Source organism: Triticum aestivum, chromosome 5B (assembly GCF_018294505.1).
Source record: "Triticum aestivum cultivar Chinese Spring chromosome 5B, IWGSC CS RefSeq v2.1, whole genome shotgun sequence".
Classification (NCBI taxonomy): Eukaryota; Viridiplantae; Streptophyta; class Magnoliopsida; order Poales; family Poaceae; genus Triticum; species Triticum aestivum.
This window is the reverse complement of record NC_057807.1, coordinates 240,287,540-240,359,628: the sequence shown is the minus strand read 5'-3', so window position 1 is coordinate 240,359,628 and position 72,089 is coordinate 240,287,540. Positions and strand designations below refer to the sequence as shown.

The 72,089-nt window shown below is 45.1% G+C and overlaps 2 protein-coding genes and 3 long non-coding RNA genes across 16 annotated transcripts; 1 reads left to right on the top strand and 4 right to left on the bottom strand.

Annotated features, from left to right (window-relative positions):
- Positions 1-37,823: 37,823 nt before the first annotated feature.
- LOC123111172 (uncharacterized) lies at positions 37,824-47,556 on the bottom strand. Of its 11 annotated transcripts, none has more exons than XR_006454224.1 (11): positions 43,400-47,556; positions 43,220-43,272; positions 43,038-43,144; positions 42,895-42,939; positions 41,114-41,327; positions 40,324-40,506; positions 39,215-39,419; positions 38,511-38,642; positions 38,371-38,430; positions 38,195-38,279; positions 37,824-38,093 (listed from the first exon to the last, which is right to left on the bottom strand). It is a non-coding gene; the product is annotated as an uncharacterized lncRNA (long non-coding RNA). The 11 variants fall into 11 exon arrangements; XR_006454223.1 differs by having other exon boundaries at positions 37,826-38,164; positions 38,251-38,430; positions 43,400-44,227; positions 44,299-47,556; XR_006454226.1 differs by having other exon boundaries at positions 37,826-38,164; positions 38,251-38,430; positions 43,400-44,227; positions 44,310-47,556.
- A 14-nt stretch (positions 47,557-47,570) lies between these two features.
- LOC123111171 (65-kDa microtubule-associated protein 1) lies at positions 47,571-49,558 on the bottom strand. The gene is made up of 4 exons (XM_044531858.1): positions 49,453-49,558; positions 49,112-49,327; positions 48,335-48,490; positions 47,571-48,255 (listed from the first exon to the last, which is right to left on the bottom strand). The coding sequence occupies exons 2-4, from the start codon at positions 49,277-49,279 to the stop codon at positions 48,253-48,255; spliced, it is 327 nt and encodes a 108-aa protein (XP_044387793.1). The 5' UTR covers positions 49,280-49,327; positions 49,453-49,558; the 3' UTR covers positions 47,571-48,252.
- A 3,984-nt stretch (positions 49,559-53,542) lies between these two features.
- Positions 53,543-63,394, top strand: LOC123114728 (quinone oxidoreductase PIG3-like). Its single transcript, XM_044536156.1, has 6 exons — positions 53,543-53,818; positions 53,886-54,068; positions 54,381-54,466; positions 62,936-63,020; positions 63,229-63,291; positions 63,377-63,394. The coding sequence occupies exons 1-6, from the start codon at positions 53,543-53,545 to the stop codon at positions 63,392-63,394; spliced, it is 711 nt and encodes a 236-aa protein (XP_044392091.1).
- LOC123115926 (uncharacterized) lies at positions 56,459-61,478 on the bottom strand. 2 transcript variants are annotated; one of them, XR_006456838.1, is made up of 6 exons: positions 61,371-61,478; positions 59,452-60,840; positions 59,186-59,351; positions 57,589-58,605; positions 56,971-57,330; positions 56,459-56,746 (listed from the first exon to the last, which is right to left on the bottom strand). It is a non-coding gene; the product is annotated as an uncharacterized lncRNA (long non-coding RNA). The 2 variants fall into 2 exon arrangements; XR_006456839.1 differs by having other exon boundaries at positions 59,452-60,830; positions 61,371-61,476.
- On the bottom strand, positions 61,661-62,655 carry LOC123115927 (uncharacterized). Its single transcript, XR_006456840.1, has 4 exons — positions 62,280-62,655; positions 62,078-62,160; positions 61,811-61,975; positions 61,661-61,710 (listed from the first exon to the last, which is right to left on the bottom strand). It is a non-coding gene; the product is annotated as an uncharacterized lncRNA (long non-coding RNA).
- Positions 63,395-72,089: the final 8,695 nt, after the last annotated feature.

The following is a 72,089-nucleotide window of genomic DNA, read 5'->3' as shown; positions in this document are numbered from 1 at the left end:
TCGCATAAGGAAGAGGCGTTTCTGGACTGCAAGTCAAGCCAACTTCTATTCCTCAGTGTTTTTTGACAAAGACAAAATCTTCGATCATGAACATATTCCTCATGTGGATATGGAGTCTCTGCCATGCTTCGAGCCAGTCCTCAGTGTTCTTCACGATGCAGGATTACTCAATTTCTGCACTGACATCTGTGATTGGAATGAAGAACTAATTCTTCAGTTCTACGCTACACTGCATATCACTGGAGACGCTGAAGATGTCAACACATGGGTGTTGGATTGGATGACGGAAAACACTCACTACAAGGCACCGGCAACTGAATTGCTTCGTGTCCTTCCTCTCGATCCTCCCCATGACAGCGTACGTTGCATCTACAATGACCCTGAACTGACAAATTACTATATGCAAGTGCTCATGAAGCCTTCGAAGCCTGGGCAGGCCCCACGAACCAAATTCCTCGTCAAGGAATTACTCTATGTGCCTCGGACTGTCTATCGCATTCTGATGAAGACAATGTGTCAGGACCCCGACTCAATGCCACATTGATCTAGCATGTAACACCTCATATCACTTTGCGGCCTCACGCACGGTATTCCCACGGGTGTCGCCTTACCTTTGCCCGGGACCGTTTGCGCCTTTTGGCACACGTATATGATAGTGTCGCTAGCATCCATATGATAAGGAGCCCGGGCTGACATGGCTAGTCGTAAACCCAAAGTGGCACAGACTTACAGGGACAAGCATCCATGACCCAGCATCGAACGTGTCGGTCATCAGCGAGTGAATCCAGGCTGTAGCACTGGGCTAGCAGGACTCCGGTGAACCGGGCTGTAGCGGGCTAACAGGACTCCGGTATTCATCGCGTGACATTTCCCCGAAGGGACAGACACAGGAAAGAAGAAGGACACATGCCGGCCAGCCTAAGTGTTCCGGAGCAGTAGCAAGCTACCATGGCTCGGTGGAAACACTAGGAGACATTTCCCCGTAAGAGAGGCTACTAAAGATAAACAACTAGATGGTCAGATCCCACACATACCAAGCATTTCAATAACATACACACAATATGCTCGATATGTGCAAATACAACATGGCATCACAACATGACTCTACGACTCAAGTAATTTATTCAATAGGCTCCGAGGAGCGAGATATTACAAACATGGGTCTCATGACCCAACAATCAGAGCATACAAATCAAAGCACAAGCGGAAGCTATCATGTCTGGGTACAGACATCTATAACTGAAAAAGGCTGAGAAGCCTGACTATCTACCAAATCCTGCCGAGGCACAAGACCGTAGCTGAGGTAACAAGCTAAACGTCGAAGTCCACGTGGAACTACTAGTGAGACCGAAGTCTCTCTGCAAAAACATAAAATAGGCAAACGTGAGTACAAATGTACCCAGCAAGACTTACATCAGAACTAACTACATATGCATCATTATCAACAAAGGGATGGTGGAGTTTAACTGCAGCAAGCCAGCTTTGACTCGGTGGCTATCCTGAACTACGACTGCAAGTAACTCTTTTGAGGTGGCGCACACGAGTCCACATATTCACCATATCAATACACCACTATGGATCCGCTCCCGTCTCCCTACGAGAACGCCATCCATAGCACTCACGCTTATCTTGCGTATTTTAGAGTATCCACCTTCACTTGTCTATGAACTGATATAAGCAACCCAGAAGCCCTTTTCCGCGGACACGGCTATTCGAATAGATGATGTTAACCCTGCAGGGGTGTACTTCTTCATACATGTTTCCACCACTTAGCGTCTGCACACGACATGTGCTCGGCAGACTTCAAGCGAAAGCCGACGTGGGTGTAGACCACGACCTACCTAAACACTCAAGTCTCTAGTCCAGGTTTATCGCCTATTCGGGTTCCATCCATGAGGAGATCCAGCCGGAGTTTCGCTCACAGCCCCAAACGATGTGAACAGGGTTCCCGAGATACCAAACGGGCATCCGATACACCGTGCCACGTACCTACCGCATCACAGCCCACCCCTACGGTCAGCGCTGTCCACGGCCTCCAGTAAGCTACAAACACCAGAAACTACTTGCAACTCCTAGACAGAGGACAAGGGTGAATAAGAAGTCAAGCGGGGTCATATTTCAGGGCCCAATGTATGGTAGTAGCTGAATCATGGATCACAAACACAGAACTCAGTTCCTGAGGACGGCTGCAATGAGACAACCCACCATGTACTCCTACATGGCCTCTCACCGTCACCTTTTACCAAATCGTGTTCACACACTTAGCTCACACACAGTAGGGCATGTTCACACACCTCTGATTCATCCCTGATGAATCAGACCTGACTCAACTCTAAGCAGTAGCAGGCATGACAAACAAACATGAATGAGTAGGCACAACAGGGCTCAAACAACTCCTACTCATACTAGTGGGTTTCATCTATTTACTGTGGCAATGACAGGTCATGCAAAGGATAAAGGGGTTCAACTACCGCAGCATGTAACAGTTGAATCGGTGTTGTTCTAATGCATTAAAAGAGAGCAGGAGCGAGAGAGTAGGATTGTATCGGAATGAACAAGGGGGTTTTGCTTTCCTGGCACTTCTGAAAATAACATTGAGTCTTCATCAGTGTCAACGATCACATCATCAGTATCACGTCTATCGAGAGGGGACAAATACCGGCAACACAGAAAGGAACACAATCAATGCAATGCACAATATGATGCATGATCATGACATGGCAATATGAATGTGTTTTGGGCTAATGCACCTAAAACCAGATTAAATGAAGTTGGTTTGAATCCAAGATTCAAATTCAAACTCCATATGTGGTTATTTAAATGTCATTCACTTCATTTTCCCTAAACAGTAGTGATAAGTTGTTCTAACATGCATGAAAATGGTACAGATGGATTCCTTGAATTTTTCTGATAATTTTTCATATATAAATTATTTAATTTGGAGTTACGGTTGAATTTCTATGATTTATTGAAGTTTTAGGCATTTTCTGAAAATAATAAATAATTTTTGATTTATTTTAATTCCAGAACAAATACTGCGTCAGCATGATGTATTAGTGACGTCAGCAGGTCAACGTGGCAGATTCAGGTCAAACCTGACCAGTGGGGTCCACTGGTCAGTGACCCAGTCAACTAACCAGGTTAGTTAGCCCTAACTAACTTAGTTAGCCGGGCGGGGCCCGCATGTCAGTGGCCTATCTAATTAGCTAGGTTAATTAACGCTAACTAATCTAACCCTAATCAACCAGGCGCCTGGGCCCACACGTCAGGGGGTCAAACCCCGGGTCAACTCGCCGGAGTTGACCCGCGGCTCGTCGCCGGCGGAGCCAGAGACGGCGGAGGGGGTGCGGGTTTCCTCCTCCGGCGACCAAATGGCCGGCGGAGAGCGTCTACGTGACGCGGGCGCTCGTCCGCGTCGAGTAGTGGCAGCGGCTAGGCCTAAGATGGCCGGAGTCGTCACCGGCGTCGAGCGTGGCGGTCGCCGGAGCTCGGGCGAGCTCGGGGTTGACGCTACGGTGGCCGGGGAGGCTCATGCGGGGCACCTACGTGTTCCAGGCAGCGCGGGGAGGAAGCTGAGCACGTCAGCCGGGCCCCTAGGTGGCCGGAGGCACGTCGGCGGCGATCACAGACGGCGGCGGGTTTCGGTCATCAAGGGGGCGACGGCTACGGTAACCAAACGAAGAGGGAAAGAGGGGGAAATGGTGGCGGAGCTCACAGGGGTTGCGACGGTGGCCTCGGGGAGCTCGGGGAGGCGTCGGAGGCGGCGAATCGCCGGCGGTGAGCTTCGGTGGCCGGCGACGGAACGGCGATGGTGGCGGCGTTACAGGGCTTCCGGAGGGCCGTGGGTCGGTGGAGAGGGAAGAGGGGGTCGAGGCGGAGCCTCTGGGCTAGTCGGGGGAGCGAGGGAGGCCCGGTGGCCGTGGTTATGGCGAGCGGCGGCGACGGGCTCCGCTCGGTGAGGAGAACAGAGGAGGAGGAGGGGGTCCAGAGAGCAAGGGAGAAGTGAGAGGGGGTCGGGGCTGCGTGGCGTCGCGGGAGGGAACCAGGGGAGGAGGAGGCAGCCAGGCAGGGAGGAAGTGGCCGGGGCGCGTGGCCGCGCGCGCCGGGCGCGTGCCCGTCCTCCTGGCAGAGGAGGAAGGCGACAGGGGAGGGAGGCGGCGGTGGGCTGGGCCAGCGGGAGGAGCTGGCCAGCTGGGCCGGCTACAGGTAAGTGGCCCAGGTAGGCTTCTGTTCTTTTTATTTTTTTCTTCTGTTTTGTTTTATTTAATTTATTTTGCCACTGTTTTGAATTTAAAATAATTCAAACAATGCCAAAAACTCCTCTGAATATTTTATATTGCTAAATGGACTTTTCCAAAAGCTTATAAAATATATCAGGGGTATTTCAAATTATATTCTAATTATATGAATATAATTCAAATTCAAATAGCTAATGAATTAAATCCAAAGTCTCAAAAATAATCCTTTTAAAATGTTCATTATTTTTGGTTTGGATCAAAGCCCTTGCCAAAAATATTAAACATCTGAGAAGAGCATTTTGGAGCAATGAATGAGATTTCTAGGGTTTTTGCCCCTCTTTTATTTAAGTTTTTGAGGCTTCCAAAATTCCCTCAGTTCAAATTTTTCAGAATTTAAACATGATGCACACATGAGCTAGCCTAGAGCACTACCAGCAGCTAGGGATGTGACACAATGAGTCCTATCAAAGGCCACGACTCAAATGATGAAGAAGTCGTTGGCATCATGAAGAATATGCTTTTCAACATCATTCATGGCGTTCCCGTCAAATTCCATGATTTCTTCATGAGGACTCTGGCCAATATTGCTATGTCACCATTCGAGCTGAAGCCCTATGCTCCTTGGATTATGAGATTCATAAGGGCAAGATCTTCACTGAATTACAAAGCTGACACTCTGAACCACGGTAGCTACTTGCCTCCCATTGAAGTCCTCAAACGGCCAGTTTCATCATCTGATGATAAAGGCAAGGCAGCTGTTGTGATCGATGAAGGCATTCGTCCATTAGATGGTCAATTTCGCCTGGCTACATCTTACTCTACCAATGACGACTCTGCCACACATGACACTGCCGCAAATACCTCAGCCAAGCAAAATTCTCAAGCCACAGCACCCAGGGTGATGACTGACCGTGAGTTACTCCTTAGTCTTCATCAGAAGGTTGATCGCAATCACAAATGGGTAAAGCGTAAGTTTGGTGCAATTCTTCACAATATGACCTCAACACACAATGCAGTGAAGAAAAACCATTACTACCTTCATGAAACCCTCAACCGCACCTGGGTTGTCCTCACGCATGTCTATAGCGCTGAAGAACTGAAGACTATGGGTCTCAAGGAAGAATTTGACTGGTCTGCACCTCCTCCGAAGAAATTCAAGAGGGTCAAAGTTCCTCCACTGGTGGCCAGCTCTTATTCTTCATCGCGTGACACTGATGAGTATGAAGATTTGGATGACACTGCGGCAGGCCCTGCTACAACAAACAACCCCGACAACGCTGGCGCTCCTCCATCGACTTGAAATTCTTCAGGGGCGTTAGTCCTCAGTTTCGATCCTTTTGGTCATTTGATGACAAAGGGGGAGAAATCTGAGTTAGTCTTCAAGCGGGTCTACATTAAGGGCATTTTTTTAAGTTACAACTCTCGTTCTTCCAAAACTTTTATTTGGATTGAGTTGTAATCTTAAACCCGATGGTGCGCTGATACTTTAGTTGCACTCGCTCTGATGCTTTTGATGCTTCATTCGGCATGCTTATTCCTCGTTAATGACATTGCACGCATGCTGAATTTCATCAGGCACCATATTTCATCATGCATTTCAAATTCTTCATATTATATATCAAATGCATGTATGAATTACAAGATATAGGGGGAGTTCTCCATGATTCAACTCTTCAAATGTGCATTGCCTCAAACGCAAATTCCTCACTATGCACATCTTCACGGGGAGTTCTTCTATATCTTGCAATCAAATTCCTCAATATCAGTATTTACACTTCATATGTTTATCCCCGTTGAAAACTTAACCTATGTTGTCATCAATCACCAAAAAGGGGGAGATTGTAAGTGCATCTAGTGCCCCTTAGTGATTTTGGTGTATTGAAGACTTATAGGTTAAGGGACTAATGCGTTTGTGAGTGTACACAGGTCCATAAGTCTATGAGGAGTTTGATATTTACAGAGAAAGTCGACCCCTAAAAATGAAGTTCTTCAACTGAAGACTTTGATATTCTGAAGACTTTCTGAAGACTTTGAAAGTGAAGAAATTGGTGTGACCTTGAAGACTTGGTATTCATTGAGGAACATGAAGAGTGAAGACTTTTGTTTTCGTAGTTTCATTTTCTCTTTCTTGAGTCATAGGAAACGCCGTACTGTTAAAGGGGGTTGAGGAAATACTAAGGAAAAATTTCCATGTGATGCTCAACTCAAAATCCTACACCTACCAATCCCTTCGAGTGAAGCCATTGGAAATCTCATACAGTTCAGTCAATTTCTTCAGTGACAGAGACGCAGTTCTTCTGGTCACTGAGGACTTTGCTCTGACTGAGGAGTTAGGAATTTGCCAGTGTGAATTGCCTACACAGTGAGGAACATGATATCCCTGAGGAATTTGAGAGCCAAATTTCTGACCGTTGCTGTGCTGCGCGCCAGCTGTCCCAAAATATCCTATCCACCTAACGGTCATATCATTGAAGGGCATTTATGTCTTATCATGTCGGGCTGCTCCCTAGGCTATAAATAGCCACCCCCTACAACCACTAGTTGGTTGGCTGCTCCGAGAGAACTTGACACTTGTCATCTGAGAGCAACCCATCCTCCGAGGACTTTGAGCGAAAATCATCAAGTGAGGAAAACCCAAAACCAAACCCCCACAAAACCAAAGTGATTGAGCATCACTGAAGAAATTGATCCTGCGTGGATCCGACACTTGTTACCTTTGAAGACTGTGCTTCTTCCAGACGGTTAGGCGTCATGGTCTAGAGCATCCAAGAGGAATTGTGGATCGCCGAGTGACCAAGTCTGTAAAGGTTTGGAAGTCACCTGAAGACTTACCACGAGTGATTGGACGAGGTCTGCGTGGCCTTAGTTCAAGGAGAATATGGTGAGGACTGGGTGTCCTGAGCTGCGTGCTCAGCGACTGGGTGTCTGGGACTGCGTGTCCTCGAGTTTAAATACTCAGCCGCTCCAACCAGACGTACAACTGACACAGCAGTTGGAACTGGTTTACCAAATCATTGTCTTCACCAACTAACTGGTTCTATTTCCTCAACCCTTTCATTTCCTCATTACTGTGTTGAGTGTTTGTTCATATCTGTGCTTGAAGACTTTGACTGAAGACTTTCTCAATTTCCTCAGTTCAATTTCTTCAGTCTGTTTGTCTTCATCTTGTGTTATCCTGTGATTACGCTTTCTGTACTCTGTGCTAGTCTTCATTTCATCATGATGACCATGCTTGTATTCTGTTATGCTTACTTCTGAGTACTTATTCCGCTGCAAGTAGTTCTTCGCTAAGGAATTTCCTCACCGGCAAATTCCTCAGTGAAGAATTCATAAAAATCGCCTATTCACCCCCCTCTAGTCGATATAACGCACTTTCAGTCCGCAGCGGTGAACTCCATTACCGGAGCCCAACCAGGCTCGGCGAGCCCGGGAACGCGTGGACTGGATCCTACAACCGGATACGAATCCGGGGGTCCGGAGTCACAGGCTTCTTCAGGAGCGAGGCCTGTGTTCGGCTCCACCCCCGATGAGGGTACGGCCTACAGGGCGTGGTCCATCCCTCCATCCTTAGGCAACGCAGCCTGCTTCGGATTTGAGTCCGGAGCTGCTGCAGGGGCGGTATCCCGAGCGTTGTCCGACAGCAGGTCCAGGCCATGCTCGTCGTGACTGTCCGGCGCTCTTGGCGCGGGCCCGAACCCATCAAAGATCAAGTCTCCACAGATATCCGTCGTGTAGTTTAGGTTTCCGAACCTGATTTGATGGCCAGGGGCGTAGCTGTCGATCTGCTCCAGATGGCCAAGCGAGTTGGCCCGCAGCGTGAAGCCACCAAACACGAAGATCTGTCTGGGGAGGAAAGTCTCGCCCTAGACCGAGTCGTTGATGATGATTGAGGGAGCCATCGAGCCTTGTGGCGACGTCATAGAGGAACTCTCAACGAAAGCACCAATGTCGGTGTAAAAACCGGCGGATCTCGGGTAGGGGGTCCCGATCTGTGCGTCAAGGCTGATGGTAACAGGAAGCAAGGGACACAGATGTTTACCCAGGTTCGGGCCCTCTCGATGGAGGTAAAACCCTACTTCCTGCTTGATTAATATTGATGATATGGGTAGTACAAGAGTAGATCTACCACGAGATCGTAGAGGCTAAACCCTAAGATCTAGCCTATGAAGGTATGGTTGTAATTGTGATCGGCCTTCTAAGGACCAACCTCTCCGGTTTATATAGACACTGGAGAGGGCTAGGGTTTACATGGAGTCAGTTACAAGGAAGGAAATTGTAAGTGCATCTAGTGCCCCTTAGTTATTTTGGTGTATTGAAGACTTATAGGTTAAGGGACTCATGCGTTTGTGAGTGTACACAGATCAATAAGTCTATGAGGAGTTTGATATTTACAGAGAAAGTCGACCCCTAAAAATGAAGTTCTTCGACTGAAGACTTTGATATTCTGAAGACTTTCTGAAGACTTTGAAAGTGAAGAAATTGGTGTGACCTTGAAGACTTGGTATTCATTTGAGGAACATGAAGCGTGAAGACTTTTGTTTTCGTAGTTTCACTTTCTCTTTCTTGAGTCATAGGAAACACTGTACTGTTAAAGGGGGTCGAGGAAATACTAAGGAAAAATTTCCATGTGATGCTCAACTCAAAATCCTACACCTACCAATCCCTTCGAGTGAAGCCATTGGAAATCTCATACAGTTCAGTCAATTTCTTCAGTGACAGAGACGCAGTTCTTCTGGTCACTGAGGACTTTGCTCTGACTGAGGAGTTAGGAATTCGCCAGTGTGAATTGCCTACACAGTGAGGAACATGATAGCCCTGAGGAATTTGAGAGCCAAATTTCCGACCGTTGCTATGCTGCGCGCCAGCTGTCCCAAAATATCCTATCCACCTAACGGTCATATCATTGAAGGGCATTTATGTCTTATCATGTCGGGCTGCTCCCTAGGCTCTAAATAGCCGCCCCCTACAACCACTAGTTGGTTGGCTGCTCCGAGAGAACTTGACACTTGTCATTTGAGAGCAACCCATCCTCCGAGGACTTTGAGCGAAAATCATCAAGTGAGGAAAACCCAAAACCAAACCCCTACAAACCCAAATTGATTGAGCATCACTGAAGAAATTGATCCTGCGTGGATCCGACGCTTGTTACCTTTGAAGACTGTGCTTCTTCCAGACGGTTAGGCGTCATGGTCTAGAGCATCCAAGAGGAATTGTGGATCGCCGAGTGACCAAGTCTGTGAAGGTTTGGAAGTCACCTGAAGACTTACCACGAGTGATTGGACGAGGTCTGCGTGGCCTTAGTTCAAGGAGAATACGGTGAGGACTGGGTGTCCTGAGCTGCGTGCTCAGTGACTAGGTGTCTGGGACTACGTGTCCTTGAGTTTAAATACTCAGCCGCTCCAACCAGATGTACAACTGAGACATCACTTGGAACTGGTCTACCAAATCATTGTCTTCACCAACTAACTGGTTCTATTTCCTCAACCCTTCCATTTCCTCATTACTGTGTTGAGTGTTTGTTCATATCTGTGCTTGAAGACTTTGACTGAAGACTTTTTCAATTTCCTCAGTTCAATTTCTTCAGTCTGTTTGTCTTCAACTTGTGTTATCCTGTGATTACGCTTTCTGTACTCTGTGCTTGTCTTCATTTCATCATGATGACCAAGCTTGTATTCTGTTATGCTTACTTCTGAGTACTTATTCCGCTGCAAGTAGTTCTTCGCTAAGGAATTTCCTCACCAGCAAATTCCTCAGTGAAGAATTCATAAAAATCGCCTATTCACCCCCCCCTCTAGTCGATATAACGCACTTTCAGAAATATAATATCCGGATCGCCAAGCTTGCCTTCCACGCAAAGGAGAGTCCCATCCGGACACGGGCCGAAATCTTGAGTCTTGTATCTTCACGCTTCAATAGTATGGACGTTGCACACAGTCTGGCTGTCCGGATACCCCCTAATCCAGGACTCCCTCAGCCATACTGCTTGATAAATTTCCTGTAGTATCCACTAAGGCCAAGAAATGTTGTCACTTCCTTGACATTGCTGGGCACGGGCCAATTCTAAACAGTTTCTACCTTCCTTGGGTCTATAGAGACACTAGCTGCACTGATTGTGTGACCCAAGTAAGTAAGTTGTTGTCGTGCAAAAGCATATTTAGTGAGCTTAACGTTCCACTGATTAGCTCTGAGAAGTGACAAGACCTCCCTGACATGCGCCCGATTTTTTTTGACCTATACATGCACCGGATGTTCTTCACAAGTCTTTGTAAACACCAATATGCCATGAAAGAAACAAAAGGTTGTTTTCCAATTAACTGGGTAAGAGTTGTGTTCATAGCTCCTTGGAATGTACTAGTACCTCCACAAAGACCAAATGACAGGACAATGAGTTCGAAGTGACCATTATGTGTCTGGATGGCTATTTTATACTCCTCTCCTAGTACCAGCCTTATCTGATGATAGCCTACTCTGAGATCTGCTACCTATGCGTTGCGTTGGGATTTCCCCAAAGAGGAGGGGATGATGTTGTACAGTAGAGATAAGTATTTCCCTCATTTAAGAACCAAGGTTATCAATCCAGTAGGGGAACCACGCAACACCTCGTTAGCAGCACCTGCACACAAAATAACAAATTCTTGCACCCAATGCGAACAAGGGGTTGTCAATCCCTCGGTGGTTAATTGCAAGATTAAATTGTATAGTGATAGATACAAAGAACAAAAATACATAATAAAATAAAGTAAGAAAAATTGCAGCAAGGTATTTTTAGGATTTTAATATATGATAAAAGTAGACCCGGGGCCATAGTTTTCACTAGAGGCTCCTCTCTTGAAAATAACATACGGTGGGTAAACAAATTACTGTTGGGCAATTGATAGAAAATCGAATAATCATGGCGATATACAACGCAATGATCATGTATGTAGGCATCACGTCCAAGACTAGTAGACCAACTCCTAACTACATCTACTACTATTACTCCACACATCGACCGCCATCCAGCATGCATCCAGAGTATTAAGTTCATAAAGAACGGAGTAACGCCTTAAGCAAGATGACATGATGTAGACAAAGTAAACTCACGCACGAATAAACCCCATATTTTTATCCTTAATGGCAACAATACAAATACGTGTCATGTCCCTTTCTATCACCGGGATTGAGCACCGTGGGGTCGAATCCAACACGAAGCACCTTTCCCATTGCAAAAAAATTAATCTAGTTGGCCAAACCAAATCAATAGATCGGAGAGAAATACAAAGCTATAATAATCATGCATAAAAGAGTTCAGAGAAGACTCAAATAATGTTCATGGATAATCTGATCATAAACTCACAATTCATCGGATCTCAACAAACACACCACAAAAAGTGATTACATCGAATAGAACTCCAAGAACATAGGACAACATTGTATTGAAGATCAAAGAGAGAGACGAAGCCATCTAACAACTAACTAGAGAGACGAAGCCATCTAACAACTAACTATGGACCCGTAGGTCTTTGGTAAACAACTCACACATCATCGGAAGGGCAACAAGGTTGATGTAGAGCCCCTCCACGATCGATTCTCCTTCCTGTAGAGTGCCGAACTTGCGGCGGAGGAAAATGTATTTTGGGTGGATCTTTGTTGGTTTCCCGATTTTAGAGAATTTATAGCGGCAGAAATAGGGTAAACGGAGCGAAGGTGGGCCCATAGTGCACCAGGGCGCGCCGACTCCCCTAGGCGTGCCCTGGTGGCTCGTGGCCACCCCCTTCGTCTTTTGGCCCTCTCTCGAAGCTTCTAATGTCTCTTTTGTCCAGAAAATATCTGCAAAAACTTTCATGGCATTTTGGACTTCGTTTGGTACTGATATTCTGGAAAACCAAAATAGGCCAAAAAACAGTCACTGGAACTGTGCACTAATTAATTGGTTAGTCCCAAAAAATGACATAGATTGCTTGTAAATGCATATAAAACATCCAAGATCGATAATATAATATCATGGAACAATAAAAAATTATAGATACATTGGAGATGTATCAAGGTCCAATTGAGAAAACCAAGCTGCTCCTGACAGCTCATCTAACAACTCATCAATTAATCGCTGGTAGTGGAAACTTGCCCTTCGCTGTTATAGCATTCATCATCCTGTAATCAATGACCAATCTCCATTCCCCACTTTTCTTCTTGATCAATAGTACAGGAGAAGAAAAAGGACTTTTACTAGGCCTAATAATCCCAGCCTACAACATTTCTTTGATCTGCTTTTCCAATTCATCTTGAGTTGAGGTACTATCTTGTAGGGTCTCATAGAGATGGGTCTTGCTCCTGGAATAGTGGTATGTGATGATCACACTGCCTCCTAGGTGGTAGCTCTATAGGGGCAGTGAAAACATCAGCAAAATCACCTAGTATGAGTTGCATTTCACGAGGAACAATAGTGTGCTCTTCTTGCTAAATAGCAGAGACGGAAACACGGGTTTACCGAAATTCTTCAAAATCAACTGCTTGTAGTGTAACTGTTTGCCCTCCATAGTGAATGACATCCATTTCTCCACCCAATCCACATACATAGGGATATGCTGGGCTAGCCGGTCCAATCCAAGGATTCCATCATAAGTATGCAACTGCAACAATTTGAAATCTGAAGAGAAAATGTGCTTGTTACAGTTCCAACTACATCCCACTATCTAATGAGAACACTGGATTGTAGCACCACCAGCAACAATGAATGAAAAAGGTTTAGTGGTAGAAACTCCTTGGAATGCCATAGGAAATTACAGATATTCACAACATAAAAACAGAGGCGAAAGTCATATGTTGATATCTTTTCATGCTTGCAAAGTTCTAATATGAGGATATCATATAATTGTAGTAGATCTACATAACTGCTAACAGAGCTCAAGTGTCCAACCAAAACTTATTAGACTATAGAAATTATTGTTACTACAATGCCTTGTGTAGAGGTAAGTGTGTATTGCAATGAAAATTACCTTATGTAGACATAGATTCTTTTTCTAGTCCGGCAATTTCATCGGCCTGAAAACAAAACAAAATACACTGAATCATGTGTCACCATAAGAATCCTCTCTGCCAACCAAAACGTAGTACATCAAACTACTATGAATGTACGATTGAACCAAAGGTGTGCTGCATATATATATGCTGATATCTAGTCATGCTTGCAAAGGTCTAATTTGAGGACATCATATAATTGTAGTAGATCCACAGAACTGCAAGGTAAGTACAAAATTAGGCATGTTGTGCATCTTTCTCTGTAGAACCATACTAACACCTTGCAACACCTGAAGGGAAAATGCTCACAAAGATGATGGCTCTTATAATCCTGAGTAGTGGACTATCAGCAAAATAAAGGGAAATCGCAGAAAAACTAATAAATTGTAAGCTTCACAATCTGATTTTCTAGATACAGATGATAAATAAAACAAAGTGTAATTGCAAACCTAATTAGATACATATGGGAAACGATAATCAAAATCGTTGTCCACAGCATCGATGAACATATCGGGCAACCTACATAATTACATAATTCAATGGTACAGATAAGGTTTTAAAATATCTGAATCACATAAAATAAGGAAGCGACAATGATGTCTACATCTATTATACGTGGTATGGGCATACTAAAACTCCCATAATCAAATCCTTCAAAACAAAGAGCGACAGTAGTTGATAAATCTGACATCCATGTTATTGCGAATTATTTTCTAAAACATTCCTGAGTACAACTAATCGAATGTCAGTCAGTTTCAACTAGCACGATGGCTCCCCTCTCCACCCCGCTCCCCTTCGGTGCCCCGGCCCCATCCACCCCCCTCGCCACTGCTTCGGCCGCCGCCGTCATTTCCCCTCTCTCATATCCGGTGTCGGACACCTTGCATGACCCCATTCCATGGAAGGATTCCGCTACCGCCAAGGCCCTACGGGCTGCGCTCAGAGTTGGCGACGCCATGGGCGACGACTTCCAGGCGCAGGTATGGCGGTGCCTCTCCAAGCACATCAACCCGCGCCGCCACGAGCCTCCGTGCTTCCTCTCCGTGCATGTTCACCATTCCTCGCTCGACCTCGACGAAGAACTTGTGGCCGTCCTCATGCAAGCCTGCTTGGGTGGCAACGCTCCCGCCTTCCAGGTGACTCGCCTCCACGAGCAGCTCTTTCGTATCACTGTCTCTGACATGCGCATCATTCGAGCTCTCATCGCCGAGCCCATACTCGTTGCCACAACACACTCCGTCCAATTTCTTTCATTTCCACCGCCGTCCTCACTCACACATCAGCCATCCATCCACCAAAAAACAGAAGTCGACATCGGTGACCGCTTTGGCCACGCCGATGCATTCCTGCGCTCTCAGCTTGGGTTCTTCCCCTCGCTTGGTGTCGACTTCGTGTGCAACATCCTTGATCTGTTCTCATCCAAAGTTTTTATAACGCCACTTGCCTCGGCCTTGCCAACCAAAATCATCTTCTTCATCCACAAAGCTGACTTCATGGTCGACGAAACTCTGGTGGCCATGCTCCTCTCGTTCCGCTTTGGTGGCGCTGCACGTTCTATCTCCGTTGAGCGCCTCTCAAACGTAGCCTTTGCTGCGCCGGTCTCCTCTCATCACATCGCCACGCTCATGGCGGCCTGCTCTCCAATTGTGGCTCCTCGCATGTTCGCCACCATCACGGTGGCGCCACATGACACGCCGGCAATGCCGGCCGAACGGGCGCCTTCGCCGCGCCGGGCATCGGCGGTACTGTCTTGCATCGTCGTCGTCGAGCCCCCACGCTCCCCCTCGTGCATGCCCTTCATGCAGGTGGGACCCGCCATTGTCAATGGTCGGCTGCCATCTGGGAAGCCTGCGACTTCCACCGCCCTCACCCCACAGCGATCGCTTGCAAAGGTACGACCGTTCCGACCTGGCATTTCGTTCAATAAGCTGATTTTCTCTAAGTACCACTGCCTTGTCACCGCACCCACCACATGTCTATCTCATAAACCCACCACTCCAATATGGGTCGTTTTCTTCTCTAAGTCAGTTTGCACTAATGAAACTCTAATTAATAATGCTTTAGACCACCAGTTTTCTTTCCAAAGTGTCTTCCACGCGGTCACGCTTGCTCCGAACTTGTTTCTAGTGCATGTCTTCTCGGTCAACGTACAAACTGAAGTCCTCCATGGCGCGCCCATACAGTTTTCAAAATTTGAACTTCAGCTCTTTGACTCGTTTGACCAAGCATCTCAAATAGTGCGATCGGTACCGCTTCAAATTGTGTATGAACCGGACTCCATTGACCCGAATGCACCCGTCCTGCCTATCCACTACACGTCCTTGCTTGGACCGCACCCATCGACTAAAGTATTAGCGCAAGATCTCTCTCACCTGTCCACTGAGATCCACCACATTGTTCCATGCGTGGATTCCCCTGGCGCTGCCTCGGTTGACCGCAATGCACTCGATGGCCTGGGACACGTGTGCCTCTTATCCATCTCGGCCTCCCCCGTCGCGTCTGCCTGCATCCTTTCTACAGAAAGAAAACAAGACCGTGGCGATGGTTGCGTTGTACCCTCCATCGACCAACCTAGTTTTTTAAATGATACGGCCATGGACGGCCCGCTCCCTCGCTATCCGTCACATATCACTGCCGGCTTGGCCCCACCTGTGTCACCACAGCCGCCCACTGGTCGGCTGCTGGGCCAGCTCGCTCCCCCAGATGCCAATTCTCACTCTAAATCATACCCTACAATCATTGAATCATGGGACCCACCAGCCCCCTCCCGTCCATCCTCACCGCATGATAAAACCAACGCTTGCATGCACACGCATGCGCCCGTCATCGCGTCTACTCTACCACCTGCCTCCCCTACCTTCGTCAGCCTACTCTCCGCCCCATCCCCTCAGCTCCATCCCGAGACCACCATTAACCAGTGCCACGCCACTGCCACTGCTACCAGCCCTGCGAGCTCTTCGGTCTCCACGCCGCGGCAAGACCCGCGCAGCTACTGGGAGGTTTTGCTAAGCTCCCCGCCTCGGGTCTTTGCATCTACCCTCTCCAACCCATCGACCCCTCTGGCCTATAAATCCACCCCTCCCCAGATGGCCAGCCTTAAACACATCCACCACCATTACAGCCGCAAGAAGAAGACTAGATGCTTTCGGTGCCTTGCTAGTGACCACACCATCGCTAACTGCCGCGACCCCGTCCGGTGCTCTCGTTGCTGGTGCTCCGGCCATCGGAGCTTCAGGTGCAAGGCCATTCGCTACCTTCCTTTTTCCCTACTATGCCCCCTTCCCCGCGTACTAACCCAGCTTTTGTGCGTCCGCCATGCAGCTCAATGGCGCACACGACTGGCACCCACACCGCTTCCGGCTCGTCGGCTGGTTCCAGGCGTTCCAACGGCACGCCAATCTGGTTCGACTCCCACTGTGTTCTCACCAATGACCTGCCCCCCTTCCGTTTCCCGCTCATCTTCGGGTCGTGCACCTCCTTATCCTCGCCTTCGGTGCCGTCCTTCGCCCTACCTCCTCCCCCTTCCCCCGCCACCACACCCACCTCGGCCTCATGGTTCTCTCCCCTGGAGCCGCACATCCCTCTCCTCGTCCCTCCAAGCTGCCTAGTTCGCCAAGTTGACAACCTAGCCTACGTACACCTAGCCACTCCCATGCACAATCCCTTCCGGTTCATACGTCAGGCTATCGCCCACCACCGCAACAACCCCACCTTCTGCCTCACTTCCTCCGCACGCGGCGCCGCGCGTCTCTCCTTTGCTAGCGCAGAGGAGCGCCTCGCGGCCACTGGCCACGGCCCGATCCACCACGAGGGCAATACCCTCTTCTTCGAACGGCCAGAACACGCTGATAACAGATCCACGGCCATCTTCATCCACATGGCCGAGATCGAGGCGCTCGATTACCCCGACGAGCTCTGGCACCCTGAGGGGGCAGAGTACCTTTTCTCTCAGCTTGGAGATTTCGTCTCCGCCGACCAGCACTGTTTCCAGGCGATCACTCTAGTGTTCGCGCTCTCGTCATGGTAGCCCGTGACTTCATCCTTCCCTCCTGCCTCATGGTGCGCCTGCCAGACAACGATGTCGCCGTTGTCAAATTGGAGAGCCACGCGCTCTTCCGACATGGCTTTGGGGCCTCACCTTTGTCCTCTGAGGACGGGGACAATGGCTCCCTCTCCTCCCAGTTATCCAACCCACGTCTATCACCCACCACCATTACACAGATCCGCAACATTGCCACAACCATGTCCCCGCATGCATGCCGGAGTCGCCCTCGGGCCCTCCTCCATCTCCTTCCGCGGATATGCCTCTGGATTGCATCCCGATCCTTGCTGTCATGGCTGACGGCATGCCTGTCGCCATGCTTGTCCATGCTCCCTGGACTCCTCCCATACACTCTCCCTCTCCAGCCCGGAAGCTTGCACGATCGCGCCATGCCCGCCCCCTGCTCGCCCTGCCAGCTCCCCCCTCTCCGCCTCCTCTGCCACCTACACCGTCTCCTCCACCCTCCCCACCTGCCCCTCCGGCGCCTCCCTTGCCTATGGATCCTGCCGCCCAGCCTATGGACCTGCCTCCTAAGCCTACGCACGAGTGTCTGGCCAGGCGCATTAGCAGGCGTGCCAAGATGGTTGCCGACTCCGGCATCAAGGCCAGGCGCAGCGCTCGTCTGGCTGAAATCGAGCCGCCTATCTACTCCTCCATGACCGCTAAGGCCATGCGCACCAAGGCTAAGAAGCTCAATCTATCCGCTGCATCGAAGGATCTCTCTGACGCTCTCATCCACGCTCGTCTCTGCGATGAGACTGGGTTCATCGACGACTCTGCTCGCGGTCTGGCCTCGCCTGAGGACCTTGCTGCCATTGCTGCTGCCTGCGGCGCCATGCCTGGGATGGTGGAGGACATCGCATCGGGCTCCGGTGGCCTGGGATCGCCATGATGTGCTCTCTCCTCATAGGCCACTCATGTGGCGGCCATTGCTAGCCATGTATCCGGTGCATCGCACCGCCCCGTAGCTGTTATGTTGAGGTTATGCTAGTTGTAATGCTGCTCACTCCTACTTCTGTCAGTTGGTCTCAATGTATCCAGAACCGAAATGGTTGTCTTTTGGGTAGCTACCCCTATGTAAGGTGCCAAGTTAAGTTTCCATTATGAAAAAGGAAACATACTCTATCGTGTCCTGGAATGTTCGCGGGTTAGGAGATAATGACAAGTGTGCCAATGTGTTCTCTGAAATCAATCACTTGCGCCCATCAATCGCCCTGCTCCAAGAAACCAAACTGCAAAAACCAGATACAATCAAACTACGATCGTTCTTGCCACGATTCCTAGACTCTAACAACCACCTCGACGCAATCGGATCTGCGGGTGGAATTCTCTCAGCTAATAACTCACGCTGCTTTTTGCTACTCAATTGTCAACATAGCCGTTTCACATCTACCTTAACTCTCTCATACCTTGCCTCGCCACACAACATCTTTATCACTAACGTCTACGCCCCCTCGCAATGAGATCTAAAGCTAGAATTCCTAGACGAACTAAAACAGATCGAACCTCCAACTCAATCACCCTGGCTCCTCGTCAGAGATTTTAACCTTACTCGATTCCCTAATGAGAGAAACAACAACAATTTCCGAAGATCGGAGGCCGACGCCTTCAATGACACCATTGATCAACTTGCTCTCTTAGAGCTCCCACTTCTTGATAGACAATTTACTTGGTCAAATAAAAGATTGTCACCTACGCTAATACGTCTAGATAGGGTACTTATCAACCTATATTGGGATGCTCTTTTTCCCAACTCGCACCAAACCTCTCTTACTAGATTCGCTTCTGATGACGTTCCACTCCTGGTCACTATATCCACGCCCGTCCCTTCTTCCCGCCTTTTTAGATTTGAACGCTTCTGGACTTCATTCCAAGCCTGTAGAAACATTGTGCGCGACAGCTGGCGGCCCAATTCACTGAACCACAATGGCCGCCCGCGTATCCAGCTGCTTCTCTCGCTCAAAGTATCAAAAAAACACGATCGGCCCTAAAATCTTGGGCCAAGACGCTGCAGCCCATCTACCAACGGGAAACAAATTGCAAACTGGCAATCCAGGCTCTTGACCTAAATGAGGAATTCACTCCTCTCTCCCCTCTCGAACAGAAACTTAGGCTTACGATTTCTAACCTACTACAACATGCCATCAAACAAGAAATCGCCTTCTGGAAACAGAGGGGTAAGATCAGGGTTGCCATTGATGGAGACGAAAATACTAGATTCTTTCACGCCACTGCTACACAGCGATCTCGAACAAACAAAATTCCCATGCTTATACACAACTCCTCTGAAGTTTTCCTGCACGAACAGAAAGCTGACATCTTAAAAACTTATTTCCAATAACTAATCGGGACCACAAAAATGCTACCTGGAACTTTAGTCTGCTACAGCTATACCCCTTGCCCCTCCCCCAGCTCTCTGATCTTGCACAACCCTTCTCCCACGACGAAATCCACCAAGCCTTTCTCACCATGAATGCAAAAGCCAGCCCTGGACCGGATGGCTTTGGACCCATCTTCTTTAGAAAATTTTGGAATGATATCAAACAATCCATCCTACCGTTCTTCTCTGCCTTCCACGATCAGACTGCTTCGCTTGAACGCTTCAACCGTGCCTTCATGGTACTCCTCCCAAAAACCCTGGCGCCAACATCTCCAGATGCTTTTAGACCCATCTCTCTTCAAAACTGCACTCCAAAAGCAGTGGCCAAAGTCCTTACAAATAGACTAAAACCACTCATCCCGCTGCTCATTCATTATGATCAAACGGGCTTCCTACATGGACGCAACATTGCAGAAAATTTCATTTATGCTGCTGATATCCTAAGTGCTTGCCACACATGTAAAGCCCCGACCATGGTCTTCAAGCTCAACTTCAGGAAAGCTTTTGACTCCATTTGCTGGTCCTCCCTCATCGAAATCCTACAAGCTAGAGGGTTCCCTCCAATTTTCTGTTCATGGGTTCAAAACATCCTGCTCACTGGGAAAACGGCTATCCTCCTAAATGGCATTCTGGGGTCCTGGATCCAATGTAGATGTGGCCTCCGCCAAGGGGATCCATTCTCGCCATACTTGGTCATCATTGTTGCAGACGTTCTTCAAAGACTGACCTCCAGCGCTTTCCAAACGAACGTACTTTGCCACCCGCTCCGACCAAACGAACCACCCATGACACTTCAATACGCTGATGATACCCTGATAATTGTTGCTGCTAGCGACGCCGCCACCATAACTCTCAAAAAAACACTACACGATTTTGCCCTTGCAACGGGGCTGGTTGTCAACTTCCAAAAAACGGCACTTCTCACCATCGCCACTAACTCATCCACTCAAAACAACATCGCTGCATCTATTGGATGTTCTTTATCCTCCTTTCCATTAATCTACCTAGGTCTTCCCCTCTCCCCTACCAAACTGCCACTCACAGCTTTCGACCCGATCATAGACAGCTTTCGGAAATTCCTCTTCGGTTGGGTTGCGTGCCTGCTCTCACGTGGTGCTCGCCTCACACTGCTGACTGCGGTCCTAGACTCATTAACAATTTATTTCATGTCAGTCTTTCGCCTACCTTAGTCGATCGTAGCTAAACTTGACGCCATTCGTAGGGCGTTCTTCTGGTCCAACGAGGCAACTTGCACGGGTGCGAGCTGCTTAGTCACGTGGAAAAACATTTGCAAACGGAAAGACATTGGTGGTCTAGGAATTAAAAATCTAGAAGTTCACAACCGCTGCTTGCTTATGAAATTCTCATTCAAGATTCTGCAACACCCAAACGTCCCTTGGACCCAGTGGTATCACCACCAATACCCTCTTGGCATCGCAGCAAAAACTTCAAGACCCTCCTTTCTTTGGAAAATTATCAACAAAAACTTGCCACTGCTCATTGAGCACTCATTTGTGATCACCTACAATGGCCTCTCCACCTTTTTCTGGCTTGATAAATGGCTTTTACAGTCGCCTCTCCAAAAAGTTTTCCCAAACCTTTACTCACACTCCATTGATGACAAGGTTTTAGTGGCTACAGTTTGACAAAACATCTTATTGGCGAACCTGCGGAACCGTCTGTCTAATGCTGCTGCTCGCGAGTTGGATTGTGTGCTGTTGTTGTTGCAGGATTTCCAGCAGGTGGACCGATCCGACGAACGGTCCCTCACCCATGGACTACCGTTCTCTGCCAAGAATGCCTACTCCTCCATTGTTGCTGAAGATTCATCCAACCCTCATCATGACTTTGTCTGGGCCTCCAAGGTTCTGATCAAGGTTAAGATCTTCGCATGGCTTCTCCTCCGTGATCGGCTAAACACGAAAGCCAACATGTTTCACAAGCACATTGCTCAATCGGCTACATGTCCTCGTTGTCAAGACCCATATGAGGATGCCCTCCACCTCATCTCCAACTGTTCTTATGCGACACAGGTTTGGTCCTCCTTGGGTCTGCCGTCTCCAACCTCCCTTGTTGCTCTACACCAACACCCAACGATTCTGGGCCTCAACCCCAACATCTGGCCATCTGTGGCTCTGGACTGTTGCATGGAAGCTATGGGACTCGAGAAACGCTCTCGTGTTCAGAAACGAGGATCACTCCCACAGAACTACGATACAAAACATTGTAGCAGATTTCTCCCTCTGGGTTTTCCGGTTCAAAAAAGAAGAAGACAATATCTATGCTAGGCAATGGCTTAACTTCCTCTCTTCAGCCATTCCCTGAAGTTGATGTTGTAACTGAACTGCTGTTGTAATTCTCGACTCCTATTTTGAGTGGTAATATATTAAGGTGGGGAAGCTCTCCCCCCGGTGACCATTCAAAAAAAACTAATCGAATGTACATCTGCAGCCCATGCAAAAACTGCAGGAAGAGAAACGAAGTAACCAAAACGATGTTCAGTAGATGTGGGGAACTCACAGCTTCTTTTTCTCAAGCAGTCAACTTTTCCTCGTTGAATGGAGGAGGCACTCAGTGAGCAACATTTGCTGGGAAGTTGTGAGCACTTTGTTAGATAAGTGTGTCTCGCCGTTAAACTATATCGCTGGAGCCGAGTACGGAGCGCGGGTAACGTTCCAGTGGATATGTACGCACACATTATTTCCTTGTTGGAGAAAAAGCAAACACATGTGAGAGTTCCTTTGTGTTGACGTCAATATCAATGCAAAGAATAACTGCTATATTACCCAACAATGCCATGATTACTACTAATTGATAGAACCAATTATTTCACACGCCATTATATTTAACCAAAAAATGTCAAAAAAAGGGCGTTGAAATTTAGTAGTTGTTAGTTGTAACGCACAATTGACAGAAAATCAATCCCCATACTTATAGAAAGTGCAACAGCAACGACACTCAATGCTTTAGTAGTTGTCACGTACCATTGCTTTTACAAACCAATTGCCCACAAAAACATTCAGATTTATGACAGAAACCGTCAATACTCTAATAGTTGACAGAGAGCTTCGTTGGCAAGTGTTTCACAATATAACTATCTAAATGAAAGAGGATAAGAAGAAGAAAGTTCATCAGAAGTCAATTCTCTTACCTACAACGGCCAGGACATGCCAGCTTGGCAAGGTACTTCCTTGAACAGGAGATTGTGGCAGAGCAGCAACAAAAGAAATCAAGAAAAGATATTAATCCTGCCATATAGGGTCCCTGGCATGTTTTACCCATACAAAAATTGATTCAGGAGTGGCTTAACCAGCGGCATGTTGACAACTGACATTAGGCTTCTTCACGTTTATGTTTGTTTAGACAACATGTTTCTTAATTTATAAACTCGCCTGATGAGCATAGTTATGCCCCGACCGATCTCAGGCATCCATAGGTTGTACTGTAGGTGAGAAGATTCTAGATTGAATCCCTTGAGAGCACAACACTATCTGAAGGGGTGATTGAAAACAAATTGAACCCGAATATGAAGTTAATGTGGATTCAAGTATAAACCAGAAGGAAAACAAATTCAGAACAAAAACTATGGGAAAACGAACCTGATCCAGAGGAGGAAAATAATCTTGACGCAATAAGCTCCTTGATTACATGGGATCCATGCCTCAACTTGGTTTCGAGAGAGACGTGGATTTGTTTTTCAACTATGGGAGGGATAGAGTACAGATTAGAGGAAGCGAAGGTGGAGAAGGTAGATATTTTAGGGCTTCCTTGTACAACCACGAAAGGATCTTTTCTGTTTCTTCTACATCCATTAAAAGATTATGGGCCTTCTGATCAATTGTTCTTCTACCTTTTACAAACTAACTAAAGCACCATGATTTGAAAAAACAAAACTATCTAATCACCATTGCAAAGCCAAAGGATAGTAGTATTAACCCAGTTCCTTGCCAAAGCCAAGTTCATGTGTGCAGGAGAGGAGATTCTGCCCACTAACATGACAATTGTAACGCCCTCGATGCGGCTATATCTCCCACGTGTCGAAGCACGACTCAGAGGCATAACCGCATTGAAAGCAATGTCGCAAGTGAGGTAATCTTCACACAACCCATGTAATACATAAGGGAAAGAGATACATAGTTGGCTTACAATTGCCACTTCACACAATTACATGAATAAAGCATTACATCATCCAGATACAATCAAGGTCCGACTACGGAACCAAAATAAAAGAAGAACCCCAGATGCGACAAAGGTCCCCGATCGACCCCAACTGGGCTCCACTACTGATCAACTAGAACGGAAACAACACAAAGGACAAGATCTTCATCGAGCTCCTCCTGAGCTTGGTTGCGTCATCTGCACGGACTCAACGGCACCTGCAAGCTGGTTTTGGAAGTATCTGTGAGTCACGGGGACTCAGCAATCTTGCACCCTCGCGATCAAGACTATTTAAGCTTATGGGTAAGGTAAAGGTATGAGGTGGAGCTGCAGCCAGCGACTAGCATATATGGTGGCTAACATACGCAAATGAGAGCGAGAAGAGAAGGCAAAGCACGGTCGATAAAGGTATGATCAAGAAGTGATCCTAGACTACCTACGTCAAGCATAACTCCAACAACCGTGTTCACTTCCCGGGCTCCGCCGGAAAGAGACCATCACGGTTACACACACGGTTGATGTATTTTAATTAAGGTCAACTTCGGGTTTTCTACAACCGGACGTTAACAAATTCCCATCTGCCCATAACCGCGGGCACGGATTTCGAAAGTTCAAATCCCTGCAGGGGTGTCCCAACTTAGCCCATCACAAGCTCTCACGGTCAACGAAGGATTAGACCTCCACCCGAGACATTCCGATCAGACTCGGTATCCCGGTACAACAAGACATTTCGACAGGGTAAAACTAAACCAGCAACACCGCCCGAATGTGCCGACAAATCCCGATAGGAGCTGCACATATCTCTTTCTCAGGGCACACTCAGATGAGACTAGCTACGAGTAAAACCAACCCTCAAGTTTCCCCGAGGTGGCCCCGCAGGCAGCTCAGTTCGGACCAACACTCAGAGGAGCACTGGCCCGGGGGGGTTTAAAATAATGACCCTTGGGCGCGCGACCCCCAAGGGAAAAGAAAAGGCTAGGCGGCGAATGGTAAAACCAATGTTGGGCATTGCTGGAGAAGCTTTACTTAAGACGAACTGTCAAGGGGTTCCCATTATAGCCCAACCGCGTAAGGGACGCAAAATCCGGGAACATAACACCGATATGACGGAAACTAGGGCGGCAAGAGTGGAACAAAACACCAGGCATAAGGCCGAGCCTTCCACCCTTTACCAGTATATAGATGCATTAATTAAATAAGATATATTGTGATATCCCAACAAGTAACATGTTCCAACAAGAAATAACATCTCCATGTTCCAACAAGGAACAAACTTCAATCTTCACCTGCAACTAACAACGCTATAAGAGGGGCTGAGCAAAGCGGTAACATAGCCAATCAACGGTTTGCTAGGACATGGTGGGTTAGAGGTTTGACATGGCAATTTGGGAGGCTGACAAGCAAATGGTAGGCATCGTAGCATTGGCATAGCAAAAGAGCGAGCAAACTAGCATAGCAAAGATAGTAGTGATTTCGAGGGTATGATCATCTTGCCTGAAATCCCGCAGGGAAGAAGAACGAGTCCATGAAGAAGGTAAACGGACGTAGTCGAACGGGTCCTCACACACACGACGTTATCGGAACCAACCCGAAGAAGCAACACCGGAAAGAAGCAAACAACAAAGTAAACAACCACCACATAATCATGGCATGATGCACAATCAAGTATGATGCATGTCCGGTTTAATGAGGCATGGCATGGCAAAGTGCAACAACCAAAACTACAAATTAAGTGGAGCTCAATATGCATCGGGATGCATATTGACAAAACACCACATCAATTATTTAGTTCTCTCTCGTTTATGTACCCAACAATATTAAATGTTGATTAACATGGCAAGAGGTGAAGCACAACAAAACTACCTATCTAGACAAGTTTAAATGAGGCCGAAAGCAACGAACAACAATTCCGGAAACTCCTCATATGCAAAAATTAGGTTTGGTACTGTTCTGCCCTAAACACAATTTTAAAGTTGTTAAACATGCAAAGTAAGGTCACCATGTTAAACTAGGCAAAATTCTACCTCATTTACATATAAAGTTTATTTAATTCGGAGCTACGGTTATTTAGTTATGAATTAAATCATTTTAGCATGGCATAGGAGTAAATTAATGCAAACAACATTTTTAACATTTCAAACATAGATGAAAGTTGGATATTATTAATATACACAAAATTCTGAGCAAGTTTCATATATAAAACATTTTAATCCGATGCACGGTTAGTGAGTTATTAAATGCATGAACTAGGGGGACTAAACTGCAAAACTGGCTGACTCAGGATAATAGACAAAATCGCAACAGGAAAAAAAACATGCATCAGGCCGAAACTGGGCAGCCCAACAGGCACAGGGGAGAAGGGGCGCTGGGATGTGGGTGGCTCACCCATGGGCCTGGCCCAGTAGCAGGAGCGGCCTGGCAGGGGGCACGCTGGCGCGCGGAGAGAGGGCAGGCCGAGGCGGCGCTGGGCCTTGGCGCCCATGGCAGGAGGCGAGGCCGGCGTTGCTGGGCCTTGGCGCGCTGCACTGGGCCGGAGGCGAGGCCCACGCGGAGGGTCAATGGCGTCGAGCGGGGATCTGGTTCCCGATCCATGGCAGCGACGGCGCACCGGGTTCCCGACGAGGGCGGAGGGCACGACGACGGCCGGAGAGCGACGGGGAGCGCCGGGGATGGATAGATCCGGGCGGTGGCTCACCGGATCCGGTGCGGAAATGGCGGGAGCGGCTCGGGACGACGAGCTTGACGCCTCGTCGCCGGCGGGCACCTGCGGGAGAGAGAGAGGCCGTGAGAGAGACCAGGGAGGGAGGAGCAGAAGGCGGGGCCGGCGCGAGCTCACCGCGGCGGCGATGCGGATCTGCGGTGGCGCAGCTCCTGAGGCGGCGCGGCACGAGCGGGAGACCGCGGGTAGGCGGCGGCGACGAGATGGGCTCGCACGGGCCCGATCTGGGTCTCGCGGGCCGGCGGCGAAGTGGGGCGGCGCGGTGCCATGTGGCGCGCGCGGGTTGGACGAGGGCGGTGGCCGGCTGAGGTGTCGGCCTCTGATTGGTCGGGCTGACGAGGCAGCGGCGCTGGACACGTCCAACGGCGGGACGGACAAGTCCGGCGGCGCGGGGAGGAGTGGATCTAGGGTTCATCCGCGAAATGATCCGAAATTTCGGGGAGGGGCTATTTATAGGCATAAGTGGAGCTAGGAGAGTCCAAATGAGGTGCGGTTGTCGGCCACGCGATCGTGATTGAACGACCGAGATGATGGAGCAGAGTTAGGTGGGTTTTGGGCCAAAATGGAAGGGTGTTGGGCTGCAACACACACGAGGCCTTCTCGGTCCCTCGGTTAACCGTTGGAGTATCAAACGAAGTCCAAATGGTACGAAACTTGACAGGCGGTCTACCGGTAGTAAACCAAGGCCGCTTGGCAAGACTCGGTCCAATCCGGAAATGTTTAACCCCCACACAAGAAAGAAAGGTAGAAATGACTACCGGAGGAGAACGAAGCGCCGGAACGCAAAACGGACAACGGGGAAAATGCTCGGATGCATGAGACAAACACATATGCAAATGAAATGTGCATGATGACATGATATGCAATGCATGACATGCAAGCAATGACAAAGCAACAACAGCGAATAACTGAATGACACCTGGCACATCGGTCTCGGGGCGTTACAACACTCCACCACTACGAGAGGATCTCGTCCCGAGATCTAGAATGGCACCGGAGGGACAACAGAAGAGATAAGAGAAGAGGTAAAAAAACTAAGTTGCTTCTTTGACAAACGAGTGAAACCAAAGAACCTTGAGGAGGTTAGGCAAATACGAGAAAACAAAACAACGGAGATGAACAAAGTTGAAAACACTCTGTTAGCAAATAGGGACAAAGAACATTTGCGAAAAACCTTGAGGTTGAAGGGAAGATATATATTGAAAACACGCCGGTTAAGGAAGGGGATCAAGGAAGACCAAATTCGAACAGCACTCCGGTTGGAAAGAGATGCAAGACTTGATAAGATGAAAAAGAACTTGAAAGAAAAAGGCAGGACACTCCGGTTAAATGGATAAGCAAGAAAAGAACACGATCCTCACGAATCGAGATGGTGAGTGAAAAGAGCAACGTCACAATGCCTCCGGAAGAAAGAATAGAAGATAGGTCATTGGAATAACAGAATGGAGGGGGAAATGGCAACTTCTGCCACAATTGAGCTTGGAAAGCACCCTTCCAAGAAGGTTACAACGGGGTTGTTGGGAAAAACCAACAACGAAACGAATAAGCTTGTAGTGGGCTTATGGAAAACATCTCAAAATTATGAGGTGACAACCGGCCACTAACGGAAACGATTGCTAGCTTTAGATCGACGAAGAAATGAACACTTCTTGCACCAAGATGATAAAGAGATAACTTGGATCATTGGCAAGCACCACAATAGCAACATTCCAATGGAAGGCTTTTAGGTGAAATATGACACAAGATAACTCCAACAACGAGGTTGATGGATTTAAAAATAACTCATTCTTAACAACATGTGAATCATGGAACATGAACTCAAATTATCAAGAATGACATAATACCACCTCCAAAATATGGTAGAAAGAATTGCACTCCGGATTACCAGAAGAAGACTGCTTGAGCTCCTTAAAAGAATCTCGATGAAAACTTCGAGAAGGAAATAAATCCTTGATGAACCATCATGTAGAACCTCCATGATAATATAATTGAAAGAGGTTGGAACTCCGGGAAAGAAGATGAGCACTTGAACCCAAGAATTTAATCATCGAGAACAAACTCCGGTAAACAAAAGGATGAACAAACGGAAGGAAAAAGAAGTTGAAAACACAAGGTGAATCCTTGCAATGATTTAGATGGACCTCCGTGGAGATGTAATTGTGAAAGCTTGGAACTCTTGGGAAAGAAAAGATAAAGCGTCTCGAACCAAGAATGTGATATGATGCACCTCCGGAATAAGGAATTAAATCACTTGGATGGAACAAGAGTAAGAATTACATTATGCTTATCCTTCACCAATTTAAATTGATGACAATCAACGGATTTGGCATATTACTTATTCTTGTAGAAAAGATTAGGAGAGATATAACATCAGACTTGGGAAGGTATTGAACGAACCACCGGAAGAATTAGCAAATGGACGAAGATGCTTGAGAGAATTTAGATACAAGTGAATGTAATAGATTATGTACCGATTAGAGATCACTTGAACGCTGCACCGGTAAGATCGGAGAATGATAAGTGAAAGCTGAGAATGAATAAACCTGACTTGATGGACTCCGGATAACAAACTGAGAAGACTCTTAAATTGCTCCAGAAGGGTGAAAATAATTCTCACAATCAAACAATTATGAGAGGATGGCAACCAGCTAGAACCCCGAATCTTGAAGAGAATGGAGCAAGATTAAAGAGAAACTCTTCTTCGGTCTTCAAATGATGAGAATGACGACGAGAAACACTACCAATAATTATTTAGGCACTCTGGAAGAACCAAAAGCGCAGAGGTTGGGGCAACGATGAAAAGAATTTGAAAGATCTTGGAGAAATACATTTGACAGATGATAATCATTCTTACGTCAAACTTCGAAAAGAATTTGATTATAACTCCGGAAATAAGAAGAGTCAGGTAAGATCCTGGGAAAAGACCTGTGGGTTAGGGCCCACTCAAGAGAAAACACCGTTAGAATGATTAAAAGAGAGATTTCACCGATTGAATTAAATGACTTGAATAAGATAGGACCTCGAAATAGCTTGAATGGATGCAAAGTGAAAACACAAATCTTTGAAATATCTTCAGCACTCCGGAACAATTAAATAGCAAGAGGTGGATGATTATGAGGTGCAACGGTATGAGAAATACATTGAAATACGGAAAAGAATATGATCAACACCGAAAGCTTGAATTGGTTCCACCGGATAAGAAAAAAGAATGAAGAATGATGAACTAGAAACTTCGTTAGCATCTTCATGAGCATCACCGGATAAGAAAATTGACGAAAAGGAATGGAGATGCTTTCCATCAATAAAGGATACTTGGATAAGAAATCTGAATCCTTGGAGAAAAACAAAGGGAGGAAGGGTGGGAAAAAAACAAAGGCAACTTGGAGACGGAAGAAATAACACCGTTGAGAAGAAGAGATAATTGATCTTACTGATGTTGAAATGATTGGATCCACTTGAGGAGGAGCACACCGGTTAAAAAGGATTGACAGCACAATCTCGATGATCAAGAAGGGTTAGTATTCACACCGAAGTATGAGAACACCATTTGGGGAAGGTATGGAATCAACATTTGACTTCGAAGCAACTCGAATGCCACAACTCAAAACAAAACAAAGAATTGACTTGCGAAATAAGCCGGAACAAACATATGATAGAGATTTCATCCGAAGTTTTCGTGGTGGGGCCTACATGGGCTCGATCGTACAGCACCATCATGTACAAGGCAGTGCACATGACATACGAAGCGTCCCCGAGTCGGCATAGCCAAGGACTCTTTAAGACACAACGAGACCACTGTAAAATCGACCGTGAATAGGCGGACCACTAGACGTCGAACCCCAATTTCATATCATACATCTGTCGGAAAGATATCCTACGAGCTACTTGAATTCCCACCTATGAAACTCCCGAAATTTTCCGGTTATGCAATCAGGTGTTGGGGATACAGGGGAAGCATAATATCTCACCCAAAACTAACAAATCCTACATCCAGCTGTATCCATCCTTCAACACATAACCAAGAAACCTTCGGAAATCGTCTACCTCAACCTTCGAAAAGCATCCGTTATACAAGTCATGGCAATACTCCCGTACTCACCTCAGTACTGGGTTATCGGGGTTATCTCACCAACAACTGCATAAAAGAGATTTTCGATGTCGGTGTACTAAACTCAGGTATTCCAGAACTGCAACGATAAAATTATGACGACAACACCTCAGAGCTCAACTCCCCGGGACACTTCCACAAAACCCCTGACAGGAGGCACCAAGACAATGTTCTCATCATAAAACCATCGGAACGATTCCAAGATACCCGCGTGATCCTAAAAAAAATTTAGTGAAATTTGAGAAGAGAAGAGTCAAAACTCTACGTCAGGATGCCTTACCAGAGCGATGAAGGGACTGAGGAGTAAAAAGAATTCCTAAACTCTCCGATATATAATTCCTAAAGGACTCAAAACATTTTTCTAGACACAACTCGGCCGCTAAAAACGACCAATCAGTGGGGGCTCCTAAGGTCGGGGAAGGCTCTGATACCAACTTGTAACGCCCTCGATGCGGCTATATCTCCCACGTGTCGAAGCATGACTTAGAGGCATAACCGCATTGAAAGCAATGTCGCAAGTGAGGTAATCTTCACACAACCCATGTAATACATAAGGGAAAGAGATACATAGTTGGCTTACAATCGCCACTTCACACAATTACATGAATAAAGCATTACATCATCCAGATACAATCAAGGTCCGACTACGGAACCAAAATAAAAGAAGAACCCCAGATGCGACAAAGGTCCCCGATCGACCCCAACTGGGCTCCACTACTGATCAACTAGAACGGAAACAACACAAAGGACAAGATCTTCATCGAGCTCCTCTTGAGCTTGGTTGCGTCATCTGCACGGACTCAACGGCACCTGCAAGCTGGTTTTGGAAGTATCTGTGAGTCACGGGGACTCAGCAATCTTGCACCCTCGCGATCAAGACTATTTAAGGTTATGGGTAAGGTAAAGGTATGAGGTGGAGCTGCGGCCAGCGACTAGCATATATGGTGGCTAACATACGCAAATGAGAGCGAGAAGAGAAGGCAAAGCACGGTCGATAAAGGTATGATCAAGAAGTGATCCTGGACTACCTACGTCAAGCATAACTCCAACAACCGTGTTCACTTCCCGGGCTCCGCCGGAAAGAGACCATCACGGTTACACACACGGTTGATGTATTTTAATTAAGGTCAACTTCGGATTTTCTACAACCGGACGTTAACAAATTCCCATCTGCCCATAACCGCGGGCACGGCTTTCGAAAGTTCAAATCCCTGCAGGGGTGTCCCAACTTAGCCCATCACAAGCTCTCACGGTCAACGAAGGATTAGACCTCCACCCGAGACATTCCGATCAGACTCGGTATCCCGGTACAACAAGACATTTTGACAGGGTAAAACTAAACCAGCAAGACCGCCCGAATGTGCCGACAAATCCCGATAGGAGCTGCACATATCTCTTTCTCAGGGCACACTCAGATGAGACTAGCTATGAGTAAAACCAACCCTCAAGTTTCCCCGAGGTGGCCCCGCAGGCAGCTCAGTTCGGACCAACACTCAGAGGAGCACTGGCTCGTGGGGGTTTAAAATAATGATGACCCTTGGGCGCGCGACCCCCAAGGGAAAAGAAAAGGCTAGGCGGCAAATGGTAAAACCAATGTTGGGCATTGCTGGAGAAGCTTTACTTAAGGCGAACTGTCAAGGGGTTCCCATTATAGCCCAACCGCGTAAGGGACGCAAAATCCGGGAACATAACACCGATATGACGGAAACTAGGGCGGCAAGAGTGGAACAAAACACCAGGCATAAGGCCGAGCCTTCCACCCTTTACCAGTATATAGATGCATTAATTAAATAAGATATATTGTGATATCCCAACAAGTAACATGTTCCAACAAGAAATAACATCTCCATGTTCCAACAAGGAACAAACTTCAATCTTCACCTGCAACTAACAACGCTATAAGAGGGGCTGAGCAAAGCGGTAACATAGCCAATCAACGGTTTTCTAGGACATGGTGGGTTAGAGGTTTGACATGGCAATTTGGGAGGCTGACAAGCAAATGGTAGGCATCGTAGCATTGGCATAGCAAAAGAGCGAGCAAACTAGCATAGCAAAGATAGTAGTGATTTCGAGGGTATGATCATCTTGCCTGAAATCCCGCAGGGAAGAAGAACGAGTCCATGAAGAAGGTAAACGGACGTAGTCGAACGGGTCCTCACACACACGACGTTATCGGAACCAACCCGAAGAAGCAACACCGGAAAGAAGCAAACAACAAAGTAAACAACCACCACATAATCATGGCATGATGCACAATCAAGTATGATGCATGTCCGGTTTAATGAGGCATGGCATGGCAAAGTGCAACAACCAAAACTACAAATTAAGTGGAGCTCAATATGCATCGGGATGCATATTGACAAAACACCACATCAATTATTTAGTTCTCTCTCGTTTATGTACCCAACAATATTAAATGTTGATTAACATGGCAAGAGGTGAAGCACAACAAAACTACCTATCTAAACAAGTTTAAATGAGGCCGGAAGCAACGAACAACAATTCCGGAAACTCCTCATATGCAAAAATTAGGTTTGGTACTGTTCTGCCCTAAACACAATTTTACAGTTGTTAAACATGCAAAGTAAGGTCACCATGTTAAACTAGGCAAAATTCTACCTCATTTACATATAAAGTTTATTTAATTCGGAGCTACGGTTATTTAGTTATGAATTAAATCATTTTAGCATGGTATAGGAGTAAATTAATGCAAACAACATTTTTAACATTTCAAACATAGATGAAAGTTGGATATTATTAATCTACACAAAATTCTGAGCAAGTTTCATATATAAAACATTTTAATCCGATGCACGGTTAGTGAGTTATTAAATGCATGAACTAGGGGGACTAAACTGCAAAACTGGCTGACTCGGGATAATAGACAAAATCGCAACAGGAAAAAAAACATCCATCAGGCCGAAACTGGGCAGCCCAACAGGCACAGGGGAGAAGGGGCGCTGGGATGTGGGTGGCTCACCCATGGGCCTGGCCCGGTAGCAGGAGCGGCCTGGCAGGGGGCACGCTGGCGCGCGGAGAGAGGGCAGGCCGAGGCGGCGCTGGGCCTTGGCGCCCGCGGCAAGAGGCGAGGCCGGCGTTGCTGGGCCTTGGCACGCTGCACTGGGCCGGAGGCAAGGCCCACGCGGAGGGTCAACGGCGTCGAGCGGGGATCTGGTTCCCGATCCATGGCGGCGACGGCGCACTGGGTTCCCGACGAGGGCGGAGGGCACGACGACGGCCGGAGAGCGACGGGGAGCGCCGGGGATGGATAGATCCGGGCGGTGGCTCACCGGATCCGGTGAGGAAATGGCGGGAGCGGCTCGGGACGACGAGCTTGACGCCTCGTCACCGGCGGGCACCTGCGGGAGAGAGAGAGGTCGTGAGAGAGACCAGGGAGGGAGGAGCAGAAGGCGGGGCCGGCGCGAGCTCACCGCGGCGGCGATGGGGATCTGCGGTGGCGCAGCTCCTGAGGCGGCGCGGCACGAGCGGGAGACCGCGGGTAGGCGGCGGCGACGAGATGGGCTCGCGCGGGCCCGATCTGGGTCCCGCGGGCCGGCGGCGAAGTGGGGCGGCGCGGTGCCATGTGGCGCGCGCGGGTTGGACGAGGGCGGTGGCCGGCTGAGGTGTCGGCCTCTGATTGGTCGGGATGACGAGGCAGCGGCGCTGGACACGTCCAACGGCGGGACGGACAAGTCCGGCGGTGCGGGGAGGAGTGGATCTAGGGTTCATCCGCGAAATGATCCGAAATTTCGGGGAGGGGCTATTTATAGGCATAAGTGGAGCTAGGAGAGTCCAAATGAGGTGCGGTTTTCGGCCACGCGATCGTGATCGAACGACCGAGATGATGGAGCAGAGTTAGGTGGGTTTTGGGCCAAAATGGAAGGGTGTTGGGCTGCAACACACACAAGGCCTTCTCGGTCCCTCGGTTAACCGTTGGAGTATCAAACGAAGTCCAAATGGTACGAAACTTGACAGGCGGTCTACCGGTAGTAAACCAAGGCCGCTTGGCAAGACTCGGTCCAATCCGGAAATGTTTAACCCCCATACAAGAAAGAAAGGTAGAAATGACTACCGGAGGAGAACGAAGCGCCGGAACGCAAAACGGACAACGGGGAAAATGCTCGGATGCATGCGACAAACGCATATGCAAATGAAATGTGCATGATGACATGATATGCAATGCATGACATGCAAGTAATGACAAAGCAACAACAGCGAATAACTGAATGACACCTGGCACATCGGTCTCGGGGCGTTACAGCAATCCAGTGGCACTCCACCTAGCACACCCGCAAATCCATTACACGGTCCATGAGAGAACTTCAGAGAATAAAATTACCTTGCCGAACAACCACTCAGAACACGGTCGAATTTGTTGCGCGGAGCGCGATCCTCACCGGGTACATCCGTGCCTCAACGGTCCGATGAGTGGAGGGGCACAACAGGGAACCATTGTTGTAGCTTATAGGCGACCAGCCGCGTCGCCACCACGCGACCGGAAGCATCCACCGCAGCGTGCTGGTCCAAGAGAGAGGACTAATGCGAGAGATGGTTCACGGTGGCGGTGGAGGCAGTGGGATGTGACAGAGGGTGGATGTGGTGGGCAGCGGCGGAAGATGAGACAAGGAGCGACGACGACGGTGGGGAGTAGGGCGGCGGCACGATCCATGGCAAGCGACGGGTGTGGTGGTGGGCTTTAGAAGGTTAGGGATACAGGAGGGGGACTCTTTTTTTAGCAACCATGGTGGAAGGACCATGGGCCTTCTTTTAGTACAACCCTGGTGAAAGGACCGTGGGCCTTTGGTGTTTTTTTGGCCGAATTAAGCACATCATCAAGCAAAAGTTACATGGGTTAATCTCCACCGTAATAACTCGATCCCACCAGAGATAAACGGCTCATAATTTCTAATTAACTTGGTAATTTTTAGGGAGTCTCTAATTATTATAGGTATAGATTAGTCAACATATTATTCGGTAGAATTTCAGCTTGATCAGCAGTTCTTTCCAGGTGATCTCTGGAAGCATCGGTTAGTCCATTATAAAAGATATCAAGTATTTTATTTTTCTTGAGAGGATGATCAGGCAAAGCATTAAGTAATTGGAGAAGCCTCCCCCAAGCGTGTGGGAGACTCTCTTCTTGAATTTGCACAAAATTATATATTTCTCTTAAAGCAGCTTGTTTTTTATGAGCGGGGAAATATTTAGCAGAGAAGTAATAAATCATATCCTGGGGACTATGCACACAACCAGGATCAAGAGAATTAAACCATATCTTAGCATCACCCTTTAATGAGAATGGAAATATCTTAAGGATATAATAATAACGAGACTTCTCATCATTAGTGAACAGGGTGGCTATATCATTTAGTTTAGTAAGATGTGCCACAATAGTTTCAGATTCATAGCCATAAAAAGGATCAGGTTCAACTAAAGTAATTATACCAGGGTCGACAGAGAATTCATGATCCTTATCAGTAACAAAGATAGGTGAAGTAGCATAAGCAGGATCATATTTCATTCTAGCATTCAAAGGTTTTTGTTTTAGCTTAGCTAATAATTTCTTAAGATCGCTTCTATCATTACAAGCAAGAAAGTCTCTAGCAGTTTTTTCATCCATAACATAGCCCTCAGGCACAACAGGTAATTCATATCTAGGGGGAGAATCTTCATCATCACTTTCATCAATATTATTAGGTTCAATAATTTCATTCTCTCTAGCCCTAGCAAGTTGTTCATCAAGAAATTCACCAAGTGGCACAGTAGTATCAAGCATAGAAGTAGTTTCATCATAAGTATCATGCATAGCAGAAGTGGCATCATCAATAACATGCGACATATCAGAATGAATAGCAGAAGCAGGTTTAGCTGTCACAAGCTTACTCAAAAGAGAAGGTGAATCAAGTGCAGAGCTAGATGGCAGTTCCTTACCTCCCCTTGTAGTTAAGGGAGAAATCTTAGTTCTTTCGTCTTTCAAGTTATTCATAGTGACCAGCAGATATAAATCTCAAGTGACTCAAAGAATAGAGCTATGCTCCCCGGCAACGGCGCCAGGAAAGTGTCTTGATAACCCACAAGTATAGGGGGTCGCAATAGTTTTCGAGGGTAGAGTATTCAACCCAAATTTATTGATTTGACACAAGGGGAGCCAAAGAATATTCTCAAGTATTAGCAGTTGTCAATTCAACCATACCTGGATAACTTAGTATCTGCAACAAAGTATTTAGTAGCAAAGTAATATGGAAGTAATGATAACGGTATCAAAGTAATATTTTTGGGTTTTGTAGTAATTATAAAAATAGCAACGGGAAAAGTAAATAAGCTAAGAGCAATATGGGAAAAGCTCGTAGGCACAACAGGGAACCATTGTTGTAGCTTATAGGCGACCAGCCGCGTCGCCACCACGCGACCGGAAGCATCCGCCGCAGCGTGTTGGTCCAAGAGAGAGGACTAATGCGAGAGATGGTTCACGGTGGCGGTGGAGGCGGTGGGATGTGACAGAGGGTGGATGTGGTGGGCAACGGCGGCAGATGAGACAAGGAGCGGCGACGACGATGGGGAGTAGGGCGGCGGCGCGATCCATGGCAAGCGACGGGTGTGGTGGTGGGCTTCAGAAGGTTAGGGATACGGGAGGAGGACTTCTTTTTTTAGCAACCACTAGTAAACATGCCCGTGCGTTGCAACGGGTGAAAAAATATCACGTCATAGACATTTCTTGTCTAAGACAGTATCTTCTGTTTTGATATGATTTTCAATCTGAATCACCGATTATTATTGCGGTGCTGATGACGCACACCACCACGACCAAACTCAGCAGCAGGATGGTGCCGCCCGACAGTGAGAAGGCCGTGTCTAAAAATTAAGTCTATTTAAAAAAGCCCATGTATATCACCATCACGTGTGGAGTGGATGAAATACAAATTAAGACAATTCATACACGTGTTTTGATAAGGACAAAAGATGAGAAATGTCACATCTCTGTCGTGACAAGTGGCAACATTCCTCTTATTTTTTGTCTCTCCTTTTATCAACACTAGATGACCAGTTGCGCCCATGGCGCAAAGGCCGAGAGCAAGCCAAAGATTGAAAGAGTGTGCATCAAAATATGTAGACACAGAAGAAAACATATGAATATAAGTACGGATTGATGATAGTCATACGGACAGGATTATCATAATTTTCTTACATAAGATCCAAAATGATGCCAGATATAAGTCTCGATCGGTACTTATAGTAATACCAAGTTATGTAGCAAAGGACTATTGTGACCTGCTTAGATTGGATAGACAACCATGCAGAGGCCCTTGGACGCGCACTTGAAGGCGAAAGCATATGCACATCCTTTCTTCATGTTTGCCTTATGGAAGAAGCTGCTCCAGTTCTTTGTGAGTGTAGCCCTGTTGTCGATGCCCATGATAAAGAGGGCCATGACACTGATGGTCCCGTCTCCTGCACTGATTGGTAGCTCATCATCAGCATCCATGTGCGGGAAGAGACTTCTCTTAGAAAAGTGTGTGCTAAAGTACTGCAAAAGAGGATAAAGGTTATTCAGTACATGGTTTGCCGACATGTTCTTGTAGGAAACACGAGAATGCATTTGTTTGAGATTACCATTCTTTTGCCGTCAGCAGAAAATGTTTCTGTCATGTGGCATACATAGTAATGGTCAGGTGTTTTCTTGTCTTTGATGATATTTCACAGATTGCGAATATTTTTGTTATACAACTTAACTGTATTTCCCACACACACAGTGGGCAGCGAACTCATCTACGTAATGCTCACCAGGCTTGCCTGCCAATTTGCATAGAACTATAGTATTTAGTATTTGTCGGAGGAGTTGTTGCAAACAAGAAAGTAATAAGAGTATTTACAGCGAGTAATGTATTTTCCAGCTTTCAAATGGATTTTTTCCCCTTTGAACTTTCGGACTGACCCGGCCTTGCGATGAATTTGTACAACCTGAGGCCAGTATGTGCCATTCCATGGTTATGCATATGATTTACCTGCATAAATTAAGATCAACAGAATAATAAATACATTAAAATCTTTAACTTTTGAAGCTTAGACCATGCAGGAGGCCTCTCATCAATATCCTGACTAAAGTGTGTCAGGCAGATGAAGGAGGACTAACGGATCTCGGTTCTAAATTTGTGGAGGCTACCATATTGCGTCATATTTTCTCTCTTCAGCTAAAACTAATTAAAAGCATCCATGTCCTGACTTGATAAAATAATCTGGTGTTTTGTTACCTCTTTTCTCTCAAGGATATTTCTCTCAAGAAAATGCATGCAGCAAAAGTGCATATAAGAAACAACAAGTTGAAAGAATTAAGCTTATTGGCCATAAAGGTACAGTCAAAATAAAAGCAACACATAGAAACCTGGCTATAAAATGCAGTTCAAACAAACCAAACAACAGGAAGCAATAAGAAATAAAACAAAACCATAATATGGCAATATGTTGGAATAGGTAGGGTTACATTTGCAAAGTTTATTGTTGTCTGTCTTATCAATAAAGTTTCAATGATAGAGAGATTCAATCTGACAAATCAAATAATAGTCCTGATGGGATGTACCTTGGATTAACTAAACAGGGACCATCTAGCACCATGCAATGGACGAGCAGACATGTAGAATTGACGAGAGAATAAAAAATAGGTCTATGAGGCAGTGAAGATCCATGTGAGATGTCGCAGCCAATCGGTCAGAGAAACAAGCCCAAGCACCTTCTAGAGCAATGAGCGAGTTCGTCTGCGAAGCTGGAGTTGCAACCTGGTGTTCCTGTAGAAAAATAGAATGGCGGTGTTATCTCTGTTTGCATATTTTAGATGAAGTTGCTCTAGAAGAACCTAATTTCAGTGAAGGAAAGCTATAGCCATAGATCTGGAGATGAATTTTGTGTTCAATACACTGTAAATTAATTTTCTCTTTATGGAATCAACAACAACAACAACAACAAAGCCTTTAGTCCCAAACAAGTTGGGGTAGGCTAGAGGTGAAACCCATAAGATCTCGCAACCAACTCATGGCTCTGGCACATGGATAGCAAGCTTCCACGCACCCCTGTCCATAGCTAGCTCTTTGTCGATACTCCAATCCTTCAGATCTCTCTTAACGGACTCCTCCCATGTCAAAATCGGTCGACCCCGCCCTCTCTTGACATTCTCCGCACGCTTTAGCCGTCCGCTATGCACTGGAGCTTCTGGAGGCCTGCGCTGAATATGCCCAAACCATCTCAAACGATGTTGGACAAGCTTCTCCTCAATTGGTGCTACCCCAACTCTATCTCGTATATCATCATTCCGGACTCGATCCTTCCTCGTGTGGCCACACATCCATCTCAACATACGCATCTCCGCCACACCTAACTGTTGAACATGTCGCCTTTTAGTCGGCTAACACTCCGCGCCATACAACATTGCGGGTCGAACCGCCGCTATGTTGCCACTATTTCCCGAGGGTTCTGAGAATGATATGACTTTAGAAATGAAAAGAGAAATGAGGTCTCTGGAGGTGAACAAGCGATGGAAAACACATATGGATAATAATATTACTTTTTAGCAACTGCTAAACTACCAACAAGTCAAGTCACCAAATATATATGTAGTGAACCCAAACCTTTTGATCTGTACAAAACTAAGCAGGTAATATTGAGTAAACAAAAATCTTGAAAAGGAGCACTCACAGAAGCATGTTACTGCATAACCAGTGGGCATCGGGGTTGCAGTATGACATAGTCGAGATAGTCAGTGGAGTTGACGAAGTCGAAGTGGAGCCATCGGTCAGATTGGTGGCACGGGAGATCAATACAGCCACCAAGAGTAACACCCTCTGTTAATAAATGTCCCCCTCGTGGATATATAAGAATCTGAAATGAGAAAGATCTAGTAATGTGCCAATCTTGCGGATATACTAACAGATTGAATAAAATCAAACCACTTCAAATAAAAAAAATACTCTTCTGAAGTTGTGCTCCTCTTAGAACATACACACTTCCTGTGCATATGGTTGCAGGTTATATCCATGCCAAGATAGCACCTTGTATGCATAAGATGGACCATATGTTGAGTATACAAACAATCAATTTGTTTAGTTTTCTTGCTGTCAGAATAAGAACATGAAACCAACTTCCAGCGAACACATATCTTTAGCATCTATACTATGTACAGGGCGCAGATTATATATATTTGTTGACCAAGCAATTCCCTTCTTCCGAGACAAAGACCAAATATATGACTACCTATCCCCCCAATGTCCTCTATTTTTTATTGCAACATAACATATTGAGGTATTCTCAGTTTTCTAATCTCGGTGTAATCTGAAATCAGACTGCTAATATAGATGCCTTTATTCACAAAAAGCAAGCAGTGTAAGTAAAGAACGCCTAAAACAAATGAAAAATGCAATTACTAACAACAAATAAATGGCCATTTGTATTCCAGGTAACAGTCCTGAAAAGAAAGAGGACGATGGACCTGAGGGGGAACGGAGGCAGGAGAGCATTCTGGATGGCTATGCTGAGGCGGCTGTTTATTTGATCCATGGTGTAGGAAGCGCCGGTCAACACGGTGGAACTGCGCCGTGGGAGGGTGCTGGTTTGGAGATCCGCGTGACTATCCGAGCGCTAATCCACCTCAGAATGGAAGCAAGTGGTGCCTTGCGGGTGCCTCGCCATGCCATGGCAGTGCCCTGTACGAAACCAATGCACATTACGTTTTTCATGACCATGAAAAGATAAACGTGAAGGTCGGGCATACGCTATAACTTGATGATGCATATAAAATATGATGTCTAAGAAAGATTCAGTACACATGTTTCTGAATGTAACGATTGGTGAGCAATTTTCCTATTTGACATTCATTGTTCACCCATATATATGCAACACAAACTGAAGGCATGACACTACAAAAACATAAATTCAGAAATAGACAACCTCAAGTGGATTTCCTCATTTCAGTTTAGAAATGTGTGAGTTAAAATTCAATGACCTAATGAAGTTGCTGATCATAATCCCATAATATAAAAGATCCCATTGAAATTTCACTAAACAGGAGAGGAGCAATCAATTTTAGCAACCAATGGACTGTAGTGCTAACTGTCCAAGTATCATTTTTCTCAGCACCTTTTATCTTTTCCTTTTTTATCTCCCTCTAAATTTCTCTTTCACTTATACCAGCGGGCATACATACGTCATTTTCCTCAGCAAAAAGTATACTTGATGTCATTGACATTCTTGTCAACTCCAATGTCTATCCTATGGCACGAACAGTAGTTCAAAGACAGAAAAAAGGATGGTTATCTTATATGTAATTATGTATTCAAAATCCTTCAGTGATGGAGATGACGGTGCACAAAAGTCTCAGAATTACAAACAACAATTCAGAGAACAAAAGAAGGATGGAATGTGTATTAAAAATATTGTTTATATGTACGAAAACAATTAAAACAAATTGTAGACCAAGATTTGCATATGGTAAATGGGGGAACGAAGGCATGCCTGCAGGAGAAATTCGTCGCATCATGTTGCAAAACCAGAAAAGAAAAATCAAACCCCCTGCCCAGAGCCTCTTCCCAGTGAATTTCTTAGAGACATAAGCATCACAAAGCAATATTTTCTTTCGCATATAATATTCACAAATGGAGTTTTTACACATTATCGATTATCTACGGATTCGTCTTAATAATATGTTTTCCTGATAGACAAGGAATTATAAGTCTCACAATTGTTTTGTTGACACCAGTAACATATTAAAAGTATCAATAAATTTAGGGAAATGGGTGAATAATGGCTAAATTGACAAAAGCAAATAAGGTCCAGAAATCCGTGCACATACGAAAGCATATTTCCTTCCAATAACCCGCTAGGGAGCTGCTCAGATATAGCAATATGCATGACGAGGAAAGCTTAAGGCACAATACATATTTTCTAGATCTCTAATCTATGACAAATTTCACAATAAATCTTCACATAAAACTGACAAAAGGCCCAAGCACGCATTGTACCGTCTGGATAGCACACGTCTTTTTAACCCAAAATCATAGGTGCTAGCTGAAATTCCGAACATATAATTTATATTACATCTTAAAGTTCGCATGAACATTGGCCCAGCAACCTAAAATTACTCCTCATTTCTATAAAAATTCTCTGCATGCTATCGATTTAAAGCACACAGGAATAGAATTACTCCTCATTTAAAAGAAAAAACCTAGAAAAATAATGAGGCAATGAAATAGGCCTAACTGAAGAAGTGCATACCACACCATGCTGCACATCGTCAGGTTTGATCACAAGGCAAGCCTGCTAAACTTCGTGCACAAAAAAGCTGAGTTAGGAAACATTTCAAGTTAATGAGGAAGGAAAGACTCGAATGGAGAACTACATAGAATTTGATAGCACACCTATGAAGCAGTCATCCTTTAAATGCAGAGACGGAATTGGGCATCGATTATTATTTCTATGCCTCTGTAGCCAACACATATATTGGTAGCGTCAACCCATGCCTTCTCTGTTTAAAGTTTTAAAAGACAAAAACTGTGAGAACATGAAGATAGAAAGAAAGAAGAAAGCAGTCAATGTATACCTTTAATCAAATAGTCGAAGGAGCTTATGCACCAGTCATTTGTACGTTCTAATCTGCAGCTAGCACATAAAAATTCTTAAAATGAACATGGAGAAAATTAGAGTAGATACAGCACATACACACTACCATTATTCAGCAAGTCTCGTATATTATAGTCAGGCAATTTTCTCTGGAACTTACATCCATTAACTTGCATCCCGTGCAGCCTGAAAACTCATGAACTCCACAGCCTTGCCTCGCCACATCCTGATGCCTCGCCGGTCGCTACTGCATACTACAGCACTCGGGTGCCATTTACGCCTCAACAGTCAACCGAATGTGGTGTGTCGTCAACTCGTTATCTCATAGAAAGCTGTTTCTACATCCGGCAAATACAAACTGAAAATCCTAGAGCCAAATGTATGGCTTAGTTACTCCCTCCCAAGTTCCAACATTACCCTAATCTAGAGCCAAAGCATATGATTTTGTATAGCTGCAGACCAAAGCTCCAAGCATGATTAAAAATCAAGAGCAACGTGATAAGGTGGGAATTAAGTAGGACAACCGACAAGTCTGGCTAACAAAGATGACGATGACACATTACCAGCAAACAAAATATGTAAACTTCTGGTTGTGTGTCCGTTCTTTAGATTTTCATCATCTAATAGCAAAATAAACATCAAAGACGTGTGAATGAAGATTGTAGGGAGTAAACAAGGTCATGTTACCCACAACAGTTATAAGCAATGACCAATCCTAAAGCTTCCAGAACTGTATGTATCAAAATTGATGATGACACAGCATCGAAGGTGCTAGGTTTGAGGGGAGCAATAGGGTCACCTCAGAAGAATCTGGGCCTTGGAGGGGGCACCTCAGCAAGACTTTTGCGCCATTCCTTTGCTTCTTCTATTTGGCCTTCTTAACCACAGAGAGAGAGGAGGTAGAGGTTAGCCATTGACCACCATTGGCTCATTGCTCCTGCTGCTCCACCCGTCGAACGACCTCGGCCTTCCACTCCTCATGGCGCCCCTGCAGCCAAAGCCGTCGTCAATGAAAAAAGGGGGAGGCATGAGTGAGGCAGGGAGGATGGAAAGGCAAACCGTGAACCAACTCGAGCTCCCAGCCCCCGTCAACGACCCCGTCCGCATCGGCCGTATCCACCAACTCCTGCCGCTTCAGCCTGCACGCGCCGGATCCGTCAAGCATCCTTCCCTCCACTGCAGCTCCACCCCACCATGAAGACCATGCCGCTCATGCTCTCCACTACGACGAGCTGCGCCGGAGGTGAGCAGGGAGGAGGAAGCTGCGTGGTGGAGCAAAGAGGGGGCGCGGAGTGGCGCGGCGTGCGACGGCTGTGGGGTTGGGGAAACCGACGCCGGCGCACATCCCTCTCTCTCCTGCAGATCGAAGTCGCCGCCGTTGTCGGGAAGCTCGCCTCCGCACCCGGGGCAGACGAGATGCGGGGGGGCAGAGGTGGGAGGAGGAGGAGGGGGCGGCGGCTAGGGGGAGGAGGCGCCCTGGGGGGAGGGGTGAGGTGGGAGGAGGAGGAGGGGGCGGCGGCTAGGGTTACGCGGGCTGCCTTTTTCTTTCGCTCGCTGCCGCCTTCGCTGCTTTTTCTTTCGCTCGCTACCGCCGAGTCTCGCGTCGCTGAACTATTCACAGCCTACGTGGATAGCGCGAGTCTGCCTAGCACCCCAGCAGGGTTTATATGTTCAATGTGGATCACGGATCCATCCGCTTTGTTTTGCTGAGACATGGCGTAGGGGAGTTAGGTGAAGTACTACGCCACTGCCGCCATGGCTGGGTTTCCGATGTTCCATATAAATTTAAAAGGAAAATACAAAATGCCGTAGTTGAAGCACATTATGTCTAAAGTAATATGAAACTCGAATAACCATTGTTGATGTTAACATTAAGACCAATTCAATATCAACAAAGTGAATCTAGATCAAAGCAAGCGGGGGCAAATATAATACCAAAATTGAACCAGCCAGGCAGGTGTAATCAAGTAATTCGTGTCATAAGAGTTGCAACGGAGTAAGCAAGTTAGGATTATGCATGTTTTACCCCCAGCACGCGCTATCCTGCAGGGCTAAACGCGACCAATACGTGTTCTGGTCAGCCCCACCACTGAAACGGCATATTTTATTTTTTCTTTCCATTCCCTTACCTTATCTCCTGGACTCCTCTAGCTGCCTCAGTTCGACCTCAATGAGGCGTTTCCCACAAAGTGAGACGGTGAGATGCCAGTCCGCCGTCCGGGGCCATCGCCGTCACTGGCGGCAAGTAGGGATCCCTTGCGGGTAGCACGGCCCGCATCCGGTGCGTCCAAGCCCGGGCCTAAGTTGTGGCAGCTGCTCCCATGCCTATGTTCCCCTCAGTTCGAGCTCAGAGGCGACTCACACAAGGTGAGATGCGGTCTGCCGTCTAAGGCCATCGCCGTCGGCAAGGCGAGAGCTATTGCAGGTAGCACCGCTTGCGTCCGACACGCCAAATAAGTTGTGGCAGCTGCTCCATGCCGTTGTTCCCCGCTGAACAGCATCGCGTGCAGAGGCGATCTGCTAGTACCCCAAGATACAGCACAAGCTCGTGAAGACTCACTTGAAGTTTAGAGCTCGATGCAACCTCACAGGGAGAGGTGAGTGCTACTCCCATATGCTACTTCATCTAGCTGTAATTTCCCTTTCCTGTAGCTCAAAGTAATGGAAACAGAGGAGGGGCAGAGTGTATGCACATATGCATGTACTCTAGTTTGATGTGCAGCTTCACCTTTCCATTCTTAGTTTTCAATCACACAAGCGCAAGACTACATTTAACTGGAAAACTATATCATGGAGGAATAACCAGCAACTAATTTGTATGCATATATATCTTTATTTGAGCATAAAACTGTTGTACATCTAACATCAAAAGGAATGGTACAATAAAGTATTACATGACTTGATTGGCTACCCAAAACCTGGAAGAACAAAGAAACAATTTCAATGACAAAATTAAAGCGTGCAAGTATATTAAAGTACATATGTGCCAGAAGTTCTGAATTTATGTCTTGTCAACATATATTATTCATGAACTGAGAATCACAAATGACTACAAGCGCAATTAAGTAGCAAAAGGTGGTTATTTAGGCTTCAAAGTTAAAGCCAGAAAGAAGTAACCAGTCAATGTCTGTTATGAACTGAGGGACCAATCAAATCTGATACTATTCTAACCTAAATACTACATGAGTACACATAGTAAAGAAATTCTAAAGCCGCTTGACTTGAAGTAGCCTCTGCAGGCTTGTCAGTGTGGATTGCACACAGAAAATGCAATGCTCTACTTGTCCAGTAATTAACCATCTGCTTGACAGGACAAAAGTCCATCTGCTTGACAGGACAAAAGGATCTGATAATTGTATTAGGCTAGTATTACTGTACCACCAATTCAATCAAATGGTCTCTGGTGCTGCACATCCAAACTACACTGGTTAGTTGTAGCCTATGATTAACTGATAGATTGATCAATAAAGCAATTTAATTATAGTCCGCGATTGGGCTAGGAATTGTGGTAGCCTGTTAGTTGGGCCTTGGAACTGCTCTCCTTGGAGCCAAGCTGCGCCGCCATGGCGGATAGGCCTTCCACACGCTTGGATACCCCACTGCCACCCAACAACAAGTGGTGCAGTGGATGCATGGGAGATCCGCACACGCACACGCGTCTGCTGGGTCCAGTGCCAAGGGAGCTGGACCTAACCAACAAAGAACTTGCCAAAGACGTTCTAATCTGCTAGCTAATCTACAAAGAAATTCTAGAATCAACCAAGAATTCTACCCTGCGCTCAAATCTGCCGTTAACCAAAAGATGTCTACCTAATATACTAATCCCAAATCCAGAGGATTTTTTTAACAAATAAGAGGTATATTTAATGCAACACCAGGAAGAATGATATTGTTGCACCTTGAGTTCATGCCTCATGGAAATCAATTTCTACATCAGAAAGGGACAAACGCATTGAACGACATCACTTTGATATAGAATAATGAAGAGCGAACATGAGACAACTAAACAATAAAACATGAACTTATGTTTATTTGGCATGCAAGAATTGAAGCATACATGATAAAAATGAAAAATCAGTAAAGATGTATCTACAGAACCTCTGAGCAGCAATGCATATACTTTACACTGTTGATGTTCTATAGCTAGGATCTCCAGTTTAACCAAATATCACTACCAAAGAAATGGAAATAAATAGTTCACAACCTTGAGCTCAGTAATAAAAATCCTAGAGCATGAATGCACAATCGTCCTCTGAAGGAGAGACGCAATGACTTGCAATATTTTTTCTCTTTTAGTTTTCATAAGAGCTTATTCAATTTTTGTATCCAAATCCCCCCCCTCTAGCAATGCATATACTTTACACTGTTGATGTTCTATAGCTAGGACCTCCAGCTTAACCAAATATCACTACCAAAGAAATGGAAATATATAGTTCACAACCGTGAGCTCAGTAAAAAAATCCTAGAGCATGAATGTGCAATCGTCCTTTGAAGGAGAGACGCAATGACTTGCAAAGTTGCAATATTTTTTCCCTTTTAGTTTTCATAAGAGCTTATTCAATTTTTGTATCCAAATTGATCTGCCTAAATATTCAAGCTGATACTTAGAAGGCACAAAGTTGAAAGACAGTTGCAGAACCTACCATTGAATTTGACTAAGAAATTCACAGAATTTTAAGATGAGACAGAAACAGCAACCTTATATAACTAAGGAGCACCAGTTAGCTCATGCATCGGGTAGTTCTTAATGGAAACAAAACTATATATAATAACTTTAGTTATGTATCTTCAGGATGAAAAGCATGGGAAAGAAGTGAACCAGAATCAATAAGTTCAGTGAGAATCTGCCACTCATGATTGCTGTCAATGTACATGTGAACACTTTTGTAGATTTCTTCAAGCTCAGTCATTTTCTTTAAGACAAGCTCTTCCATTTTGCGAGCTTTCAAATGCTTCAGTCTCTTGACCTCAACCTCTACCCAAACAACGGGGGAAAGGAATTTCACATGACAATTACTATAATTTAAAGAAATTAGCTTGATAAAAATAGAAAGAAAATAAGTAAACAAATAGACTATCAAGAATCAACTCTAACCTTCTTAATAAGGTCATGTGCAAGGCATCCTTGGGGCATCGCTGTATTTTGTGAGACTGAAATCAAAGAAGTAACATGATCAAAGCATTTCTGTTCGTCTAATGGTGTGTCTATTAGACTCCATAACTCAATGAGTGTGCTTCCATGATCTTGTAGCTGCAATAGATAATGCAAATTTCAACAATATGGATCTTTGATACAAAGAAATATGGAACAATATTTAGCAGAAGTTGAAAGGAAAGCATGCTAAAATGCACAAGTCAGTAAACCATACACTGGTCAGCAATGAAACTGAATTAGGATGGCAAACCATGTCATGTATAGTGTATGTAAATCATAATGGAATGGCATAAACCAAATAAATCGAACTACAAAAGGTTTAGAAAAATTCATGACATGCTTTGCTAAGCTGAATCGCATTATAATGTCAAGTCTCAAATTCAATGACTGGCATACTGGAGGTCAAATAGTAAAACAATATATGCCAAGGTGAAAGCATTGAAGTAAGATAGATACATGCTCCTGCTTTTATTAAATGTACAGGTACATTGAATCATAAGAGTTACAAGCAAGACAACATATTCGACAGTTCAGGAAAAATAAATCATGATATGGTTTGCTAAGCTGAATCATATTATCAGGTCAACTACTCAAACACAATGACAGGCCCATACTGGAGGTCAACAGTAAAACATATAGACTAAGGTGAATACGCTAAAGATTCACACAGACCCATACTTTTGTTAAATGACTAACATGAACAGCAAACACCAGTACCTTCCGGAGCCTCTGTTTCTTTTCTTGATTTAGTGCATGAATTTTTCCTGCAAGCCTATCAAGTGTGCTATCACTTATACTCATGGATTTGATTCTTTCCAATTCAACAAAGCTGGGATGAACTTCATATAATGTCTTCTTAATATCAAGAGACATCATGTTGCACATTTCATTAATACACTTGATCTGACCATCAATCCTTTGCAGTATGAGATTCTGAAAATACATCAGGACAAACAATTTAAGCATCAGAATTGAAAGATTCAGGAAATGATAGGCTTATAGCAGGTGCCTAACCTTTTCTGTGTGGAGCTCATCACTGTCCCTTCTTTCTCCCTAACCTCCCTATCTCCTTTCTGCCCAGGAGCGCCATGGATTTCTGCCCAGGAGCCACCATGGAGCCGACCGGGAAGCACACTCCGGCCTTCCTCCGCGTCACCGGCACCCCCCCCCCCCCCCCGTGGATCCGGGCCCTGCAAGCTCCGTCCGCTGCCGTTCTGCATCGAACGCGAGCCCTCCCGGGCGGCGCACAGTGACGAGCTCGGGTGCGCATGGAGGAGAGGAGGATCTGAGGCTTAGCGGTGGTGCAGGGTGATGTGCTCGCCGGCGCCGACCGACGCGCGTCGCGGCAACGGATCGAGCGTTGCCGGGGTCGGTCGCCTCCTGGCGGTTGGGATCGGGAGGTGAGGGAGAGCCTGTGCTCTATTTTTTTCTTGTGGACCGAGGGTTGAGTATTGGAAACTACAGGGGGCGTTTAGAAAAACAACCTGAACGAAACGTTTTTCTCACTTAATAAAGGATTGCGGGTTGAATACTAAAATACAGAGGTACTTTTCTGTAAAAACGCCGACGAAGTACGACCGCATATATGTATACACTAGCACAAATGCCCGTGCATTGCAACGGGAGAAAAATAACAAGGTGCTGATGTTAAAAACGATATACCGATTGAGAATGATTATGCACAGAACTGATTGAAGGCGAGAACTTAATGGAATATATCCTATGCAACTGGGAGAGTTCGTGTATCCATGCATCTATCTTCTCCCGGCCTTCTGATCACAATATAACACGCGACATCAAAATGTAAATAATTTGCATTTAGACGCTGGCCTTGCCACTTAAGTCAATGTTCTCTTTGCGATGACCTCCTTTGAATAATATAACCACGGCTTCATCTCCTGTTCTGAGGAGGCGGGAGGTGAATTAAGTCTGGCGGACCTTCAAAAGAGGCTCTTGCAAGCAACAAAATTCAGGTTTAGCAAGCATGCATGCTCGACTGCCCATGACAAAAATATGATCGCAAGCACATGTCGTCTGATTAGTATGTAGTGGTCGTTCCTCTGTTGTATTATGTGGTCGACCGGCGGCCAGCACAGGCCGAACTGCCGTGTCCTACATCCCACTGTTGTTCGCATCAGTGCATGACTGATTTAACCGGGTCTCTTTTTCATAAGCCCATCACCAATACAGAACTGATTTAATCGTGTTAGAATAAATCCGAGATATACCTCGATCATCCGAGCACCAAGCAATCACACGAGCATGACACCGAGATTTGTTAACGAGGTTCACCGATCATGGCTACATCCCCGGGGCCTGACTACGGGCGCTCCTCCCCGTGATACCGTCACAATACCGCACCCAGTCGCCCTGGACGCGGCACATACCGCCGGCTTCCCCTGCATTCCGGTGCTATTATGTTGGCATAGGTTACATCATGTGTCTACCCCCACTATATATGAGAGGCCTAGAATACAAGTGTCCTACTAGGACACGACTCCATATCATATCTAAACACAATACAACTACAGTCCAACTGTAACCTACCTTGTACACAATATTCGAAACAACTCCAACAAACTCCACCTTGGCGAATATTCTCCACCACCTTGAATTCGTCAATGCGTCAAACTTCCATGTACATTGAACTTGATTTTATCCCATGAGCACCGCTGCTACTCCAAAGACTCCATGTGACTCCACCTGCAACTTGTAGTCCCTTCTTTTCTTTACCAAAGTCAACACTCGAGCAAAATTAAGTTCCTTGTTACTCTAGTTTGTGCTCCCAACTTCTAGAGTATCAGTCCAACGCCATCACACACTGATCACTGACCTGCGTGAAAGTGAACAACTCACATATTGGGTGTCACACATAAGAATTATCTAAACTCAACATCACCGCTCCTTTCTTGACCGCCTGTCTGAAACTTGAAGGAATTTCACCATTGCTTGTAGTCATCCCGAGTCAAATTCGCAGTTGTCTCACCACATATATGACCACCAGAGCCCTGGCCCGTCTCCATGCCCCGTGCGTACCGCACGCCTCACCGCTATTACCGCGTCGAGCCTCCGCTGTCCCGGTCGAGTCTCAAGGGTCACGAACCCACACCACTCAACCCCCACTGCAGAGTACCACCGATCATAACCGACCGATGACGAGTTTCACGCTTCCATCAGACCACTGGGCTCCAGTCCAAACTACGTGTCCCTCGCTTTTTCCCGCTGAATAGGCTTCGACTCTCTGTCGACTTACACTGTAGCCCCTCAATCAGCACGGAGTGAAATCTTCCAGACTCCAGCTCCACCTTCAACATGACTCCACGGTAGATGATCAGTCCACCTTCGCGCCCCGTCGACTTCAAGCTCCGCGTGTACATCACCTTGAATCAACCCTGCGCCATAATCTTGTCGAAGTCACACAAGCCCTCAGGCCTGCACCACGTGTTTCCACGCCCCAGAAGTCGGTCACCGTCAGCATCACGCTCCTATGTCGTTGTCGCCAATCCCACCACCGTTTTCTGTTCCAACCGACTCGCGTCGATCCGTCAGACTGTCTAGTCCGACCCAACCGAACATATCCGACTGCAACCATGCTCCACCCTGCGTCGTGTCCACCCACACATCTGTGCATGGCTTAGACGCCATGTGTATGTATGACCCTGCATGCCGCACTTATCCACGCGCCTCCGCAGCCTGTCCACGTGTTCCAAGCCATCTTAGCAAACCGACCCAGAAAAAACTTCCATGCAAACTGCACAAATCTTCTTTTTTCCCGTCATTATTTGCTTGTTGCTTCTCCATGCACCTCCTAGCAGAACATGACCCCTCTAAACTGCTCCCATGCACACACGTGATCCTGGTTGCTTCTTCTTTTTGTCTCAAACAAATCTCAACTTGCCTTGCATATTCAGTAGCAATACTCACGTACAAGTCAATACCTGCACGTATACGCGAACGACTGGGCAACGCTCGGCTGCACCGCAGCCAGCAGCTGCCTCGCGCCATGGGCCTTGCGGCCTCGGCCAGCCTAGCTGGGCCAGCATTTCACCGCGCCCCCGTTCGGCCTACAGCTGCCTTCAATTCCACGCTGCCGCCCCCACGCGTCCGCTATGCCACCGCACTGCTTGCGATTCCTACTGCCAAACGGTTCTTGCTTCCACGCGCTTCGTATCTGTCGTCTTTGATTCGCTGCTACCATTAGCGTCTGCCCTGATCGAACACGGAAATACGTACCGCGTGACAACGATCCGCTCCATCGCAACTGTCCTGCACCGCGATCCAATTCGACGATTTTCTTGCAAAGCGCCCCTCTAGATCAACAGTCCTTAATCTTCGAAAACCTAGCTCATGATACCATTTGTTAAAATAAATCTAAGACATACTGTCGATCATCCAAGGACCAAGAAATCACATGAGCATGACACCGAGATTTGTTAACGAGGTTCACCGATCATGGCTACATCCTCGGGGCCTGACTATGGGCGCACCTCCCCGTAACACCATCACAATACCGCACCCCACAATACCGCACCCGGTCGCCCTGGACGCCGGCACATGCCGCCGGCTTCCCCTACGTTCCGGTGCTATTATGTTGGCACAGGTTACATCGTGTGTCTACCCCCACTATATATGAGAGGCCTAGAATACAAGTGTCCTACTAGGACACGACTCCGTATCCTATCTAAACACAATACAACTACAAGTCCAACTGTAACCTACCTTGTACACAATATTCGACACAACTCCAACAAATCGGATGTGTCTTTCTTCCATTGACTTATAATCTCAAGAATGGTTGCTTATTGCCCAACTTGTTGATTTGTCAGGCATTGCTAAAGTATATAAGTTGATAAAATACATTGTAAGAGAGCAATGTGGGACTATTTTAAATGTATAAACGAACATGAAATGGTTATTTTTCTATATTGCCTCGCATGAGCTTTGCCTTTTTTTTTGAGAGCGCCTCGCATGAGCTTTGTCGTAACCACATTTTGCCGTCCAACTTTATTGGGCCGGATCTAGTTGGAGAAGCCCAGCCCTGTATCCAAGTAGAGAGCAGAGCCGTAGAGCAGTGGCGTGTACACGCGGAGCTACCGAGAGCCACAAGCTGGAAGCAAGTGAGCTCAGCGCAGGCGGGCGGACGCAACGATGGTGGTGGTGGCGACTGCAAGCCCCGGCGGGCCGGAGGCGCTGCAGGTGCACGAGGTCGAGGATCTCTCGGCGTCGGGGGAGGGCAAGCTGCTTGTCGGGGTGTCCACTGTCGGCGTCAATCGCGGTGACACAGTCCAGCGGCAGGGCCGATACCTGCCGCCGGCTGGCGCCTCGCCCTACCTGGGGCTTGAGTGCTCCAGCACCATCGTCGCGCTCGGGGCCAACACCCCCCGTGCTGGGCTATCGGTACCAGGTGCCAAGCGTGCCCCCATGGTGAATTTGCTGATGGCCGCTGCTGCTCTGAACCTCACTTTTTTTGCATATGCTGTTGCATTTGCAGGTGTACGCGCTGCTTACCGGCGACGGGTATGCGGAGAAGGTTGTGGTTCCGGCGGGGCAGCTTCTACCGATGACAGAGGGGGGGGGGTCGCTGACTGACAGCCGCCAGCTTGCCCGAGATGGCCTGCACCGTCTGGTCCACCGTCTTCATGCTAGTCACCTCTCCCCCGGTGAATCCTTCCTTGTAAGAAAATCTCTCTTGCTAATTTTTTCTCTATGTGATGATTGCAAACGGCTAGCAATTCACTGCACTTGCTTCTTCTTTGGACCGGGACTGGCTGTAAATCTCTTACACTGAGCACCTGAATTGGAATCTCGTATATCTTTTGTTAGAACAACATGCCTCGACTAACTGAGAAATAGCAAAGTAAATGATGCTTACTCAAATGGAGTGTGAACTACGTTTCCACAGTTACTCATATGCAAAAGGAGGTGAAACGTCCTAGACTCCTGGCTATATTTATTCCTGATGATTGGGTATCTCCAATGTATGCAGATCCATGGTGGATCTAGTGGAATCAGTACATTCACTATACAGAATGCAAAGCACCTTGGAAATGTACACATGAGACATCATTCTTTTTAAGTAACAGTAGCAGCAAAAATCTGCTAGTTCTAAATTTGAAGGTTGCAAATGTATACATTCAGATACACCGATCGATGTGTTAACGTTGTAGAGACAACATCTCTACTGCTCTAGGAGGCACTTTTGAGTGTCTGCACCAACCTTTAGGAATTGCAGCTGGGCTAAAGAAGAGCTAAATAACAAACCACGAAGTAAGTATAATAAGCACAGACATTTTTTATACATTTTACCTTCATACATCAACACAAAATTGATGTATACTATGGTTGTATGTAGCCATGGCCATCATACAAAACCAAATGTAAAAAAATTTTGAGGTTCCTCATTTATATTCCAAGATATGAGAATAAAAAGACCAATTTACACAAAAGTTCACTGGGATGAATTTATAAAATTAGCTGGGAACTACTACAGTTTGTCTGCTAGTTCACTTTTCATAAATTTCCCCTTGATTCAGTTGCTGACGAGCGATTTTATAACAGAAAACTAAATTTACAGACTTGTTGCATGTATAAAAAATAATACACCATAAGGCTTTTCTGTTCATTAGGTTCACATCACAAGAAAACAGAAATGAACATATACTAAAACTAAAACTAAGGAGTAGTTTAACTACCAAACTATACTGCTAAGTTTCATTTTGTTCCAAACAGTGTGCCAATTCACATGGACTAAGCTTATATGTGGTACTTCCAGCCCACAAACTAAACAGACTAGTAGAATGCCCGTGCGTTGCTACGGGCTATCATGCATATACTTTAGGAAGCATCTCTGGTCTGAACTCATAAAAGCCCACTGTGGTCTTGTGAATGTCTTCTCCAATAGGCCCTACAACGTACATAGTTGCCGCTGTCCAAATCAATGGACATCATCTTCCTCAATTATGTGTCAACCTTGCTTATAACGAACCTAAAAAAGATGGAGTTAATGAACGGAAGCATCATGCAGTGGAAGCTTGATAATCAAAAAATGCATGACGACTTTGTACAAGAGGTTAGGTAACTATAGATGAAAACATATCAAGCTTGACCTATGCTTTTTCACTAATAATCCCCATCCTCCATAACCTATACTGACATGGTATGATTGGACAATAACATACTTATTTTCTAAATTACATAACTGAAAAGAAATCATGAACTATAGGCAAAAGAATGACGGACCAACTATTACAGATTAGGCACAACATGTGATCTTCATTGACATGCATGCTAGTACTAATCAAAAATTGTGTGTGCCTTAGGACCTACTATAGGAACGCTCATGTGCGCGCTGGCTCGTGACCGACATCTTACATACAATTCTTCTATTGAGTTTTTCATTTTGCGTTTCCATTTTCTTTTTTTCCCTGTGCAATTGATGTGCTCTCGCCCTTCCTCTATGCAACTCTCCTATGTACTTTCTATGATGCATTTCTATGAACGCAACTCTCCTATGCAACTCTCACATGGCAATATACCTATTGCACAAAAGATGTCTTGTGTAGACAAGAATGAATGCACTTTATCGTGAATGTTTTTATTTTATTGCTGCCATGTCATGCCCATGTTTTTTTCATCGATTCTCATTTTTTTCGGTAGGAACCAAGAAAACCGGTTTCCAGAAATTCTCGGAATTTTCAAATGAATTTTGAATTCAGAATTTTTGTGTATCAATATAATATGTTTAAGCCTCTTTTTAACATAGTGATTGGCCTGTCGAAGTGGCTAGCCAAGTGTTATCTTGTGTTCACAAGGGCATACGAACTGTATTTGACATATGTCAGCCGTATAAATTCAGATTTTTCGGTGATATTTGAATTTTTCGCTGGGTTTTCGCCGTATTTGACATATGACATAGTGATTGGCCGGTTTTCGATCAGTTTCCGAAAATCTCGGCCAAGAAAAAACACTGGTCATGCCACCATTATCTGGACAACTTCTTGCAAGAACATGATGGCTGATAAAAAATGATGCAGCACAGCCTGAAAACAGCATGTAGTAAAACAACATGTAGTATTGGCATTCTGTATCATTTGATGACATCATATTATAGTTGGGTGAAATTTTATCCACAAATTTGAAAGATCAGAGCAAAGAAAAACAAGCATTTCGTGTCCCATTAGCTCCTTGCAACTTGGCTCCTCCGAAATCACACATATTCCTTGCAAAGATTTCTTTATTAAAGTTATGTTCGAGGTAGGCTGATGTTATTTTATCATCAAAGCTGGACTGAAAGCTAAACCAGATTTCCCCAGGAAGCTTGTATTACACCAAATCATTTTGCCGATTGAAAATCTGAATCAAAAAACACAATTCACGGGTTAGGCTGCTCCTTCAGGAAAAGTTATGAATTAGAATGAAAACGGATGTCTATCTGAATGAACGACTTATATAACCATTCATCAATGAAACACGATTTGAATCTAGCAGGTCTGTCCACAAGGTACAATGCAATGTAGACATGAATGAAATATCAAGGAAAGATGAACAACTGAATATAAAGTGTGTGTTCGCATTACGTTGCTCCACTCTCGTAAGATACTGTTGTTATCCTTCAAGATGCACTGCACCAATGTGCCATGATGCTTGCCTATCCTGATGCATTAGCTCTGCCGCTCTAGGAGTATATATATGGTTGTTCATGCAACAAGAAGAGATGCAATAAGTTGTTTGCAAGCAAGAAATGTCTAATCCGTATTATAAAAACCATGCAAGAAAGGACTTCGAGGACACAAATCAGTGGGAGATTTGCACAAACTAATTCGTCATCCTCTCCTAGATTTATCATCATTCAGAAAAGAGCCTTCAGCTTCAGTTATTTGCCTCCTGAACAAGCAGACATGTTCTTTAGAAAATCACAAGATCTTCAGAAAATCCACCTGTAGGAGAGCATAAGATTCACATCCAGGAGATTGAAGGAATGAACAAACAAGAAAAACACATGGACATGTTCAACTACTCTGTATAGGGCGATCTAACATACATCGATGGAATGTTTCAACAGTGCCATAATACACGTTTCCTTTGAACCAGATGAGGAACGTGCTATGATGAAATTTGAGTACGAAACAGCAGTAAGAACAATAGACACCAAGATACATGATACTACATCACTTGTGGCCATTTTCTGTGCGTACCTTGCTGCGTGCTCCACCGCCGCCTGCTGCCGCTCCTGGCCTTGTCACCCTTGTGTCTTGTGCGTGGCACATCTGCGCCCTCAGTTTGTAGTGTGCACAGGCTGACCCGTCGTTGTTATGCTGGTCGAAGAGGACAACGGTGAGGGACTCTTCGTGCCACAGTGAGTACCCAGGGACATCAACTGGGCATACGATGGACTCCTCGCCCCTTCTCGAGGTGACGGCGGCCCTGCAACATCCCGGTATGCCGGCCCGGATAGAGAGATGTCCCAGGCTGGCGCTGGCGCTAGAGCCACAAAGTGGGCGGTGGTACAACAAGCAGGCGGGGCTAGGAAGTAAGCCCCACAACCCAAAGCGGCGAAGAACAAATAGAATTTGCTACAAAAGCCACGAGCGTCAAGAAAACAAAGAGCCTTCTGTGCTGAGATTGATCGCTTGTTGGAGGGGCATGTAGGTAGCGCGATCGATGGAATCCCAGATTCCAAGTTAGTCCATATATGGAATGAAGTGATTTGGAAGATTGACTCTCTTCTTTTTTTTGCGATGTGGAAGATTGATCGCTTGTTGATGGAGGGGATGGAAAGGCAGTGCGATTGATGGAAAAATCCCAGATTCTCAGTTAGTCCATATATGGAACGATGTGATTTGGTGAGTAGTAGTAGATGAGTTTTCGAAGAATGGATCACTTTCCTACCACAAGGACCGCCGAAAAACAGTGTTAAATATTATAAAGCATTTCATCAAGCATTCCTGTGCAGGTCCTAGGTATTGTAAAATCCCTTCTTGCCATGTATGTATTCCTATATATACACATACAGCCTAAAATGCGGTAGTTAACAAAAGTCAAGACACTATAAAAATATATTAAAAAAACTTCATTGGAATAGTCCCGATATTCAATTGCTACCTTCTGATGACATCTGGGTCATTGTATGTTGAAATCGCAAACTGACAATAATTACACCATATGTCCACTGAATAAGTAACTGCAAGAACTGCCCGTTCATACACCTCCATCTGTCCATATTCACAAGGATTTCACTGTCATAAATGTAGAGTATTTACTATTTATAGTGATTAGGCACACACACACACCCTCTAAAATCAGACACAAGGATCAACAAAAACACCTTATCTTCGTTTACTTCCATCACATTCCATTTCTTTTGACAAAAGCTAGCGAGTTCTTGCAGTTTCAATAACAAGCAGGTAGCTGAAACTCACACCAAACTAATGTTCCAACTATACAAATAAACAACTAAAATGAAAAAATGGAGATGCGTATGCTTGTTCAAATAAAAAAAGTCACATAAACTAAATTTTCCTAATAAAACCTCCTTGGATAGCTTATTCTAATTAAAATGTTTAATATAAAGTGAGCAACATGTTCCAGAATAATGATAATTAAATGAAAGCAATTGGCTAGTTAATACTCCCTTCGTAAAGAAATATAAGAGCATTTAGATCACTACTTTAGTATTCTAAACGCTCTTATATTTCCTTACAAAGGAAGTACATACAGTTGCAGGAAGGTAAGTGTGCATATACAGGAAAAAAGAAGGAAATGTTCAACGTCAGGGTTGTGAGATTAACATACCAGCTGTATCAACTGTTATTTCTAATTCAGTAAATTTGGTACAAAGCTTTTATAAAGCAGCCCTTAGGACCTTAAGGTTAATTTTCCCTCTATTTATCACTATACTGGGAGTCAAATTCTCTAAAGTCCGTCGTCTCGTCCCTTGACAAGTTTCTGAAAAATGAAACTATAACAGAAAAAAAAACAAGAAGATGTGTTATGTACTGCAGACTGTACTACCAAGCAAGCAAAGAAAACAGAGTTTGAAATTCAGATCATTTCAGTACCTTATTCAGCATGCATAATAAACCTTATTCAGCTTGGTACTCACAAGTGCATTGATTTTGAAAGAGCAAACCTTTCCTGCAGCGAACTTGAATTTCTTTAAGATGTGATTGGGAACACTTGCTAGTGTCCAACATAGCCCATGTCAAGTCTACACAAGACACCTAGCCAGACATCGAACTTGAATTGGCAGAATCAGCCTTTTCTCGTCTGATGGGCTGTAGTTTATTCAGTTTTTTTTCAAAATGACATCGCTCAGTACAAAAGCCTGGCCAAACTGTTAATCTGTGCCATGCACATAAATTTATCTATAAAAATCCATTAGAAAATCAATATTAACAAAGCACAAGGAAGCAACAATGTGCGCATCTTTGACTTGTATGAATGGATAAGAAAGCTGTTACAGGATCACTAATAATAGAGCACGAGGAAGAATCAATATCATTTTCTTTAGATAGATTGATATCAATGTCAACCTATGTTTTCCAAAATCATCCGCAGATGGCGAAAAACATATTTGGCCAAAAATATTTCACAAATCATATTGCACAAAATATACAAAATACTCCCAAATACAAAAGAAGAAAAGGTGCATGACCGATAGCCCCCATATATTAAGTCTTGACAGAACATAATGCACCCAACATTGTTAAGTTGTAACCATCTATTTCCCTCCAAAAAAAGTTGTGCCCATCTATTGAATTATTAGCATGCAAAATCAGTCAACTAAATTACTACAGATTAAACGTAGAGTCGAACTTATGTGGAAGAGTACAACCATGTGGTGGTGGTAACATCGAAACAATGGCAAAGTAATAATTTCAAAAAGAAAAGGTAAGTCAAGGCCTCACATTTAGGGCATTTTTACAGTGAGAATATGCCTATAACATATAGCTGCTGAATCCAAAAAAAGTGAATCAAGATTGACACCACCAGTGAGTTTGAAATATGCGTATAACTTGTTTGTACTTGAACACTAAAATTGTAAATAGAATCTGTTGAGCACCACAATGCTACATTTAACAGGCCAACCTCTTTGACAAAATTTGAGTGCTGGTATTTTATATATGGATCAATTAATACGTACAGGCAGAAATCACCCTCACAAATTAGAAAAACATACAAAATGAATATATATGTAGAGAAGGAAGTTATACCTTGGAATATCCAACACTAAATGATAGACTGTGTAATTTTGCGATGCTTTGACATAGAAGAGAGAAGACCTTAAGAGGATGTACATGACAAGTGGAAGGTTATTCCCTTTCTTTCATAGCTTCTAAAGGTTTTAGAAAGAGTTAAATTGGAGAACCCACTGGGAAATTTTAGTCCAATTTTAGAAGAGAGAACCCCATTGGCCAGTAAAAGAGATATTGCCTTTCTGAAAAGTACTGAAAAATAACTGTTAATGACATGAATCAAGAGGCCATCAAAATTATGAAATATTCAATGAACGTCTCAGAAAATAAATTCCATCAGATAGAACATAAAAAAATATTGCTTTTAAATATATATTATTGTATAGCATATACGGACTCCAGGTTCATTAGGAGGTCACAAATCAGCGGTGAACTAAAGAAATATACTGCCATCAATTAGGTGGACCCTAATTAGTATAAAACTACTTGAAGTCATTGTATATTAATATGGAATAGAAATGCTCAACAAGCTAAGCACATCCAAATATATCTTCAGTTGTAAGTATAACAAATATCCAGGCAACTGTGGAAAATATGCTGGTTCAACAAATATTATATTACAATGCCTTGTTGTTAATGAATAGTGACATAATTTCTAACAGAACATGGGATGAACAGATCCTAAACTACTCGCAGCCATACATACGCCACCATGGACAAAATAAGTGGTAAGAAAGCACTTTCAGTGTTTAGATAAAGTAAACAGGTGTTAAACCTCCTACCTTCTGAAAGAGCTCTTGCCTTTTGGATTGAATCATTGCCCAGCAAGGCCGCTTTTCCTGATCCAGTTTGGAGGAGAGAGGGGCATGGTACTGTTACGCACTCCACCTAAATTTCACAAGATGGAAAACTGAATCAGTAACGCACAACCTCAAGAAGATACAGTTGGTACAATTATCTCTACAGAGAAAAAGGTGAAAGCAAGACCACGTTTCTGACTATTGTTGCAACATTCAATCTTGTCTATACAGAGAAAAAGGTTAAAGCAAGTCTTGCCTCTAAATGGAGCATCCATTTCTCTTGATTCGCCCTCTGCATCAGGTACGTCCTCAAATGATTGCTCTGAAACACAAAAACTGGTCATCAGGTACAATACATGCAGAAACGAACAATGGAACAGTCTGAATACTGCAAAACAAAAGTTGGGCACATAAGCTCTTACTTATCTTGATCACTGTGTTCTCCTCCCCGACCAATGCCATGGCCCTCCTTATAGCCCTCTCGCTGACAAAAACTGATCTCCCCAATCCAGTTCAGAATAGCTGACCCTCTCCGGCATCAGCAGTTGCCCCAGGCATCCCGTCACCTTCGAGCAGTGTGTTCCAAGCTGCAGGTTCCATCAAAAAGCCAGTACCAGTTAAACATAACCATTTTTGTTCAAACTTGGAGACGCTCATTTCAGCACGCATGAATGCACGTGCGTCCTCACTCTCACAGGGCCGAATAGAGAAGAGATGAAGGGAAGAGGTCCGCCATGGACTCAGATGCGGCATCCTTCAGCAGCGCCCCGGCCTAGGGTTTCGGATGGGAGAAAAGCGAAGACAGGAAAGTGGGCGGTCAGTATCCACTATCCAGCACCACAATTTCTACGACGGAATCCACACCGAGGTTGGAGAACGATGAGGCCATACCTTTGATAAGAGCGTCCTTGGATGAAGCGGCGGCTATCCTCACACAGCGCCCTGGCGGCAGAGGAGGAGGCGGAGCCGTGGCAGGTGGCAGCGGCGAGTCAGGCTTGGGGATTGCTGCTGGTCATGGCCGACTGCATCGGCTAAGGCAGAGGCACACCTAGCTTGGCTGCATCGGGCATCGTCGAAGAAGGCGAGCGAGGCGCGACATCGTGCGGTGCGTAGGTGGCGTCGATGTCGTCGCGACGAGGAATGTGGCCGTGGCGACAGACGTGAGTGTTGGTGCGGGCCAACCGCCGTCGCCACCGCCTGTGTTGCCGCCGCTTGAAACCCTAGAAGAGAGGGGCAGCGGGTCGTGCCTTCCTTGGTCGGGGGATCAGCTGACGGGCCTCCGAGTCATGCGATCGATAGAGTGGTTTCTTTAGGCCTGATTTTTGGCTGCGTGCGTGGGTGCGGGGGGGAACGAAAAATAACCGGTTGAAAATAAACCGGTTGAAACTGGTGGGACTATTCAACCAACTCGTCTATTAGGAATAGAGATTTCTTACTTCAGATCACACTTTTTGTAAGAATCCTAACCAATGCTGCTTTGGTTTTACAACTTTCTTTACTTCTAACATCCAAATCAAAATGTTGTTTAACACATGTTTGCTCTATAGATGCACTCTAAAAAAATCCTACATTTACTTTCTCGTAGAATTGCATTTTTTTGGTTATAAAAATAGGCTGAGCAGCAACTTTCTTGTCAACATGATGGCCTCCTGAAAATAATTGATACCCGTCCATCACTTATTTATGAACTCAGTGTCTTCTATTGATGATAAGTGAACTACTTTTTCCTTAGAGATTGCCTCTCCATTGGCACTAACTTGTATAACACAGATTCCCTTCCCAATATACTCGTAATGCATAAATAGTCCCTCCTAATCATTTTGTGTTTGTCTTTTGTCAGGATTCAGATTCAGATGGAATTTCCGACATAAAAGACACATATTTTGTTAATCAGGTGCTAAAGGTATGATCGGGAAACAAAGAACATATGTAATTTAATAATTAGCAGTTTCATTTTGATATACTGTGCAAAAACACTTATTTTCCAGGAATCTAGCTTCATGTAAACATGCAGAGTCGTTTTTTCACATCCAATTTGTACAATTGCAGAAACAATCAATCCTCTCTGCTTGAAGGTAGGTTATGCACACAGATTTGTTCTTACCTTGCAAGTATCGTTGGATGAAGATAGTAGTCATGATCATGGACAAACGCAGTGAGTGCTCAACCCATCTGTGCATACGCTGCACTTCATGCCCCCGTTCTGCTGCCATCCTTATCTTGCCTCTCCTGGATCTGGCTCCCCAGGGTGCCGTCTTGCTGTCCCTCCCCGGGTTGCCTCGATCTTGCAGGAGAGGAGCACGGGAGGGCGGTGGCTGGAGTTGGCAGTGGCTGAAGGGAACGCTGGAGAAGGGGATACAATGGAACTGTGAAGGGCGGGTCAGCGAGGAATCCCGCACAGCGCGACGCATGGGGCGAGCAGCGAAGGAGGTTTAGGGTGGCGCCCGAAAAGATTGGAAGTGGATGGGGAGGCGGCGGATGGCTGGAGAAGAAGACCGGCCGCGCGGCCGCGCATGGCAGCGACGGCTGCGCCGTACCTATACGCGAGGAGGAGAGCCCGTGGTCGTGCCTGTGTGTGGTCTTTGTTTAGCAATTCAAATAGCGATGCGGGTAGAATAATAAACAATGCAGGGACATTTTTGTAAGTACAAAACGTTTTTTGATTGACCATTTAAAATAGGACTGTGGGTTGAATTCTTAGAAACAGAGGGTCTTTTCTGAAAAAATGATGACGACGGACGACCAGAAACGCTCGCCGCTTTATTACTAGCAAAAGGGCCCGTGCGCTGCAACGGGAGAAAAAAATATAGTATCTAAATACCATGACAACATTTTGCTAAATCACCGATAACATTTTGTTGAATTCCATTAACATTTTTTAGTACATGAACTTTAAAAAAATCATGCATTTTTTTGAAATTGTGAATATTTTTAAATTTGGGAATGTTTTTTAAAACATTACGACATTTTTTGAATCCACAAATATTTCATTATTTATTGAAAATTTTACTTTTAAATTCTATTTTTTATATTTTTGGAAATTTTTTGAAGTACTAAATTATTTAAATAAGAAAAGACGAAAACAGAAAAAAAAGCAGGTCACCCACACATGGGCCGGCCCAAACGGATGCACCATGTCTTCTTCCAACGTGCAATCTTTAAGTTAGATTAAAAAGGTCCTATCGCGCATAGTTTGTTATAACAGGTTACGATGAAAACATGTTTGTAGGTTGAATCATTTCTCTATCTTACCTTTCAGGTGACACATCATCAACCGACTAGGATAAGGCTTGGTCTAGTTTTAAGAAGAAAGGGAAGAAGACCCTATTATCAGAGTTCTCACAGAACAAATATGTGACCTGGAACCCACGGCGCATTGAGTATCCATTGTCAGAAGAAGTCGATCCAATCAAAAGAGCTGAGAGGTCTAACTTGACGTTGTGAACAAGCCCAATATTTACCTTAATAGGGGTGATTATCTTCGTTTCGGCATTGCTAATCTATACATTGGTTGTCCCACCCAAGTAGCTGCTGAAATGACAGATAACAGGTGAGCTGTAGGACAAAGATTCTACTTGGAAGTCTGTATTGTACATTTAGTTTGTACTATACCAAGTATAATTATGGTTCTGTATTGCTTCAAGCACATTGTAATAGACCATAATACAGAACTCCTTCCATTTTGGTGATTTTCTTCACCAGTACATAAATTGGACCCTCTTTAGTCCTCCATTATAACCAAGAAATATTGGGTCACCTAGAATAATAATATGCTGATCACTATCCACGATTGTGCTCCTGATGTGATTTTTTTCATAGTTCTCACTTCCTTGTTCATCTCACATTTCCACAACCTTAAGACATGGTCTGACTCATATTTCGACGACTTACGGAGAAATATGGTTGATCTAGTTCAGGCAGCATGGTTCAGACCCCATGGTTCACCACGGGCAAAACATGGTTGACCGGGTTAAGAATGCATGGTTCAGATCTGTGGTTCACTATGGAGTAGACTGCATGGTTCAGACTCCTGATGTTTTCATAAACAAGGATTCAACCGGAGTCGAGGAACTATGCCGTGGGACATGGATCGAAAATTACAAAACAACCAATCGATTGAAAGAAATTCAGATTATTTATAGGATAGTTAGTGAAATATAAACCCACACATGCATAGATACTCTAATAGATAAGCAGCTACAGCAAAAAAAGGAAACTACAACAATGTAGCAGAAATAAAAATTCTACATCTCATAGGAGAAATCAAGATAGTGAACATAGCTTCTAGTGAAGAAGTGCCGACTTCAGTTTTAGGCACTTGTATATCCAGCTACAACTACAAAAATATCTAATCATTTGAAAATTTCAACTATAAGTTTATAACCCATAAATATATAACCAGTATAACTGGAAGTTCCAGCTTGCCAAGAAAACTGTGCAGGATGAACTATTTTCCACATAATCATCTACAGGATATGCTTTGAGCATCAATAAATAATTTTCAAGCATATACTACAATTTAAACAAAATCAGAACCTTCTTTACCATTCACTCCTAAATGTAATCATCTTTAAATGTAGGTCTTGGTCTTGTAGTAGCCCACATTGTCCGCAAGCTACTGTAGTCGAAAGTAGTTTCACAATGGAGAAGTTACTACCAGAAATATGTCTGTCCAAACACTATGTCAGGTACCTTGCAGATAAAAAAAGTGGGAGATGCATCATATGAGTTCATAAGAGTACTTACAAATATTGATATTGACATTATCCATAAACGTGCAGCCAAAGCTAATGAAAAGGTTCATATATATATATTTTTTTAATTTGTATTTAGTGAAAACTGACTTGGCACTTGACATACAGTATGTGATGCTAGCTCCAGGTAAATATGCATTGCAGTAAATACAGAGGGGGGTAGTGGATCTGCATTCAATTCTTGCAGACCTTACTATATAAAATACCCAAAGAAAGACCAGACTTAACTGAGAATGAAATTTTAGAGAACGCTCACTTAAACATTCAAAGGAAAATTGTTAATATCATGGAAAAATACAGTGATTTGAACACATCTCGCAGAATATATTACACTAAATGTCTAAGCTATATATATATAATTCCAACTGACATTGTGGACGGGATGCTAGTAGAAGAAAAACACATGGTAGAACAATTATCATTAAAACCAAGAGGTTAGCAATTAATTGGTGCAATCCTGTAACTCTGGGCCAAGAATGTTCATATTTCAGTCGGTCTGCTAAAGGGGTTTTATGGTATCTCGGTCTATGTCGTTAATTGACCATTTCGACCATTGATACAATTCACAATAGTAAACAATTGTCAGGAGCAAAAGGGTAAATGATTTTAGGGATCTTTCAAAAAGAAATTGCATCAGTAAAACTTAGGAAGGCATAATTGCATATCCAGGCCCAAGCTTCCATGCATGTTTCCCATCACATGTATGCAGCCATGTATGCCAAGCAAGGCTAGCCTCAGATGGGTACCACAACTTGGGGTGTCTTTGGCTCGCTTGTGAAGGAGAGTAAGGGGAAGAGGCAAGGTTGTGCTGCTACACCTCGTCGTTTTTCCACTCGGTCTGCAATGCTCTCCAATTACAGGTTGGAGATGAAGTGGTTGCACGCGAAGTGAGCAGCGTGGTGGCCCGCATTTCCATCAAGGAAAAAGCACAGGGGCTAGGCAGAGTGGAGGCGACACTGATTATACACCAAACTTTCTCACTCCCAATACTGCATGAAGCACCCTGCCTCGTCATGTTCTTCTGACTGAAGTTTGATGTAGCCCTGAATATATGTGCAACGGTAACACTACACTTACGTTGCCAGCCCCTGCAATCAAATTTGTTAACCCGTAGAGCATAGTCCATAAATACTCTGATTTTTCTCAAGGGGACTATAGGGGCCAAATAATTTCAAAATCGGGGAGAAAATCATAGATGAATATGTTGAGCGAAGCCTGCTGCCACTGCTGTCTTGAAGCTCCTACACCACAAAACAAATATCAGTGCACTGCTTTGCTAATCTAGACCAAAACAAATCAAGGAAACTATCAATTTTTCTGATAAAGATCCTAATCGTGACATACTCATCCTAATCCGCCTCTGCCTGCAACAACCCACTTCCTGTGGCTGTGAACACTAACACACATCCAGATGCACGCACCAACGCCACATTAGTCTAGCAACCCGATTAAGTCCCACCATCATACCATTTTTTGAATCATATGGAAGGAGAGTTACTCTCATGATGTATTCATGTGGGAGTTTACCTCAATGATCTGTGACTGAAACCGGCTTGGACAAACACACAAACACGCTATGTGCAAAAAATAACTGAGAACATCCACAACCTATAACCAGCTAATTCTATCCGTATTGACAAGAAGCACCACATATGCAGTAATTTGACATCATGAAACTGTGTAAACTCGTGATCCTCAGCAGAAAATAAAAGTCATCCAGAGAGACTGGCCTGTGGTTTCCTCTGGTAGCATGGGGTGGGCACAGAAATACACGCGCGTCCGAAGTTGAGGTGGAGGAGCAGAGGGGGCGGCGAGTGCAATGATGACCAGATGGCCGTGTGGCTTTGGTCGAGCGGTGAGCGCGAGCCCTATCAAGCAGCACACATCGAGGAGCTCGGGTGCTTAGAGGAAGGATGAGCTGAGGCAGAATGATGGTGCAAGGTGCTGTGATCTTCGTCGACGGTTGGCCGGGCCGACGACCGGCGACTGGTGCGTCACCGATCGAGCGTCCCGCGGGTCGGGCGAGTCCTGGCGGCGCACATCGGCCCGCCAGCGCCGCGCCCTCCCATCCTCTGCCTCCCACGAGGTCGCGACAAGGGGAGCCATGAACGGCGAAGAAAGCCGCGGGTGAGGAGGAGATGGGATTGGGAGAGGAAGGAGGCGGTCGATAGCGCACGGTGAGGCAGTGCGGGGCAGGGCGCGAGGCATGGCCGGAGCCCAGAGGTGTGTGGGCTGGGGCGGAGCGCCGTGAGGCAGAGCATGGCTGCGTTTATTTTTTCCTTCGTACCGATTCGATTTGGACCGCGGGTTGATTTGTGTAAACTTCAAGGGCTTTTTTGCAAAAATACTAATGATAGCTGCTTTATTAGTAGGTATATATATACAGACCGTCTATTCTGCTAATATTAGCAGAATAACTATTCTGCACACCGCTTCCGTACTGCACGCTCAACAGAAGCGCACTGCATCGTTTTGACGACGAGCACTGCAATGCTTCACGGGAGAACTGCTTCATTTTTCGGTGTTCCGCCCGCGCGCGTTCTATGTGGAATCGGGTGTTGCGGGATGATTCAGTTTGTGCCTGCATCTCATTTTAGCTTTATTCTTTCTGATTTACAGGAAAATATACTATAGTGCTTGCAAATCGACGGATTTGGTGGACGAGCTTTCTATGTTCGTTCGTGTTCCCGTCAGATGCGATTTTTTTGTGCTCGGATGTTGTTATTTAGTAGGAATTCTTGGATTGCATTCGTTTTAATCGGTTCATTCACTCTATAATTTGTTAATTTTTAGGAGTTAGTTTTCAATTCTTGGTATGTTGGTTGTGCGGGCGGGTGAGCTTCGTCCGCTCCTCTGTTCTTTGTTGATTTTTTTGATTTTTGCCCGTCCACGCGTGTTTTAATATTGTAATTACTGTTGCTGTAGGTTTTAATTCATTGTATTGCGGGTATAATTGTCATTTTTTGAATCGCGTTTTTTAAATGAAAGGTGACGATGTTCGTCAAGTTGCCATGTCTTGCATGTAAATTTTTGCGGGTGTATTGTTCGATGGTTTAGTGGCTGTAGAATTTTTAGGCGAGTTATGGAAGTGCGAGTGAAATTGACACCTCTATCAGTCTATCACATTGTCTATAGTTTTACTGCTTTAATTTTATTTGTTGTAGTCGCGGAAACGTTGTAGTGCACTGCATTTTCTTTGGTAGCGTAAGCTTTATTATGGCTGTTTATGATATTTCTCCTTTTCGTAAACTACATTCTTTGTTTACTACATTATGTGTTCTAGATGACTACATAATATGCATTTCTGTACTGCATTAGCAGTGTTGTTAATGATCTATTCTGCTATTAGAAGGGATGGTCCATGATGCGCTTGTGTTAGCTGAATAGTTATTATAAGAATTTTTTTGAACTGCATACTATGAGAATTGTTTTTGAACATCATTTGTTAACTGTAAAGTTTCGACCATTTTGCATTTCCTTGTTACTGTTCGGAGGGCTGCCTGTCGTTATTATTAGTACCACACTATGTGTTCGAGAGGACTGCATTACTGCCATCAGCAACTTTGTCTAAAAGCGATGATAAAATGATGTAGTTGAGGTTGCATACTTTAAATAGGCATTGTTCAAATTGTCTGATGGGACATTAATTGAAAAGCGTACATCATAGGCAAAGCATTAGAAATATTGGTTGCTTCATATTATATAGCCTAGAGTGCAAAAATTGTAAACTTGATGGAGTCTTCTTCTTTGTAGAAAAAGACCATGGCCACTTCTCCGGCCTCAAAGCCATTTTGGGAGACAAAATCTTTCCAACCAGTAGTTATGTTGATGCAGTCTTCAGAGTCGATATGGTAGTCAGCTTCCATGTCTCCATAGCCATTTTTGTGTTCTATCTCCAAAGTAAGCTTCCCTGAACTCGGAGCATGAATTTTTATTGCGGATGGCAGTTTCTGCATATTGCAATGGGTGAGAAAAGAATTTATAAGTAAACAGCAAATGTTTGTGTTTTATACTTAGCATGATTTGTTTATGTTTACTTAAATAGTTACATACATATGATTGTATTTTGTAAAAGTAGTTGCAATGTATGAACAAACTTATATACGCAATTGACTCCTAGTTTTACCGGGATATATATTATACTGCAACATGTGTGCACCGCAATGTTAGTAACAGTGTACTTCTCCAGCATATTAATATAACTGCAACGCTTATCTACTGACCTTTTTTTTGTACATATGTCGATACATGGTGTGGTACTGAAGAAAGATAGGTGGAAGCATCTAGTCTTAATAGCTAACAGATCTGAACAACAATACAAATTCTGTTTTGTATTTTTGTTGATATTACTGAACAAATTGATTGAACTATATATTCAGATGTGTATTTGCAGTCTAGAATATGTCCAAAAATTGTGAGTGGAAAACATACCCAACTTTCCTGTAGATCTGTGGTTGTGAGGCAATGAAGAAATGGCAGACGAAACCCCCTGTTGGGTATCATCAGGCAGCCGAGCATGCTGCACCACTCGGTGTTGGTGAGCTGTAGGCCTTCTGCGAAGACGCATGTGTCCTCTACCGGCGCCATCCTTGACAAGCACCCGCACTTGCAGTCCATGGCGGGTTCAGTGGAATTCCAAAGAAGAGTTGTGGATGTGATGAACCCTAGATCTAAGTTTTGAGGAAAATGAGGAACGGGGGGAGGAGTTGTGTTAGTCTGTAGCACGAATGGATAAGTTTTTATGCAACCAATCGAGCAATGGCAGTAATAAATGTTGTGGTTGGCGTTAGGTGGTGTATTGAGTCTGATTCAGTGAACACGAACACATTCAAGAAGGAATAGTACTGCTTACTTGAGAATAGCGAACTACATTGTCATATCACGACAGAATGCAAACTGCCTGTGTTTGTGTATGGTATGTAGCAATTTTTTTTTTAATTTTGAGTGGCCTCTCTCTTTTTTTGTTGGCCCTGTGTTCTGGTAGTGAAGATGTAATTGGGCCCAGGTCGGCCTGTGAGCACACGGCTGGTTCCCGGTGCGCTGTGTGTGCGTCCTAATGTTTAGTCCCACCTCGCCCGCGGAAGGCGCGCCCGACTTGTTTATAAATGCTGGCGAGGCATAGCGGTCGAACTCCTCTGTATACTTATCTGGGCGCTTATACACGGAGCTCGCTGCTATATGCTCTATGACCTGTGGGCCCATGTGCAACCGACCCCATGCACTGTGACTCAGAACGACTCGCCTTTTGTGGGCGTAGACCTATTACGAGACTGGCTGGGGCCAGTGCCACCTGGGTGGTCAATTTTTTTTACTTTTAATATTTCTGCCCTGTGTTTTTTTTTCAATGTTGGAGAGTGCACTGCATTGATCAGGGTTCTGTACTGCATTGTATAAGCATTGCGTACTGCATTGTTAATCTTTTTTCCCAATGTATGGGAGTGCACTACTTTGTAAATCATACCTGTACTTCACTCATTATGGTTTTGTGCTGTACTTTCGTGTACTTCCGGACTGTATTGAATTATTTTACGTGTTTTGCGTTTTTCTATTTGTGTTTTTGCTCTTATGTATTCCTTTTTTGAAATTTATGTTCATGCACTGCTTTGTTGGGTATGTTAAGACTTCATTCGACAAATTCAGTGTACTGCATTCGTCCGCAACTTGCACTGCATGCGTCCTGTTTGCATTCTGTACGACAATTTCATCACCAGCAAGCAAACTAACATAATCTGAGTTCATCATTACAGGCGATTGTGCATGGCAAGCAAACTAGGTTCAGCACACAAGCAAACTAATGATACATAAGCAAACAACACAAAGCAAATTTGATGATACATAAGCAAACTAACGATACATAATTCTAAAAGAACGCTGGCATTCTTGGCTCTTGGCCGGCACCATCTTCTTCTTCACCAGTCGGGCTCTCCCCATCCCCAGCTGCTCCTGG

Bases quoted from the DNA above. Each gene is read 5' to 3' on its own strand.
- LOC123114728 (XM_044536156.1), top strand. From the start codon at position 53,543: ATGGTGGTGGTGGCGACTGCAAGCCCCGGCGGGCCGGAGGCGCTGCAG. The intron at 53,819-53,885 runs GTGAATTTGCTG...TTGCATTTGCAG, and splicing joins GTGCCAAGCGTGCCCCCATG to GTGTACGCGCTGCTTACCGG. The intron at 63,021-63,228 runs GTCAACATGATG...GTCTTTTGTCAG, and splicing joins GGCTGAGCAGCAACTTTCTT to GATTCAGATTCAGATGGAAT.
- LOC123111171 (XM_044531858.1), bottom strand. From the start codon at position 49,279: ATGTGCAACATGATGTCTCTTGATATTAAGAAGACATTATATGAAGTT. The intron at 48,491-49,111 runs GTACTGGTGTTT...TATCTATTGCAG, and splicing joins AGAAACAGAGGCTCCGGAAG to CTACAAGATCATGGAAGCAC.